We start from the raw sequence: 65,208 nt of genomic DNA, 5'->3' as shown, positions 1-65,208 counted from the left end.
GCTCCTCCCATAGCTGCCAAATTTTGTACAGCTCCCTGTGAGAATTATATGCAAATTATGTCGTTACATGTTTTGCATAGAATTGGTAGATGTAGATTTGTAGCCTAAACTTCAGTTTAAGCTCAATACACCTTGCACCCCGAAGCAGTGGCTGGGCGGGAGGGGAGAGGAAGATATGGGGCTGCACAAAATTTGGTGGGTGCTGAAGAGCAGCTGGGGAGTAGGTAGGGAGTGTCTAGGGGGATGAGTTGAGGCAATTGAGGGGGGTTTTTTCGGGCGGGGGGGAACAGCTAACAACAGCTACGGTTGCAGAGTCTCCAGGAATATGTCCAACCAAAATTGGCACCCTTAACAGCAGCTGGGTTTGTAGAGGTGTCCAATGGGGAGGGGAGATAAACTGGAGCCTAGTCTAAGGGGAAGCTGAGGACTGGTGTATGTGTGGCTAGGGATAGCTAGGTGATAACTGGGGGAGGGAAGCTAGAGGTTAGCTAGGTTTGTTGTGGGGGGCAGCAGGTTGAGGTGACTGGGAGCTGTTGGGGGTGTTTGAGAAGTTGGCAGTAGCTAGGTTTGTGAAAGTGTCCAGGGTAGCTGGGTAAATTAAGTGTAAGCAGAGTCAGGATGAGCTCTACACTGACATCTAGTGGAGAATTGTGGCAAGTTGTGAAAAAGAACTTCAGGGGCTGATCTTGTTTGCATAGGCACACCCACCCCGCTTGCAATGAGCCCAAATGGTCACTTTGGCTCCTGTGGGATCCCCAGTTTCTCTGTTATTGGGGCAGGAAGAATAAAGTGTTGTTACCTTGATTATGTGAATCAAGGATAATTAAAATGTTTTATGACAAAGGGACTTACCATCAACTAAGTAGCACTCGCTAGACAAGGGACATGGGTTCCAAAACCCAGTGAAGGGGGTGGTGGTGTAAATCAGTTGTTTGTACTTGATGGAGGTACCTTTCTCTAGGGTCTGATGCTAGTTGCATTACCAATGCCTCTACTGTGGTATATCAGAGCTAATTTTAATTATATTAGGAGTCTAGTTACAGACTGCTGAACTGACTTCACCTTGGGCTAATGGTGCACCAGCACTGAGGTTCTCCTACTACAAGCTGCTATCACTAAAGAGCTGCAATCATTGAGTGCTTGGGGGGGATCTGAAGATATATTGCTGAGCAGCTAGTGGAGCAGAACAGTTTGTGGGACAGCTGATGGAAAGGCTGCAGCAGAACCCCATGGAGAGGTGGGGCAGTTGGCCTTGGACCATGTAAGGTGCCCCTTAACACTGCTGCATACCCCTCTCCTCCAGGCTGGGAGGTAAAACTCTGCAGATAAACTTTTGAACTCTCTTGGCTGCACTGACCAGGGACAGAGGCTTTGGGGTTGTTGGACTTTGGGTGACTTTTGGGGTTGCTGGACTTAAGACTCTGAGGGGAAAAGGATACTGCCAAACTTACTTGGAGGGGGGAGTCTTTTGCTCATGGATTGTGTTATGAATCCTGTTTCCCCAACATAATGCTGCATAGTTTCCCTCCTTTATTAAAAGGATTTTGCTACACTCAGACTCTGTGCTTGCAAGAGAGGAAGTATCTTTCCACTGGTCTACACTATGACTTTAGGTCAAATTTAGCAGCGTTACCTCGATTTAAGCCTGGACCCATCCACAACGAAGCCCTTTTTTTTTTTACTTAAAGGGCTCTTTAAATTGATATCTTTACTCCATCTCCAACGAGGGGATTAGCACTGAAATCGGCCTTGCCGGGTCAAATTTGGGATAGTGTGGATGGAATTCGACGGTATTGGCCTCCAGGAGCTATCCCAGAGTGCTCCATTGTGACTGCTCTGGACAGCGCTCTCAACTCAGATGCACTGGCCAGGTAGACAGGAAAAGGCCCGAAAACTTTTGAATTTCATCTTTTTTGGCGAGCGTGTTTGCAGAGCTCATGCAGAGCTCATCAGCATGATGTGCACATTGCCTGGCCTGTACTTTGTGAGAAATCTATGACCATGTTCCTCTCATCACCGCACTGCTGTCGCCTCCTCGCCTGGTTTTGCACAAAACAATTGTCTGCTGTTGCTCTGACAGAGGGGCAACTGACGACATGGCTTACAGGGAATTAAAACCAACAAAAGGGGTGGCTTTGCATCAAGGAGAAACACAAACAACTGTCACACAGAATGGCCCCCTCAAGGATTGAACTCAAAACCCTGGGTTTAGCAGGCCATTGATTTCACAAAACAGATGGATCAAAACAAGAAATTGACCCAATTTATCTTTTACATCTTAGGCTAGCAGCAGACAGTGCAGTATGACTGCAAGCCATCATCATCTCCTGGGTGCTCGGCAGAAGACGGTGCAGTATAAGTGCTAGTCATTATCATCTCCTGGATGCTCGGCAGAAGATGGGAATGACCTGGCTGAGTCACTCCTATGTCTGCCCAGGCACCCCTGACTGATCTCACCAAGGTCAGCTAAAAGAGCACCCAGGAATATGACGATGATGGCTATTAATCATAATGCACCATCTACTGCCAAAAGGCAATGAGCTGCTGCTGTGTAGCAATGCAGTCCCACGTCTGCCAGCACCCAGGAGACGTACGGTGACGGTGAGCTGAGTGGGCTCCATGTTTGCCGTGATATGGCGTCTGCTCAGGTAACCCAGGAAAAAAGGCGCAAAATGATTGTCTGCCATTGCTTTAATGGAGGGAAGGAGGAGAAGGGGGCCTGATATGTACCCAGAACCACCCACGATAAAGTTTTTGCCCCATCAGGCATTGGGATCTCAACCCAGAATCTCAATGGGCAGTGGAGACTGCAGGAACTGTGGGATAGCTACTCAGAGCTACCCACAGTGCAATGCTCCAGAAGTCGACGCTAGCCTCGGTACTGTGGATTCAGTCTGCCGACTTAATGCACTTAGAGCATTTTGTGTGGGGACACACACAATCGACTGTATAAAAACACTTCCGAAAAACTGACTTCTATAAATTCAACCTAATTTCGTAGCGTAGACATACCCTTAGAGGCGCCTGGGAGGTGGTATGTAATTGTCCCAGGTCACTGGGTAGGGGCTTGAGACGATTTTGCATTGTGTTATTGAAACGGAACCCCATAGATACTGAACCCATCCCTTGTTGCTGCCAACTCAGACGGGCAGAAGGATTACATAAGGAAGGTGGAGGAGAGAGTTGGGGGTGGATGTGAATAGCTTGGGAAGATGGCAGCTGAGAGAAGCCAGGATTTATGGGAGGTGGAGCTAGGTGGTGGGGAGCGTAGGACAAATACTGGCACTTTTTGCAGGTGCTTGCCTGCTCTTCGTGGCAGCTCTCTCCTAGTGAAAGGAGGCTGCTTCCCCAGCAAGTATTATGGTAGCTGTGAAGGACAGGTGGAGGCTATTCCTGCAGCCCAGTTGAATGCATGACATCCAATCTGGGCTGCAGGACTGCATGAGGATCACCCCATTTTAACAGGACGCCCTGTACAAGTCAGACAGGTCCACAGTTTCAGCATTGAAGGAGGGGCCATATAGGTTTTGGTGTCTACAACGGAATCCTTTATGTGTGTCAGGGGGCCGCTGTTTTGGTAGAGAGGAAGACCCTCTGTGGCAGGGGTTCTCAAACTTAATTGCACCGCAACCCTGTTCTGACAGCAAAGTTACTATATGACCCCAGGAGGTGGGTGGAGACCAAGTCCCACTGCCTGGGGAGGAGGGAGAGGGGGCTGGAGCCTGAGCCCCACCACCTTGGGTGGGGGTGGAGTTCAGGTTTCAGCTTCAGCTCTGGTTCCCAGCAAGTCTAATGCTGGCCCTGGCAACTCCATTAAAATAGGGTCACAACTCACTTTAGGGTCACAACCCACAGTTTGAGAACTGCTGCTCTATGGGGGTGAATCACACATTTTGATATGTGCCGGAGGCTCACCTTTCTACATTTACATGAGTCACAGGACCACCAGATAACCCAGGTGTGGGCAAACTTTTTGGCCCAAGGGCCACATCGGGGTTGTGAAACTGTATGGAGGGCCGGGTAAGGAAGGCTGTGCCTCCCCATACAGCCTGGCCTCTGCCTGCTCCCACTTTCTGCCCTCTGACTGCCCTCCTCAGAACTCCTGACTCATCCAACCTCCCTGCTCCCTGCCCTGCCCTCCATCCACACCCTCCCCACCCCCCAACAGGCCCCCTGAGACTCCCATGCCTATCCAATCCCCTTGTTCCCCATTCCCTGACTGCCCTGATCCCTATCCACCCCCCTCAGCCAGGCCCCCCGGGACTCCCACACCTATCCAACCGCCCGTGTTTCCTGTCCTCTGACCCCTCCACTCAGAACTTCCACCCCATCCAACCGCCCCTTGACTCCCTGTCCCCTGATTGCCTCCCGGGACCGCCTTCCCCTTATCCAACCCCCCCCCCCCCGCTTCCCACCCCCTTACCATGCTGCTCAGAGCGGCAGGAGCTTGCAGTCCCACTGCCTGGCCGGAGCCAGCCCCACTGCCCAGAGCGCTGGCAGCACGGCGAGCTGAGGGGGCGGGGTAGAGGGAACAGCAGGGGAGGGGGCAGGAGCTAGCTTCCTCGGCCAGGAGCTCAGGGGCCAGGCAGGACGGTCCCACGGGCCGTAGTTTGCCCACCTCTGAGATAACCTATACCTGCCTACAGGCTTTTGACCGGAGACTCAAGCTTTTGTGGGATTTTTCAGGCCCTTAGCTCTGTCTCCAGAATCTTAGGCCTTTCATAGGTGCCACAGGTGGTAGGACTGCAGCCTCCACCCCGACAAATGTGACTAGAACAGTTCTGGCAATAGAGGATAGAGTATATTCCTCTTTTTAAACAAAAATAATTCATGCACATTTTTTTATACAAGGAAGAAACTGTAGGGAAAGGGGTCAGCTAAGAGGAAAGGCTCTTTAGTTTCCCATTGTAAGCTGGTATGGGCCACCTTGCAGCCTATTAAAATGTGTCAGTGGTACTCACCTTGTTTATAGGTCGTCATTATAGTCAATTTTGCTTGGAGCTGAGGTTTGGTTCAGACAACCTCTCTTCACAGGAACAGTTTTGCTCACTTCAAAATCATATAAATCTCACTAATCCTTTAAAATAGTCCTCCTATTCTATTTTTTTAATTACACGTTATTACATTTTTAATAACTTGGCACAAAAATAGTGGGATGATTACACACTACAACATTATAGCATTTAATTGGAAGGAGATACATCTTTAAAGGGTTTGCATTGCATAGTGGAATTTTAAGAAGATCTTTAAAACTAGAAAGCAAAAAAGCTTGAATGAAGAAATAAAGTGACTGGAGCTTTGGACATTTTACAAGGTGGGCAAGCTATGACCATTTATACCAGATGAGTGTGACGTTCCCCTGGTGTTATCTGGACCAGTGATCTGCTAGATTACTCCAATCCTTGACTCTCGGAGCCAGCCTTACCCTGCTCTGCAGTGAGAACCTCCACTCCTGAGCTGTTCATACACAGCCTCTAGCATGTAAGCTGCTCCTTGGATTGTGCAACCAAATGACACTAGCCAATATCTCCGGTCCCAGACATAACCCTAGGAACCTCCATCTTGCAGTGTCCAGTTATGCCCGCTGGACACTGCAAGCTTATATGAGTTTGTCAATTTAACAAAGAAATTGATATGTACCAGGCTTGTTATCCCAAGGGGAGTCTCTGACACGCTTCAATACAAATGCACTGCTTCAGGTAGAATAAACAAACAGATTTATTAACTACAAAGATAGATTTTAAGCACGACAAGTCAGATTTGGTCAAATGAAACAAAAGCAAAACACATTCTAGGCTGATCTTAACATTTCCAGTGCCCTTACAAACTGAGATGCTTCTCACCACAGGCTGGCTGGTTGCCCTCCAACCAGGATCTGCCCTCTGATCAGTGCTTCAGTCGCTTGGTGGTGATGTCTGTAGATGGAGGTGGAAGAGAGAAGAGCACGGCAAACATCTCTCCCTTTTATCGTGTCCTTTCTTCCCTCTTGGCTTTACCACCCCCACTTCAAAGTCAGGTGAGCATTACCTCATCGCAGTCCCAAAATGACTAAAGGAAGGGGGGTGACTCACTTGAGAGTCCAACAAATCCTTTGTTGTTGCCTAGGACCATGTACTTTGTTCCTGTGAGGCTGGGCTGGGTTTGTCCCATACATGCCCTGATGAGATGTGAACTGCCCCGCTGTTCTTGGAGAGTTTTTGTCTGGGCTTGTTTAGTCATGAGGACACATTTTCAGCCTCATAACTATATACATGAAATTACAACCTATAACTGTACTATAACAGTGCATCATGAGCCTTCCGAAGCCACCCAACATGACAAACTTTGCATTGGATAGATACCACACAATCATTTTATAAGGATGAATATGGGGTGCAGGGTGTTCCCATGATGTACAGAACATCCCAATGGGGAGCTGGCCTTTGGATTCTAATGCCCAGATTGTTCAACTTGTATTTCAATGTATTCAAGTACACTGATTTTAGGCTACTCTGTTTTCTCTCAGATCGTATACATCTTTTTCCTTTAGATAACATTTCTTTTCTTACTGCTTGTGTTTGGCAAACTATTTCCCCCCTTCATGCTGTCTCAGTTAACCTTAAAGTTAATACTGTATACTTTTTTTGCTGCAAGGGAAACTCCAGTGCACAATAAAAAGATATTCTAATCCCTGCCTCTAATTACCAAGAAGAGTAAGCCACAGTACAGTCCTCCTCCCATTAATTCAATGGCAAAACTCCCATTGACTTCAAAGAGAACAGGATTGTGCCCAACAAGAAAACAAGGTGTCTTATATTAATAACAAAAATAAGCAACACTTTTATGATACAAAGTACAATTGAAAGAATTGGTATTCTTTCATTAGGAAATGTTCAGATACCACAGTAATAGGATATTTTATAAAAACTTCTATAGATGGTGCTGAAAAATCAGACAGTTTCAGAGTTGTATGGTAAATTAAAATGTTTTAAAAATCAAATTTTATTGTAATGTTATTAATTTACACCAGCTGTTAAATTAACCACAGCATTTCTGTAATATAGAACTTACCCAACAGCAACTTGGAAACTATCTGCCTTTCAATACTTTCTCATGGGAAAGCTGTTCCTTTTAGACCGATCATACATTGCATCATCAATAAGGGCTCCTGCTAGGAAGGACCATTAAAAATTATAATCTCTGCTTTCAGGCTGTTGTTTCACTGAGTATGGTATTGAAACAATGGTAGCTGTTTCTAAAAACTTTTAAACTTTTCATATATATCTATCTTACTGTAAATATGTTTATCCAAGGGCCTAGTTCTGCAGATACCCTATGCATAAAACTCCCTTTGACTTCAATAAAAGTTCTGCATGTCGAGCGCTGATAGAATCAGGCCCTTTCATCTTTATGCTCTATCAATTATGTCAGTAGTTTTTAAGATCAAACCCTTTTACTTCTGTCCTTCAGTTTCCTTATCTGTAAAATGGGGTTAATAATAATGCCTTGCTGTGGTGCTGCCTAGTTCAGAAGTGAGAATTAGTTAATTACAGTACGTAAACAGCTTTGAAAATGTAAAGGATTCACTTCAGAGTATTTTATTTTTGTTAATTTAACAGCAGCAGCAGCAGCAGCAGCAATTGTTTAAAAATCTGCATCTTCTACAGACAGAAGAGCAGATCCCTCAACTTCTTCAACCGGAAACTCCATAACGTCCAAGAGTGCCATGTTTGGTCCGTAATTTTCAAGGCACTATTTTCCTTTACATAGTGATGCAGTTTTCAATCAACACCTTTCTAGAGGCTGCCTTTAAAAAAATAAAAAAAAATTCTTCCTTGTGATCCTTCTCCTATCAAGTCATGTTTCAGTTTCTATCACACAGCTGTGTTTTGTCAATTTTAGATTCAGAAGTTTCATATTTGATGCTCTTCAGAACCTGTCATTCCACATAAATAATTTTTTAGTAGTTCTTTTATTCTGTTCTTTATCTTTGGGAGAGAATAGGACATCCTCTAAGAACTTTGAGGTTAGCAGAGATAGTCCCATTGTGACAGTGATGGTATTTGCTGAGTTTTGAGGCAGTCCAGTTTCTCATTTATTGTAATTTTTAGGCATTTTTGTTTTGTTTCATTCTTCCCTCTCTTTTGGTTAAGAATTTCCATTACGCAGTAATTTACCTCAGATTTTCCAGTTTAATGGGCCAGGAGCTCATTTGGTTTGATGCCCACCCCTGTTCAGAGGGTCAGGACTAGACATATGCACCACTTAAGTCCCACAGTCAAAATGGGGCTTATGGCTTAAGCCTTTTCGTTAATTCTCTGTTAAGTCTGCATTTTAACCCCCAAAAAACCCCTCTGCTATTTTGGAAGTTTACTCTTCATCCCTTTTTTATTGTGGGACATTAAAAGGATTACCTACCTATTAGAGAAAATAAGAGAGGACAACACTATCAAGAAAACAGTAACAAAGATTGAGTGAAAATAACTTATTTTTTTTAAATCAAGTGTTGCTTCCTTTCTCACTGTTTAACAAGTTCTGTCTAGCATCTTGATAATTCTTTCTACAAGCATAACAAAACCAAGCAAGATTAATCTTACTTTGATAAATTTCCTCTTTCAGTTGCTTCTAAGTTTCCATTTTATGCTCTTAGATTTTTGAAAATAGTACAATTTGAGTCAAAAGTGTTAGCTATAGGAATGTGCATTAAAATGGACAGTAATGGGAAATTATATGATCTTTATTCTAAAACATTGAGAATATTCAGAATTGTATATTTCTAGGCAGAAATGAACAAAATACTTCTCACTATAACATCAGACAGACTTCAGTATCAGAAGAAGGGACTTGGACTACTATTTCTTATCTTTAATCACTGTGGGAGCAAAACCTTATTCAAGGGGGTAGTCCTCTCTTACAAAAGTAAACGCATTGCATCTCTACTCACTTGACAGATCAGATCCTATGTACTAACTCCACTGAACCCAATGTGCGTTTTATCATTAACTTGAAGGGGACCAATACATCCCACTGAATATATATGTTCCACATCTTCAGTAACTCACATGATTTAATAATGGTCATGCAAACACTTCATGGTAGGGTGACCAGAGGGCAAGTGTGAAAAATCGGGACAAGGGGTGAGGGGTAATAGGAGCCTATATAAGAACAAGCCCCCAAAATCAGGACTGTCCCTATAAAATCAGGACATCTGTTCACCTTACTTTATGGTCTCATATGTTACTCTTGTTATTGTTAAAAATAAGAAAAATAGTTTTATTTCAACTCATCAGTTGTGGTAAAGGACCCCTCTATATAAGGTCTATATAAACAAGGAACTTAGTGGGTGTATGTATCTCTCTCTCTCTCTCTCTCTCTCTCTCTCTCTCTATATATATATATATATCTATATCTATATCTATATCTCTATATATATCTCTATATCTCTCTATATATATATATCTATATCTATATCTATCTTAAGTAGCACTGCATGCTAGATTCCAAACAGGAAAGTCTTAGCCCATCATTATCTGTCATTTTCTTATTTCTTCATCAGTACTTGAACTATACACCCCTACAGTCACTTCCTGTGTCTGGGTTATTTACTGGCATTCTTATGCTGTAAATATGCATCATACTTAATCTAAATTGTAAAAACATATTTACAGAATGTCATGTTTGCTGGTTGTCTTGGTAATTTCATGTGTGCTTGCATCTTTCATTTAGTCAATATAACAACGTAAAAGAACTGTATGGAAAATCTGAGGTAAACACAATAGCTCAGTAAAAGCAGCAAAGAGTCCTGTGGCACCTTATAGACCAACAGATATATTGGAGCATGATCTTTCGTGGGTGAATACCCACTTCGTCGGATGCATGATACAATAGCTCAGGTTTAAGAAATCAAACATCTTTTAAGTGCTTTTTTTGCTTGTCATGTAATGGTATGGATAAGAAGCTGTTTCATTTAAAATAGTAAAACATATCTCTTGACCTTTGAGAACATAAAAATTAGGTCTGTCAAGCAATTTTAAAAAAGCGTGATTTTGATTTTAAAAAACTGCACGATTAAAAAAATTAAGCAATAATAGAATATAATTTATTTAAATATTTTTGGATGTTTTCTACATTTTGAAATATATTGATTTCCATTACCACACAGAATACAAAGTGCACAATGCTCACTTTATATTTATTTTTTATTACAAATATTTGCACTGTAAAAAACAGAACAGAATTTTTCAGTTCACCTAATACAAGTACTGTAGTGCAATCTCTATCGTGAAAGTTGAACTTACAAATGTAGAATTATGTAAAAAAAACTGCATTAAAAATAAAACAATGTAAAATTTTAGCACCTACAAGTCCATTCAGTCCTATTTCCTGTTCAGCCAATCGCTCAAACAAGTTTGTTTACATTTGCAGAAGATAATGCTGCTCACTTCTTGTTCACAATATCACTTGAAAGTGAGACTAAATGTTCGCATGGCACTATTGTAGCCTGCATCGCAAGATATTTACATGCCAGATGTGCTAAAGATTCATGAGTCCCTTCATGCTTCAACCACCATTGCAGGGGATATGTGACCAAGCTGATGATGGGTTCTACTCAATAACAATCCAAAGCAGTCTGGACCGACGCATGTTCATTTTCATCATCTGAGTCAGATGCCACCAGAAGTTTGATTTTCTTTTTTGGTGGTTAGGGCTCTGTAGTTTCCGCATTGGAATGTTGCTATTTTAAGACTTCTGAAAGCAAACTCCACACCTCATCCCTCTCAGATTTTGGAAGGTAGTTCAGATTCTTAAACATTGGGTCAAGTGCTGTAGCTATCTTTAGAAATCTCACACTAGTACCTTCTTTGCATTTTGTCAAATATGCAGCGAAAGTGTTCTTAAAATGAACATGTGCTGAGTCATCATCCAAGACTACTATAACAGGAAATATATGAACATAAGAATGGCCCTACTGGGTCAGATCAAAGGTCCTTCTAGCCCAGTATCCTGTTGTCCGACAGTGGCCAGTGCCAGGTGCCCCAGAGGGAATGAAAAGAACAGATAATCATCAAGTGATCCATCCCCTGTCGCTCATTCCGAGCTTCTGGCAGAATGCATGTAAAATAGAGCCGGAGACATACAATTCTCCCCCAAGGAGTTCAGTCACCAATGTAATTAACACATTATTTTTTTAATGAGTATCATCAGCATGGAAGCATGTCCTCTGGAATGGTGGCCGAAGCATGAAGGGGTATATGAATGTTTAGCATATCTAGCACATAAATATCTTGCAATGCCAGCTACAAAAATCCTATGCAAACGCCTGCTTTCACTTCCTGGTGACCCTGTAAATGAGAAAGTAAGTTAGAAGGGGAGTTCTATGATCTCAAGCATACAATATACAAGAAAGAGTCTCTTAATTTAAACATTTAAAGGGGCCTCATTTTCAGAGGGTGAATGCTCAGCACTTTGATTATGCAGCTCCTTTAAGGGGTCTCAGGTTGGGCACTCAAATACTTGGTGACACCAAAAATCATTAGTCACTTCTTAAAATCTTGTCTTAAAAAATATCACACATAAATAATCCAGAAAATACTTAGGAGCCAAATTGATGAACATCTCAATTTATAACTGTGTAAAAATATGATTCACTGTATTAGTACAACTGAAATCAATATTCTCTGTATTTTTATACCTAAAAACTAAAGTGTCAGTTTTAATATGCAGGAGATTATATGTATCCTTTCATTTACATGTTTGGTTGAGAACAGACAAAACCAGGGAGAGGATAAAATAACAGAAGGAAGTGGGCTAAGATATAAAAACGTACAGGTCTGCATAGCAGGATTTACCACTAAAAACTAATGTTGGCAAGCTGCCATGTCTCAGGTAAAAGCAGTACTGTAATGTCAAAAGTTTAAAATAGGTATAATGTACAAAATTAAATTGATACATTGGAAAATGCTATTATGCTTTACATCGTCAGGCAAACATTTTATTTTCAAGTTTAAGTTTTTTAACATGCATCTTTATGAACTTAGTTATAGTTTCATTACCAAAATTCTCAGCAAGTTGCACAGGTGTTAGATCTCCCAGGGGGCTTTTCACATCAGCTGCAGCATTCAGCAATAAATAGCAAATTCCCAAGTACCCTAGATGAAACAAAGATGGTGAAGAGGATTTTGGAGTCCAAAGACTTCCATTAATATCACACCTATATTTCTTTTATTTTGTGGAAAAACAAAATTACCTCACCTATTTTAAATAGGTATTTAAATGTAAATGCACTATTTTAATTCCCAATACAATCTAAGACAGTTTTAACAATAAATTTGCACAGAATACCATATATCCATTTACTGGAGTATAAATGAAAAAAAAACAAAACAGAATTTTAGGAGATTCTGGGAAAGTGTTTTTTTAATAATAAAAACTTAGAACATTTTAACATAATTGATTGCTTTTGTTAAAAACATAATAAAGATGAACAGGTCTAACATCATATGCTAGCAGCACAATCAAAATGGAAAGACATATCAAACATGCTGTGATGAATAAGGAAATGAAACATATTTTCTGAATGTGTACATCATAAAAACAAAAATGTACTAAGTCCAGTTATAAAAATCTGCAGTTGACTAACAATTCTTCAATAAACAGAAAATCAAAAAGTCTCCTCCACCCACAGGAAAAACCTTTTGCAAGTTGCCTGATAACTTTTTTCCTCTTCAGACTAATCCTTCCATAAAATATTATGTAGACATTCCTTTGTGTATCTTTATGTTCACAATGTCTTGGTCTATCCTGCAAACTTTTGCAAGCCAAGATTTGCAGAGAACAGTTTCCTGATATGGCTTTTTTTTCCTAGCCACTAATATTCCCATGGAATATTATGCCATATTTTGTACAAACTGCTCCCCCCATCCCTTTTCAAAACATGGTTGTATTTCACTCAGATTTAGCAGAGCTGAGATACATATATTTTAAAATAGACAAAGAGCTCCTAATCACTTAAGCAATCATTTGATTCCTTAACTACAAGTACTGAATGGTCAACTGAAAAGGTAAAAAAAAAATAATAATCCAACAACATTCTTTGCCGTTTTTACATTATAAAGCCACATATATTGGGGTTTAAAAATAGAGTCCTCTTAGAAGTCTAAACGTCTGACAGCGACCATAGAAAATATGATGTGTGAGAAAGTTTACCATAGACAATAGCAAGATGTAGAGCAGTAGCTCCATCACACTGGGGATTTGGGAAATTCACATTAATTCCAGGATAATGCAGCAGCAAAGATACAAGGTGCATTTTTCCAGTATTCACTGCAGCATGGAGTGGTGTGTTTCCATTTTCTGCTGCGTGGTTTACATCAGGTATGGGAAGTCCCTAGAACAAAAAATAATCAGGAAAACATTTTTGAGCTGAACAACCAAAACAGATTTACAATGAGAAAAGCAGCTATATTTCAGACCATAGAACAACTCCTCCATATTCTGTATTAATAAAATATAAAGCCTTTTATCTCTGGGTAATGGGCTCAGATGTGTTCCAAACCTGTAGTGATCAAAAGTCATTACACCCATCTGATGGCTGCTAGCTGCATGGAATTATTCAGTGATTTTTAGTCCCCTTCTTAGTGGAGACATCGAGCCTAATTCAATAGTCAGCTCTAAGTGGAACTCTTGTTCTCTCAAGGTTCTTTTACAGTGTCTGTCCCCAAGGTGTTTGAGAAACATCTAGCCTCAGAAGGTAGGCTCAGACCTGAATGGACATGAAGACTGAAGTATCCTCTCAAGGTGGGCTTCCACATAGATTGGAGGCATCATCAGCATAATAATGTGGGAAAACTTGCACTACTTCTGTAGCTCTTCTGTGGAAAAATTATGTACAATACCACTTAGGGGGCCTGGCCCAATCAGGACCCCATTGTGCTAGAAGCTATTCAAAGATCAAGTAAGAGACAGTCCCTGACCTGAACAGCTTACACTCTAAACAAACAGGGCGTCAATTTTCTTTGCAACCAGTCTTTCGCTTCATGAGCGAATTCACTTCCTGTGTATTTTTTTAAAATGAAAATTAACAATAATATTTTGGGCCTGCTGAGATCATCTTTCAGAAACTACTATTGCCAAAGAAAACAACAGTTTATGTGTGATGCCACAAAGTTCGATAGCCAGAGCTGGTGCCAAATTTGTCCCCAAACCGGGAAAGTCCAAAAAGCACTTCCAAGACCTGTCAGCTTCTGCTCATTAAGAGGACTACTATAACTTAATGTAGGACTTCACAACTCAACTCCTCAGCTCTGGAGTTCGGAGTCTATTTCTCCCCCCCCCACACACTAATAATCAACACCTGGGTTTAATTTTCTATTTCTTTTATTTAACTGTGCCCCTCACTGACACTTGGGAACAAGGCAAATTAAGTAACACTTCTGTCTATATTTTAAAACTATTATTGTTCCAGGCAGGGCCGACAAGAGTGGGGAGGAAGCCAGTACAAATTACCGGGGCCCGGCTTCCCCGGCCGTTTAGCCAGTCCGCCATTGCTGGGGGGCCTGAAAAATTTTTTCACTAGGGCCTGAACCCATTCTCGGTGGCCCTGGTTCCAGATAACAGCTAAATGTAACGGAAATAATAGAGAGCAAAAAGTTATTTTCCTCTGTTTTAGCTTGTTTATTTATGCATTTGACAGACCTTTACGTATAATTAGTTTCCCCTAATTATGTGGTTCTTCCATACAAGAGGGGAGTGAACATTTTTAAGAATAGGAAAATATGATTGCAAAATAATAATCACTGGGGGAGTGACTCAAGAGCAGGGCAGAATCTGAGTCTTTTGCACTAAAAAAATCAAATTAAGGAGCTCTGGTTTAATTTTTTATACCCACGCCCTTTAGCCATACTAATTTGTTATAAACCCTATAGAGTTCCTAATTAATACATTTTATATTTTTGTATTTAATGTAACTTTTTCAGTCAACTGACCATGTCAAGAAAATAGTCCAGTATCTTTGGTTGGTCATATATAGTGGCTAAAAATATGAGATTTCGATTTTTTTCATCTACTGCACCAAGGTCAAGCTGCTGGTTTATAATAAGATAATGCAAGACATCAGCATATCCCAGCTGGACACTGTGTAGAGCTCTGAGGAAGAAGAAAAAAAATATAACATTTCTTCATAAGAATGATAAAATGATAAAAATAATGCATGGAAGTTTGTAATAGGCTGATTACCAATGGTTCTTTACAGTTCTATATAATTTTCTAATAATTGAGAAAGGCAGTCATTAAAAATCTTATATAAACAGTCACCAAAAGTCCATTATAAAATAAGCCATTTTAAAAGATAGGAAGGGAAGGCATTTTATAAACTTATGAGGATTTTTAGTGGTTTTCTGTAACTGTGGAAGTCTATGGAGTATGCTATAACTTTGGCCATTTAATTGTGATGTATGTCAGTTAATTTCTGACAATGTGCTTAAACTTAAATGTGACAGTGAATTTTTATTTTTTGCCACTATTTGTATTTTGTATTTATATAGTCATGGTTGGCCAAAGCTTTTAATCACTCCATAATTGGCAACAGGGAAATTGGGTGAAGGGAGAGCTCTTGTTCTATTACATGCAATCTCTTCTTCATCCCCTCAAGTACTGCCATTTTTCTTTCTTTAATCTGAGAGGGACAGATCCAATTTCCCATCAAGTCAGTGTAATGATTCTCATTGACTTCACTGGGAGTGGGATTATATGAATAATCTTGGTTAAATTTAAAATGGCACTCACAAAACTAATTTGAGCCTTGATTGTGCAGTCTGATCCATACAGGCAGACCCCTATGAGGCATCCCATTTAAGTCAATAGATGTGGGGACCACCCGCATTAATCATATTGCAGGACTGAAGCTCTGATTTGTTCTCGTAATACCACCCTGGTTTACTGAAACTGATAAAAGGCTAAATATCTAAACTTCCTTTCCACCATTTATATTGACTGACTTTTTCCATTTCACTCATTTGAGACAGTGTAGTCAGGCTCCATTTTCCTCCCACCAACTTTATTTAAAAAAATTGTCCATTTGACCTTGTAGATCTCCTGGACTAGAAAAAAATACAGGTGTGTTTGGATTAAAAATATAGTAAATAATTCAGAGAACACAACAAGAAAATTTTTGTTTAAATCAGCAGCCATGTCATTCAAAATATTTCATTTCTTATTAAACTTTGTAATACACGTTTCTGTACCTTACCCCATCCTTCAATCCCCCCAAAAAGTGAACTTTGGGGCTCAGGTATTTGTCAATGATCTTGTCACGCAGGGGGGAAAAAATCTTCTCTGTGCACTCTACTTAAAATTTCCCCTCACCCTTCTGTGTGATTTATTGTATTTAAATGTAAAGAAATGACAAAATGATCAATTATATTCTCAACCAATAGCCTAATAAAAGGATTTTTTCTATTAGACAAGGCACCATCTCATATCCGGAAAAGTTAAAATCATTCACAATAAATTAAATATCACAATAACTATATTAATTTTCAAAAATGACAACATTATATTTAAGGCCTGATTTAACTTAATATAAAATCATAACGAGCTGCTGGAAGGGCATAACGAGAGGGGTCCTGCAGGGATCGGTTCTGGGTCCGGTTCTATTCAATATCTTCATCAGTGATTTAGATAATGGCATAGAGAGTACACTTATAAAGTTTGCAACCCCTCTCAGCTTGGTATCATTTGCAGGTGCTTAAGGAGGATAGGATTAAAATTCAAAATGATTTGGTCAAACTGAAGAAATGGTCTGAAGTAAATAGGATGAAATTCAATAAGGACAAATGCAAAGTACTCCACTTAGGAAGGCACAGTTAGTTGCACACATACAAAATGGGAAATGACTGACTAGGAAGGAGTACTGTGGAAAGGGATCTGGGGGTCATAGTGGACCACAAGCTAAATATGAGTCAACAGTGTAACACTGTTACAAAAAAGCGAACATCATTCTGGGATGTATTAGCAGATGTGTTGTAAGCAAGACACGAGAAGTAATTCTTTCACTCTACTCCGCTCTGATTAGGCCTCAACTGGAGTATTGTGTCCAGTTGGTTGAAAAAACATGACCTATGAGGGAGAATTGGGTTTGTTTAGTCTGGAAAAGAGAAGACTGAGAGGGGACATAACAGTTTTCAAGTATGTAAAAGGTTATTACAAGGAAGAGGGAAAAAAATCTTAACGTCTGAGGATAGGACAAGAAGCAATGGGCTTAAATTGCAGCAAGGGAGGTTTAGGTTGGGCATTAGGAAAAACTTCCTAACTGTCAGGGTGGTTAAGCACTAGAATAAAGAACAGGAGTACTTGTGGCACCTTAGAGACTAACACATTTGAGCATAAGCTTTCGTGGGCTACAGCCCACTTCATCGGACGCATAGAATGGAACATATAGTGAGGAGATATATATACATATAGAGAACATTAAAAGGTGGGAGTTGCCCAACCAATCCCACCTTTTCATGTTCTCTGTATGTATATATATGTATATATATATATATATATATATATATATATATATATATATATATCCTCACTATATGTTCCATTCTATGCGTCCGATGAAGTGGGCTGTAGCCCACGAAAGCTTATGCTCAAATAAATGTGTTAGTCTCTAAGGTGCCACAAGTACTCCTGTTCTTTTTGCGGATACAGACTAAACACAGCTGCTACTCTGAAACCTGTCACTAGAATAAATTGCCTACGGAGGTTGTGGAATCTCCATCAATGGAGATTTTTAAGAACAGGTTAGACAAACACCTGTCAGGAATGGTCTAGATAATTAGTCCTGCCATGAGTGCAGTAGACTGGAGTAGATGACCTCTCGAGGTCCCTTCCAGTTCTATGATTGACTGCCATTATGGACACCATATTTAAGAGATTTTTAAACCACTATTAAAGCAACACGAACACAGCTTTGTAATTGTATTTCTCAATTTAAATAAATGGCTTAAATTGAGAAAAAATTAAACTCCATCTTAAGATTATTAAAATTAAACTAGTTCTAAAGCATGATCCAAATTGGTTTACAGCTTCTTACTTTAGGCTTCCACTCTGCCAGTATCCAAAGTTATATCCCTTTATAAGCAAGGTTGATGCCAATGGCAATTAAACATTAATTTCCAAATTCAGGTAACAGCTCATTCATAGAAGAAGTGTTCCTTTCCTATCAGATTTTCAAACTGTTGGGTTGAGCAAAAGGGATAAAATTGTCCTTTAAGTCAATATTTGTCAATCCTGGAATTTCTGCTAGGAATTAAAGTGCAACTCCTTCTCAAGCAGACCATCAATTGAAGAATATCAAGTGTACATGACTAACAAAGGCACATCAGGTATTTTCACTAATAAAAACATTTTTCATAATAATGATAGTAGTAGTAGCCATTTGCAAACAGCAAAATGGTTTTGGATATTATTGTCTTAACAGTACAAATTTTAAAAAGGAGCCTAAAGCACTTGCTATAAAAGAGATAAAGAGACTCATTCAGACTACAATGGCTGTGTTCTGGATGCTAGAACAAGACGCATTAGAATGAGTTTAAAATTGAACAAGTGCCAAAAACAGCTTGACAAAGTGCCCATAAAAAGCATCCTGAAATGACAACTCCCACAAGCTAGGAGGTTGCTGACACCTGCAAGTAATTGAGCCAAAGGGGAGTGTGATCAGAAGGTACAATTACCAACTACAAATGAATGGCTGAGCATAAAAGGAAAGCATGAAGTAAGAAGAGTTTTGAAAGTCATGTTCAGCAGTGGTAACAATATAGGTCATAGAGTTTTTGAATTGACCATCAAATTGTAGCGAGGACACGGGCACTAGACTGGAAGGACTTGGAAAGTGCTACAGTCTGTACAAACGCTATCACTCAAAAGCAGCGGGAGGGTGGCGTAAGATGAAAGGAGGCTGAACATTTAACGTATATCGGTCTGCCTTGATTAGTTTTCCTCTCAAGAGCCAGAGAGGAATGTAGGACAGAGACAGGCAAGTTTAACTTATGTAACACCCTCATTTTCAGCCTAATAGAAAGTTCATCATCCAGAAACCTGGCTCAAAATAAATGGCTGAAGGGGCACAGCAGGCAAGCCTTTAGGAAAATGCTAGAGAGCACTATTAAAAAGTCTGTTTTTAAAAAATATTATATATATAATTTAAATAATTTAAAAAAATCACCAGAATGATGGGGCGAGGCTTCAAGAAAGATTTTGCAATGAAGTGCTTCAGACTGATTAGTCCATGACCTAGACCAGAAATGGTAGCATTTTTTGAATGACACAAAAACAAGCAATTTTCATAACTTGTTTCTTTCACTCTAGGGAATCCTCCTTATGAGCAAAGGTCAGAAACAAGAAATGTTAGTGCTGCTCCAATCCTTGAGGAAGCCACTAGGCAGGAAATTTATCCTTGCGTGCCACCAGTGTGCATATTGGATTTGAAAGGTAGACAAGAAAAGGCAGACATGGGATAAGGTTGACTCCCCTACTGAGGGGCTGCTGGTCTAGAGAAGATTTTTAATTTGTAAAAAGTCCAGCCTGAGAAATTTTACTTACTCTGGTGAGCAGCTACTTGCACAAGCAGTTTCATAGACCTCAGAACGGATGACTTGTGAGAGTAATTGCTCATCAGAGCAATTAAAGTCTCCACCATCTGGCTCAAAATGAGAGCAAAGTTTCAGATGGTTGGTCTGTGGCACTTGGGCTTTTTGCTCAGTGAGCAACAGATAAGCATGCGTCTTTCAGGATTTTTTCTTCTTTTGTCCTTTGCTCTTGTGAACCCTTTCAATAGGAAACAGAGCTTTAGAAGAGTTACAACTTGTGGGTTTTTAAAGTCTGAGTTAAGAGGTTAAGGAATACATAACAGAATCTTTCAATATGTTTAGATACAATATTTGTAAAAACTTTGCACTTCTTATAACTCAGAAAATTTCAAAACATTTTATAAGCACTAAACAGGTTGACAATAAGACCTCAAATTTCCCCCCTCAAAGGCAACATGCAAATTATTCGTTTAAAATTGGTTTTGTGCCCATTTTCTCTTTATAATGCAAAAAGAACTGAAGAGGTTTTTTTCTCTTCGCTTGTTTATTCAGCTTAGAAGTATCCAGAAAGTCACATCTAGCTTTCCCTACTTTTGCTGTAGGACTTTGTAGTGATCTCAGATGTTGATTAGGCAAACTCTGTCACTGCCTAACTGAAGAGGCTGGAGGATTGGATCTTTAGTAAAGGTGGCCTCTCTCACAAGCGCTTATTGGACTTTAGAGTTACAGTTTTATACACTTACATTAATTTTCCCTTTTCTCAGTTGCTTAGCTGTGTCTGACCCATAGAATTTTGACATCAGGAGGCCAGAGTTCCATATCATATAAAAATTTATTTAAAAAAAACACAACAAAAAACGCACCAGCTTTCAGGCTCTCTTTATGGCTCAGTGAAGAAGAAAAAAAAAATCTCTTCAACTTCTTTTGCAGGTGATTTTTAAAGAACAATCCTGCTATAATTGCATTAGAAACAACCTGGGAATAGCCAGTGTGTTTTTGGAGACTTTAGATCATATGTCAAATATGAGCTCCTTCTGCTGCTTTAAAGGCAGCATTTTGCTAACCATGGCTTTTTCCACAAAAAAGAGAAACAGTGAATGTAATGCATCAGGTTTGACTTGCACATGACTTTGCCTCCAAAGCAACGTACATTCCTGCAGCCATAGCTGAAGTGATGCTAAATGGCACAAAAAGGGGCAAAGGACAGAAAGCTTAACTTTTGCAACTCAAAGACTCATGAAGGAAAGAGAACCATTCAAACTTTTAAAAATTACAGTAGACCAAAAAAAGCTGGATTTTCACTAACATTACAGCACTCTGAAAATATGACTATATACATATATAAAAATGGCAAAGTTGTGACTTTACTATATGCTTTGTTAGGACATTTCTGTATTCATTTTTTCCTTTCCTTTGCTGCTTTGTTTAAATAGCCTTCTCCCTCACTCAGTAAAAAAAGTTTTAGTTGTAAATGTGAATTTTGTGCTCGAGAAGGGTGCCATGATCGCCCTGGAAACCAAAGTCCCATTTTTCTACAGAATAAATATAGCACATAGAACAGCAGCAACATATTTTCCTCAGAGTGTCCTCCAACCTGCAGAAGTTATGACATTCCCCACCAAAGCCAGGAAGGCATTTCGTTCTCCATATCTGGTCAATCCTGGTGTAATTTAGTAATAATTGTAGTGCTGACTTTGGGTGGCTTTGTCAATTAGTAGTAATTGTGGTGGTAGCTTTCCATTTCCACTTGATGTTGAAATCATGGTCTTGAATTAATATAAATTTTACAACAGAAATTGTGTAAGATTGAGGAAAAGATGGAGAGGAGGGAGTAAACTTGTTAGTTCAAGTACCTTAATCAGTAAACATGGAAATGTAATTTTGGCATATCTGGTAAAGTGACTAGGTATTCAAAATTACCTTGATCCTGAAGAAGTCATTCAGCAAGAGGAACAGAAGTTAAAGTCAAGATGCTAAGTGGTGAGTGGTTTGGGGAATACAGAAGAGCCACATTAAGCATGGCAGAGAAAGGCTCAGAGCATCCCTTCTTTACATGCATACAGAGGAGATCCTTCATGTGAGGATTTCCACCTGTATGTTTAGAAGGGAGAGGTGCCATCTCTAAGAGAGCCAGCACTGGACAGTCCAATATGGCCTCTTCTGTAGCCCTCAACCTCCACCTCTCAAGGAAAGTTTCACTTAATGGAGTTTTGCAGCATTTCTGGTCCTTTGAGAGTCATTAGAGATTGATCTGGGTCTTTTTGGGGGGGGTGTGGGGGGGAAAACACACCCTCCTCATTTTTTGAGACCAAGGACAGAAAAAAAGTGGTAGGACCCCAGCATATTACATGAGGCTACTATCCTTAGCAGATAGGGTCACAGAGGTAGCTCTGCTTCTACAATTTATCCCAAGCCCTGTAAATCCTGACTACAGCCCTGTTAAGGCCAGACATAAGAAGGCATATTCTCTCCTTCTTCCACATGCAGCATTCCTACTCCTTTTTCCACATGCAGCATTCCTACTCCTTTTTCCACATGCAGCATTCCTACTCCTTTTAATGGAAGTCATGCACATGGACTGACTGAAACTATAGTTCTGGCCTCTAACTATCACTCCAAATAAAAAGGGCTGTCTTTTTTGTTTCAGCCGTTGTAACTTAGACAAAGCTACTTCCATGGTACCATACGGGCTCTTGTTAAGAGTAGCTTGTGATTAAGAGTCACATTCCAATGCAATGGTGCACCATCCTAGCCCTAACATGCAATTTCATACATACTACTATTTTTAAAATCCATAGCTGAACTTGGGTATTATGTAAAGATTATGCAAATTTAGACCTATCAGTTGGGAAATATCCTGGATTTGGATAAATCATTATTGGTGAATTACAACTGCTTATCACCTATGAGTAAGGAATGGATATAAAAAAAGAAATACAAAGTATGAGAATACTTGCTTTACTATGAACTCAGCAAAAGATTTTGCTAAGTTCTGGGCTGGATTCCATCTCTTAAAGAAACCAAACTTGTATGATAAGACACTGCTTCTCTTGTGAACTAGTTTACATATTCTTCAGGACAATATCTTCATATTTGCGTACTGAGGATTCTCCCTTCCTCCCATACAATTCTCATTGTGGAAGGGATACTTGAGATAGAGTGTAGAGAGAACAGCAGCATCTTGATCTTATTTGTATACCAGCCACAGTGCCGCTATGACCTATGTTTTCTAAGTTGGTTAAGTACTATGGTAACAGGCTATTAAACTGCAGTTTATAAAATCAGAAAACAAAAAACAAGCAATTTATTTTTCAAAACATTTATTTTTTAAACAGTTTGATAAAACCATTCATTGGCATTTAGAGTTCAACTGTAAACAATCACAATAAGTTGCTACTGTGCATTGAACTTTATACATTTTTACACAACATTGCAGTAACAATCCATAGGAGTAAGTTAAATTCAGCATATTTGAGAATGGATTTGGCTATTGAAACACTGTACTGGAAAAATCTGTGCAGTCAGGTAAGTAAAATTATTCAAAAGCTTGATGTTTAACTCCCTCCTGTGGTGTAAGTAAGCAGCATCATAATTCATCAGCTTCTATAAGTGTATATAGTGCTATATATTAAAAAGCCTGCTTTCACTCAGAACAAAATTTCAAGTTAACTACAGAAACTCCTTGCTCATGAGTTAGAGTATTATATAAGAGAGTTTCAAATAGACAAAGTTATTGTAAGCATCTTTCCTTACACCAAATGGGTATGCCACATTTAGGGTACGTCCATACTACCCACCCGGGTCGGTGGGTAGCGATCGACTTCTCGGAGTTCGATATATCGCGTCTAGATGAGACGCGATATATCGAACTCCGAACGTGCTCCCATCGACTCTGGAACTCCACCACCGCGAACGGCGGTGGCGGAGTCGACGGGGGAGCCGCAGACTTCGATCCCGTGCCATGAGGACGGGTAAGTACTTCGAACTAAGGTACTTCGAGTTCAGCTATGCTATTCACGTAGCTGAACTTGCGTACCTTAGTTCAACCCCCCCCCCAGTGTAGACCAGGCCTTAAGATACATTTGTAGTCCTTTTGGGCTGATACACTCTAGGAGACCTTCTCGATTCTTTAAAACTCTTACTGCAACATGAAGAATGACCAAAAAGAGTATTTAGTTGTTTCGTGTGCAAAAGCCTATACTAAGAGTTTTAGCATTTATAGCCAAGACAATTCACATTACCATGCATATAAGCATTGAAAACTAAATTGTTACCCACCATTTAGGGATGGATTCTGTGTCAATTGAAGCCAGTGGCAAGGCTCCCACTGACTTCAGTGGTGAAGATCAGGCACTAATCTAGAGTGAGTTGGTTTTAAAGAGAGACTGTCAACTTCAAAAATTACTTGTCATAACAGTAGGTGGTAAATACTCAAGATTACTATAATTTTGTTCTCTAATCTTTTGGTTATTTGTTTCAGTTTGTTAACTTTAAGTCAGTTTCCCAGTCTGTATAAGTCTTCCACACACCAGAGAAACATCACTTTTTTTTTAATTTTAAAAAAGTAGTAACAAAAATGGGTACAGTTATACAGTCTGATACCATTCCTGAAAGTTCCTTACATCACTTTTTGAAATGGACTGAGTTTCAAATTAACAGTATCACTTTAATGAACAGCTGAACTCGGGTCTTGATGTCAATGGCAGTTTTGGTTGCACAAAGAACACATCCTCAAAACACATCCCAATCCAAAACAAGAATCAAGGACTGAAATTTAGAGCATGATGTCCAAACAATCATTTTCAGGCTATTATTCTGACATTTGGGTGTCAAAACGAGTAGCCACATGTCCTTAATTTAACATGAAAAAAAAATTTTTATCAGTAAATAAGAATGGGTCAGAGAAAACATCCTCTGAATTTTCATAAGTGGACCTATGAATCATTTATTTGGGGAAATGTAGCATGTATTTTTACATGAGAAATGATAGATTTTAGTTTAATTTCAAGAGAGGTTCACCACATTAAAGATTAGTAAGTAGAACTTATTTTTAAAGTTACTTTGTCTAAAGGCTTCAACATCTTTCAAGTATTATAGAAAAAGATCAAGCCAATGTCATAAAACATGCCTCATTTAACACAATCATTATGAAAAAGATTGCAACCAGGTTTATTCAGACAGTTCAGTATAATTCTTAAAAACTCATGACAGACTGACTATCTTACCAAGAAACCCAAGCAGCATAAGTTAGCATGGTTAGTTTGGTTACTAGCTGCAGGCCTTGATAGATTCCATGCCACAAGTATCTGACAACATAAGATTACAATTCACAATCACAACAATAAAAAGGACTGTGGATTTGGACTGTTAGGTAAATGTTTTTCAAAGCAGCTGGTTTAGAGAATAAAAGCAAACAAAATAAACTTACCACTGAGGTGGTATATCTGCTAAGATTAATAGGTAAACTCTGATAAGCTCTCATGACAAATGTCAGTGTTCATACACTGTCAAAATTTGTTACAATAACCAGATATAGAGGAGCCTATCCAAAACAGATGAGGGTAGTGATATGGGCAGGAGGGAAGTATACAGGACCAAACCATTTTATCTGCTAAACTGGTAAAAGATGAGAAAGAGGCTAAGGACCTGCTCCTATGAAGAAAGTCCACATATTTTTTCCAGCACACAACGTAAAAAGTTCAGTCGAAGCACTTATGTTCCTCAAAACTCAGAAAATAAGCCACAACAAGCAGTTCCCACAATATGTTGCAGGTATTCCTTGCCTGGGCCCATAGTTTCCTTGTGAGGTATACATGTAATTTACATGAATGCCAGTACCTACTAGCCTTGATATTTAGTATAGTTTCTACTCCTTTTTGAAGTTTAACACTAAAGGGCCAAGACAGTTTACACAGCATTCAAAACATATGGCTGTGGTTTTGCCTATACACATACAGTTCTCCGCAGGCACATTAAAAAGGCTCAAGGCATTATTCATTATTTGTTTTAAACATACTTAAAGTGACCTTTAAAAACAGCAGTGCAGTATTTGCTTAAGTTCCACTTCAGTCAAGAAACATGTTTATAAAAAGTTGCTAGATAATTCTCAATACTACATTTTTTATTTTCTTACCTTTCTTTAACCACTTCGTTTGTTTGCTTTGTAGTAGCAGAAAGAGAACTCTTGATATGTAGTTCAGGAACAAGCTTGATACTGACCAATGCCTTATAAAACTGAATTTAAAAGCATTAAGTTGTTTAGTAACTAGTCTTATATTTTACTTTGATGTATTAAATACTTCTGACTGATATCCATAACTTAGCAAGCAAAAAATTGGAAGTATTTAAAAAAAGCCATCTTTTAGTCTTTCGAAATTACCCACCCCACTAAAATATATTCTTTCCTAGTACAACAGATTCCTTAGGACAGCCTCAACCCTAGAGAGGCATTTACTGTGAAAACTGATTCCTACATCAGATTTACTGAGGCTATGAAACTCCCTGAAAACCGATTCAATGCTTTTAGTCCAGACATTTTCCCTTTTTTGAGATGAGATCAGCACATCAGGTATAGTGAAAAATTTTTACCGGTGTACACATCACTGTACACAGTAGCCATGTGTATAAATATTACACATCTATGAAATCCTACCTCCCCTTTGGTTTACAATTCTCCCTCCCAGGGGGAAGACACTGACATTTCTGTGTTGCTGTCTCTACCAGATAATTCTAGTAGTACAAGAATACTGCTTTTGATTTATGCTTCTCCAGCCTTGAAGTGCAGTGTATATATGGCATGTGAAATGCTACCACACTAAACCATCCTTTATTTCAGTCTCAGATGGAATGTTTAAGTTACCTTTTAGGTTTACAATAAATCAAATTCAAGGCATGTTAATTTATTAGAATGGATTTAATCCACTCAGAATTAACACTCTTTAAATGTTAAAAGATTACATAAAGACGACAAACGACAATTCAATCACCTTTCTGTGTCTAGTAGCAGGGGGTAGCCATGTTAGTCTGTATCCACAAAAACAACAAGGAGTCTGGTGGCACCTTAAAGACTAACAGATTTATTTGGGCATAAGCTTTCATGGGTAAAAAACGCACTTCTTCAAAAGCATGGAGTGAAAATTACAGATGCAGGCATTATAATACTGACACATGAAGAGAAGGGAGTTACCTCACAATTGGAGAACCAGTGCTGACAGGGCCAATTCAATCAGGGTGGATGTAGTCCACTCCCAATAACTGATGAGGTGGTGTTAATTCCAGGAGAAAGTTGCTTTTGTAGTGAGTCAGCCACTCCGTCCCTATTGAAGCCCAAATTAATGGTGTTAAATTTGCAAGTGAATTTTAGTTCTGCAGTTTCTCCTTGAAGTCTGTTTCTGAATTTTTTGTTGAAGTATGGTTTTAACAAAAAAAATAAATAAATTCAGAAACAGATTTCAAATAGACCCCCTCATCAGTTATTGGGAGTGGACTACATCCACCCTGACTGAATTGGCCCTGTCAACACTGGTTCTCCACTTGTGAGGTAACTCCCTTCTCTTCATGTGTCAGTATAACGCCTGCATCTGTAAGTTTCACTCCATGCATCTGAAGAAGTGGGTTTTTTACCCAGGAAATATTATGCCCAAATAAATGTGTTAGTCTTTAAAGGTGCCACTGGACTCCTTGTTGTTTCTGTGTCTAGTTATTGCAGACTGTTTAACCTGATCCCATGATCATGGCTGAAAGCCACACACTCAGGGAAGTTAACAGTCTTGTCATGGTGAAACATCTATATGATCAGGTCTGTAGTATACAATATTCATCATACCAGAAGTCCCTTCATAGAACAATTTGTTTACAATATTCAAAAGGAATGTTATAAGTCACCAGCACCCTATACAATAGGCTTATGTAAAAACATTCTAGTCAGTCTTTTTTAAACATCATAAAGACAAACCTAGCAAAAACAAAGGGGCGGGGGGATCTATTTCTTACACCTTCATTTGCTCCTCATTCCTGGACATTTGTGTACATCAAAATCATCTCTAAAAGTAACTATGATGTTACAAAAAAGAAGAGGAATGATTAAGTAAGAAACATGCAACAGGAAAAGATAAACTAAGGCACAAAGTGTTCAGCCTGGCCTTACAAGCATAAATAATTGCAGTGCAATTTTTGTGCAAATGAGTACATTGTTCTTAGATGTCCATGCAACAATAAATGCAGATACAAAACTGGTACTGAGTGCAAAAAAAGGAGACTAACCTTTGAAACACTTAATGTATAGGAAGAGAGATCCTAATTCTTTGCCGGTATCCATAGCTTTAAAAATAAGAAAACCTTATGTCACCTGCCCCAGAAAAGTAGCAGGGAGCATAATTTCTAAATTAACAATTTTCATCCTTTCCCATAATAGATAAGTAGCTTCTGATAATTTAATCTACAACTCAGTATTTGACTTTTTAGAGAACTGTCAGATTTCTAATGCTATTGACTGTGTAGTCTCACTGCGCAGAACTCTGAGCTTTTACTAAAAACAATAAAGTGGACATGAGTTATATAACACACAATGGTTCCATTACAGTCTATGGGACAAAGTCTAATTTTTGCCCAGGATAGCAACAGCTCCTTCACAGCTGTTTACTATTTATAATGTATGACTACTTTGACATCTCTGCTGATTATGTAACTAGTACATATGTGATCTAAGGTCTAAAACTACATATGTAGTTTTAAAGTGCACATAATTTTATTTAATTTTCTAAATTTAGAAATATTTTTTAAACACACAGAAGTCAGTCCATATGTGGGACTCAAAGCAAATAAAAGGCCACTTCTGAAAGCAACAAAAAGAGAAACTTTCTTCACTCCTAGAAGCCTAAAGGTATATTGAGTTATTTTCAAAATTTTGTAAATCATAACCTGGGGCATTGAAATCAATAGGACAACTCATATGAATAAGGGTTTGTGGAATCAGTTCCTAAGGGCCAAATTCTCCAACGCAATGTGGCTAATTTGCAGAGAATTGTTGGCATAAGCTTGTCCAAAGGAGAGTTTAATGGGCTTAGGAAGGATCATCTCAGGGTAAGGATGACCTTTCAGTGTTGCAGAGGCATTGTAAACATTTGTATACCAGCCTGCCAGCATTGCAGGGAAAAGGGGACATGGCTCTATGTTTTGCACATTTCTGGTCCCTACAGACTGTTTGCTGCCCTCAGGATGCATTGGGACCAAGTCTCCACAGAGCTACAACAGGATCAGGGGAGTGCAAAAAATTAGAGTTTTATATCCACCTTTGCATACCTCAACCTCAATGCTCTAGGCAGATCAGCTACCCTACACCCCACCCCCACACACCCGGAGTGGGCTTCATATTTCCAGTAAGATTCATAACGAAGGTTTGTTTTTTAAAGAAAGGACACACAATCCCCCTGCAAATATAGTTAGTTATAAGGGAGACATTGATAGGTCTTTGTCTACAGGTCACCAGCAAGTTTCATTGAAGATATTCTTTAAATGAAACTAACACCATTTCTCTTAAAAAGACAAAACAAAACAAAAAAACCCACTGTTTTGAGAGATGTCCTACATTGGAGTTCTCACCTTCAGAATCTCTCAGTTAATTGAATACAAAATGCTTTTGGAGTCACAGGTTTACAAAAAAAAAAAATATGCTGAGATAGATGGATTGAATTCTACAGGTAAGAACTTTCCAACAGGGGACTATAAATACCAGCCAAAAAGCACAGCTTTAGCTCAGACCCTTAAAAAAAGATCAGTGCTGTAAAATTAAAGTCAAAAGCTTTCCAAGCATTAATGTGAGAAACTCATTTGAGAGCTGCATGAATCCTAAATAAGTGAAATTAAAATCTCCTGAGCCCAGAAGTTATGGCATTCCATATAATATTCCCCATTACTTACTAGACAAGAGTGTTTTATTAGCAACTCCAAGTGCCATTTAATTTAGTTGCATAGCTCTCACTAAAACCTGAACTCTAACTTTGTCTCAGCACTGTTTGATTTAATCAGATATATTTTTCTAATATTAAAAACAGACATTATTAAAATTTCAGCATTATTTTGCTTTTACCTTCACTACTGCATGCCAGAGATTTGCTAGTGCAAAAGCTCGTACAGCTAGTAGCCACTGTGTTACCTGAGGATTATTTGTTGTATATTTTATACTTGAAAGCATTTTTTTATATGCAGTTGTTTGCTCTGAAGACATGACATTTAAATAGTCAAGGAAAATACATGGTTTCTGGTTGCTCAGTAGTCCCATAGGATATTCACTCAATGTGGCAGCAAGGATGGAATGCAGATCAGAAGGTTGCAGTTCAGAATCCAACTCCTCAAGAAATGCAAGTTGCAATTCATCCTCAATAATACCCATTTCTAATTCCAACAATTGTCTTTTTTGATTGTACTGTAGCTCTGACAGCCAGAAATGTGCAAAATGTACAAAGTTATCTCCAGTGCAACACCAGACACCCAAGTCACTAATAGAATTATATGCTTTCTCCAGCCAATCTGTCACAGAAGTACTATCAAAGTGGTTAAAAACCTTATCAAGTCGTCCTCTCTCAGGTGAAAAGAGCAGATGAGATGAATCCTTTGAAGAGACAGCTGCACTTAAATTTAACCTTGTTGGTTCACTCAAATGAGGAGGCATTTTCTTGCCGATATGAGGCAAAGGTACAGCCTTAAATAAAGAACAATTGCTGATCTTAAGAGAAAAGAATTCTTTTTGTAAGCTACTATTAAGATCAACTTGAGAATTCTTCAACAAGGAACACACATCTGGAAGGTGAAGGATCTCATTTTGGCTATTTGGGCCACTTTCACATAAATGTTCATGGTTTAAATCGTCTTCCTCCTCCATATTCATATGTGAGACAATCATAGCTCTTCTGTCCTTCAAACTTTGCATTTTGTTAAACAGTAATACAGACTATTATTAACCCTAGTTGCAGCACAGCAAGTCGCAAGTCAATGGATCTCAATATGAACCTGAAAGAAAGAATGAATACAGGAAATTAACTCATGGTCAGTCTCCATCTTCAATTGCTTCTCTTACACCTTTTCATCATATCCAAACAACATTATCAGTATTACCAGATATTATTTAGAGATCTCCATATCATGAAGGAAAAAAAGAATAGCTCAACAGCAGAATGTAGTTGAGGAACCTAATAGTATAGTTTGTAAGGAGGTCCCCCTAACTCTTTTCCTTGAATATGTTCAAGCAGATTTATCCTACACTGCTGAAAGTGGATATTAATGCTATTAATTTTAACAGGTTCTAAAAATGTTATTCCTATACACAAAATATAAGATCACGGCCTCTGATAGCAAGTGTCCCTCTACTCTGCTGCACATTTAATGCTAGTTTCTCCTCTTTTGCAGTTTAAACTCACTGAGTTAGAGCTTACCTTTGTTGGGTGGTGGAAAGCGTCACAGGTGACTCAGCGAATGAGACATCTGAAAACTTATTGCATAACAATACTCTCTACTTTAACCTATAAGATTGCAGTATTTAAGTGATCAGAGGCTTAACATCAGAGATCAGTTTTAAGTGTCTCTCTTCCTTTAATTTTTAAACATGGACATTAAAATTAGAGGCAAAGTCTCAATTATTATGGCCATCAAAGCTGTTTTTAATAATGTTTCATTTCCCCCCAAACATGTTTGTGTGTGCTACTTTCTGTACTTGCTAACTTTGTATCAAGGCACTCAGTGAAAAACTGCACAACTATAAGCCCTCAGCAACGGGTTAAGTGCCCGGAGAACGTTCACATTGATTGGCACATACAGCAGATGGAACAATATGCGCAGCTCAGAGGAAAGACCACCAGGCAAACTGATTGCACAAGTACGATTAGGGGTTACAATGTATATTGCAACAAATCAAGATGCTGATCGTGTTACAAGACGACCACCATCTGCCAAAACAAGCAGTAGACAAGGATGAAATAGCTGCCATGGTTACTAACTGAATACTGTCTGTGGAGCTAAACATGGCTTATATCCAGACATATCACTAACTTTACAAATTTAAAGAGTTGTAGCACAGAAAGACAGGTGCAAGAAGAAAACATCTCCATATCCATGTCATCAATCCTCTGGTCCATTCAGTCTCCCTATCAGTTTATCATTTTATTTGTTAGATTTAGAAGTTTCATCCTTTATGGGCCTCAAGTGGTAATAACATCTGTCCTCTAACATACCACAACCAAGCTTTCAGAGACCTTCTCCACAGTCACTTCCCCCCGCCCCCTTCTCCCTTCCCACTGAGTAGCTGGCTGAAAGGCTGTTCAAGTGCTTGCCTCATGAAGGCCCTCTTCTGTTGCCAGTGAAGTCAACAGCAAAACGTTGACCACCTTCTGTGAGAGAGTAGGCTCACATCCTAACAAGCTGTGTAAAGGCCTAACCCTCCAGATTATGAGTTTCCAAGACCCATTGGGATGGATGAAATAGAGGGAGCCCTGTATCTTGCAAGAGCGGGCTCCAAATAGTTTGTTTTACATTTAAATCAAAAGCTTATAAATGTATATTTTAGTGTAAGCATCAAGTTATCCTGGGTTTCCTAGTAGGACAATTCTTCTTGAATTTGAAAGTTAATCTCTACCAGAAAACTAATTTTTACTGCTCCTTCGGGTAGTTATGCTGATTTTGTTTCAACCTATATATGCTAATAAAATTATTTAGCCAGACAGACAGAAACTGGAACACTAAACACAGCATGTATCCTACAAAGAAGACAAGATAACATGCAAGCTGAAGGACTAGAATAATAGTCACTTATTGCTTATTACAGTGACTGCTGCGCAGGATCAGATAACAGCATAACCACAATGTACTGGTCTTTGTTTTTAAATTTACACAACAGGATGTTACTCCTGGGGGAATTCTATGCCACTGCATGTGTGAAGAATTCATGTCACCTGTGGATTTCTTGGCTTCCCCACAGAAAAATTGCTTTCTAAAAGGGAAGCTGCAAGACCAGTCATGCACCAATCCCTAGCAGTGCAGGTACATTGTTTCAGGCACCTGGAGTAGCCAGCAGAGAGGTAAATAACCACAGGGCTGGAGACACTCCAGCCAGTGGCTCCTACCCTGAGCTGGGATCAGCTGCTAGTCCTGTCTGGGCTGGAGGCAGGATAGGACAGGACTTCCTCTTCCCCTGCAAGGGGTGACTGGGGCTGTGTCAGACCCACCCCCAGAAACAGAAAGCTCATCATCCTCCCCTGCTTTATGCCCGCATTGCTCCTCTGCTGTGGGGAGAGGGGTCACTGTATGGGAAGCTGCTCCCCCATCCACCTAACCCCCATGCATCTGGGCCTCCCATACCCAGATACCCCTGCCAAACCTCACATGGTATATCCAGAACTCCCCTAGCCCTCCATACCCAAACCCCACCCCACTAAACCTCAACCCCTGCATCTGGAGCCCCCTGCACCCAGACCACTGCCCACTGAGCTCCCTGCACTCAAACCCCCACCCTGATGCCTGAGCCCCCACATCCATACTCCCCCTCACTGACTCCCAATTAGCTGCACCCAGACCACCACCCCACCAAGCCCCACTCCCCCAGCACCCAGACCCCCCCTACTGAGCCCCAAACATCTTCACCTGGAAGCCCCTGCAGAGTCCTATTGCCCCTGCACCTGGAAGCCCCCCAGAGAGCTTGTGCACATCCAGATGCCCACCACACCTAAACCTCCCCACTGAGCTGCCTGCATCCGGAGTCTCCCACACCTGGATCCCCCCCACTTAGATCCTGCGTGGTTGAGCCTGCCTGCCCCACACTTGGTGCACCCGGCATAGAGGGGCAGGGCCACAGGGTGTTTCTGGGGCAGGGGCAAGCCCAGTCCTTATCTTATGCGGTGTCAGAGTTAGGTGCAGCCTCACCACTGAGTCCATATCCTGGGGCTGGAGGGAGCTGCAGGGTGATCTCCCACCTTGATGCAGCCAGTGGCCTGTGCGCCCCACTGCCACGCTGGAGCCTCTGCATTTATTTCTTAACAAATAAAACCTGCAGAATTTTAAAATGCTGTGTGCAGAACGCCCTCCCGCGTAAGGATGTGCGCAAAACACATCACAGCCACGACCTGACGTTCACTCCAGTTGGGACTGAGCGCAAAAGTTTCTCTCTAGTCAGATTAAAAAGACAACAGGGCCCTCAGCCCCCGGCAGCGCAGGGAGCTTCGCGGGCACCTGATCCAACCTGCCGGGGAAGAGTTAGTAACCCCAGCAATGGCCTGACTCAAGCGGAGTCACGGCCGCCTCCCCTCCCGCAAGCCCCCCGGCGGCGCGGGCGGAGAACGCAGCCCCTCCCCCCACTCACCTGCAGCCTGACGTTGAGCATCATGGAGGCCACGATGTAGAGATAGGGGAAGTTGATCCGGAGCTTCCAGGCCAAGTCGAAGAAGATGAGGAGGGTCCTGGTCAGCCCCTTGCAGAAGACCCCGTAGGACCTGGCGGCGGCCGACTGCGAGAGCCTAGCAGCCAGGGCGGACAGAGCCGCCGCCATATACGCCCCGCCCCGCCCCCCGGGCGCTCGGACTGCACCGCCCCCGCTCCGTACTGACCCGCTGGGGAGCCGACCCAGGGCCTCTCGCCGCCCCCAGCCCAAAGAGCCCGGATGTCGAGCGCAACGGGGGAGACGGGAAGGAGGCAGGACAACTATGAAATTTACATACGCAGGTCCACCGCTTGCTACGTCACAGCGATTTTGCGTTATGACGGCACGGCGCAGCGACGCAGGCTGGGGGCTACCAAAACCAAATTGGGCAAAGAGCGTCCCTCCCCCGCGCACGGGCAGTGCTCGCGGAGCCGCTGGGCTCCTGCCTCAGCCCCTCCCACCTCAGGATTAGGCGCATGCGTATTAAGACTATGGACTCGGGGCTAGGGAGGGTACGTGCAGTACTGCCCTTACCTGCAGAATAGGCGGGAACGAAGCAGGGAGGGACTAGGGGGCGCTTGGGCCTTCTCCGCCTGTGGAGGAGAACAGGCAGCCGGGCAGGGCGAGGCCAGCACAGGCTCTGGCTACCTTACCTTAGCCAAGGGCAGGCTGAGTGCTGACTAGTTCAGGCTCTGCCCGAGCCTTCGTATTCGGGAAGCAGAGGGGATTAGGTGAGGGGCTTCCCTTGACTCTGCTGGACAGTGTGATCCCAGGGTGCCCTGCTGCAGGGGTAAGAAAGAGTGTTGCCCTGAGTTCTTCCTGCCTAGGTCCAGGCTGAATCCCCCTGCTCTGTGTTTTCATAGGAAGTATATTTTGCATTCATTTTATTCTGGCACAAGCAGCCTGTAAGTGCTGAACAGCCGCTCTAGCAGGCACATCAACCAAACACTTTTCCATGCAAATATTTTTTTTAAATAAACCACATTCTTTGCACCACTTAGGCTGCCAGACAGCTATCCCTAAACCAAGAGAAAAGTTGTTCATTTTGCTTTAGTCAAAGCTTTATTTAAATTTTAATAGTACAGTATTGAAGTACCATTCATCCATGGATTTTCAATACACTTTGCAAAAGTTTCTCGCTAACCTGCTGGGATAAATTAGCAATAATTTATACTCACTTAACAGATGGAGAAACAGGTACAGAAGGCATATTCACATTCATTATTTCTGATGCATATTTTTATAGGATCCAGTATGCCCAGCCTTTGCCTGCAAGGAGTGAGATCATGTCATTGTCCTCTCCACATATGGTTTTTAAGTGCCCTATCAGCACTAGAGTTCCTGTCATTGTGTACTGGAAGAAGAGACTGAAATAGTGCTTAGCCTTTGTACTAGGGCTACAGTGAGGGGAAATTCTTTCTCTCTTATCCACCCACCTCATGTGTAGTCCTAGACACAACCTAGACATCAATGAGGGATAGCTCAGTGGTTTGAGCATTGGCCTGCTAAACTCAGGGTTGTGAGTTCAATCTTTGAGGGGACCATTTGGGGATTGGTCCCCCTTTGAGCAGGGGGTTGGACTAGATGATCTCTTGAGGTCCCTAATAATCTATGATAATTAAAAATGTGATTTAGCACAGGGGTTCTCAACCTTTTTCTCTCTGAGCCCCTTCCCCCCAATGCTATAAAAACTCCACAGCCCAGCTGTGCCACAATAACTGGTTTTCTGCATATGAAAGACAGGGACATCATTGGGGTAGCAAGCAGTGCAATTTCCTGGGCCCCCCATGCTGCAGGCCCCCCCCACCACGAAGCTACATTGTTTAGGCTTCGGCTTCAGACCCAGATGGTGGGGCTCAGGGCCCTGGGCTTCAGCGCCATGCAGTGGGGCTTTGGCTTTCTTCCCTGGACCTCAGGGAGTCTAATGCTGGCCCTTCTTGGTGGCCCCCCTGAAACCTGCTCGTGGCCCCCCAGGGGACCCCAGACCCCTGGTTGAGAACCACTGATGATGCAATACTTTGAGTCTGCTAAGTCTATCAAGTTAATTGTTTCCTGCTGCCCAAAAATATTTAAGTTTTCAGTTATTTAATTGTATTGCAGTGTGCAAACTAAAGGTTAATGTAGGGAAGTCAGATAAACTTTTAGGTTGATATCTGCCCAGATTCTCAATAGTTCTGGCCCATATTGCTTACTGAAAGCATTATGACCATCATTTATACATTTTATTAAGACTATTAAACCAAAAGATCAAGAAACCATCACTACTGAACTATTAATTCAACAATACATTTGTCAAGTTCAAATCAACAAGTTATCAATATTGTAATCTATCAAATCATAATCCTTATAAATCCAAAAAAGGAATCTAAGGAGGTGGCTGTCCATTTGTTTCTAAACCCCAACTAAATAACTTTATCAAATTGTCAAACCAGGACTTGGACCAGGTTAAATATTTGGAGGCTGAAAACAAAATTATTGGTTGTGTCTAAACCACAACCTCAAAGCCAATCAAAGCTTCCTCGAGTTTGAATTTTTGCATAGTAACTAACCCTTTTCCTCCCTGCTGACCACACACCATCCTGCAGATATAATGTAGACCTTAACAGAACACTGAGAAGCAGAAGTTTGGCAACTCTTGTTTGACAGTTTACCAATGACAGCTTTATATTTCATAGGAAAGTTAGTTTTCTTAGTCCATCTGTTTGAACATGTCATTTCCCTCTTTGCATCCCTCCACTTGCTCCCTCTTTTCACATCATACATAAGTTGCTTGTCTCCACTTTCCAGACCATACACAGTTTATCCTTACCTTATCCATCTTCTCTCATTCAGTATCAAAATGTTGACTCTTCTGATTCAATGGTGCCAACCTCCATCACTCACTTGTTAAATGTTAAAACAAGCACCCATGTGCTTCTTTCCTTGCTGCCCCTCATTCTCAGGAGGAGCAACCCATAAACATCCTCAAAGCTACTTTGTTATTTTCCTTCAAACCACTCCTTAAAACAAAATAAATCACCTCTTCTGTGATTTCTCCAAAAAAAAATTGACAAACATTAGTCTGCTAGTGTGTTGATACCACAGCCTATCTTGCTGACCAAGGTTGTTGTATTGTTTTCTTATACTTATCTATCTGTAGGAATACGCACTCATTGCTGGTGCACCCTCTCATAGCTAGGCATAATGTATCTCTCTCAAACTAGCATCCCCGCAGACAGGTACTCCAACCCGGTAGTTGTCTTGTCTCTTCTTGTGACCTAGTCCTCCAGCCAGGTCACTATTTGTTTCCTCTTTCCAGGGAGGACAGAAAGTCCAAAAACCAATAGTCTTGCAGCCTCAAGCACAGTCTTTGAGGCAAGTCCCAACTCAGTAGTCTTTCTGTCCCCAAACTTCAGGGTCTTTACATCACCTCTTCCAGTGGCCAGTAGAAGAAACTAGGCCTTCCATCTTCTCTGGGTTCTAGCCCAAGGATCCTATAACAAGTAGGCAAGGTCTATCTGTTCAGTCCTGCTACTTCTTCCCTGGTCTGCTTCTTAATTTGGTCAACTAGAGGCTTCCGCAACAGCCCCTTCCACAGATCATGTGTACCTGCATTCTTTTCAGACTCTTCAAGATCTCAGGCTTCCCCTTCCTTCAGGGACATAGCTTACTGGATTCCTCCTTAGAGTTCTCCAAGAACTCCTAAGCCAAAAATATAAGTTTACAACCCGTAAGATGAGACTCACCTGTACTCTTTACTGAATTTTGCTTAATTTTACCATGACAAAATTGTATTTATAGTCATCATTGTCTTTCAAACAAGACAATTTATTAATCTTTATATTTCCATCCTGACAGAAAAAGTTACTTTTAAACTTATCAAGATAAAACCCATTTAAAATAAAAATAATTAACATTCATACCAGGTCTGTATTCTCATATATGCTATTTCTCTCACAGCAGATAGTTCTTTAGAGCCTTTCATGAGCAGTTCTAGTGAAGAACAGGTTGCTGTCTGTAACTGCTTCTTGAAGTTATATTGTCTTGTTTCAGTTATAATTTACCCTTCTATTTTTATGCTGATCTTGTTAAATGAAAAATAATGTATTTTAGTTTCTGGTTTTAATCTGATGTAGGTCTTGCAATTGTCCATATCTGTGTATTGTCAAAATGTCTTGCTCTCCAGCCCAAGAACAGAGGCTAGTAGTTTTTATGTGAATTAGTTGAACAGTAGTGCAGTGAGATAAAGGAAAGTATCATTTGTTGCTGCTCTATGTTTCTATTCTAGATTAAATTTGTCACAGTAGATGCTAGTCCTTGTCAGCCTCTGGCTCTGTTGATTGACATACATTTAATCTGGAGACACAGGCGCCGTCTTCCTCTGGATACCTCGTAGGGTGACCAGATGTCCCGATATTTAGGTCTTTGTCCCATGTCCCAACCGATCTTTGGTTGGGATGCAATTTGTCCCGATATTTTGTTCCACTGGCAGCACTCGCCTTTATTTATTTATTTATTGCTGCTCTGCCGGCAGCACTCGGCTTTTTTTTTTCCCCCTCGCTGCTCTGCTGGCAGCACTTGGTGCTCAACCCCCTGCTGTGCCCCAAACCCCGCCCACCAGGGGTAAAAGTAACTTAAAGAACTTACTGGTACTCCGTAGTCCTTAGGAGGGGGAGGGACCTCGACTGGAAGAGGCATGGCCTCTACCGGAAAAGGCGGGGGTCTTTAAATCAGGATTTAAAGGGCCCGGGGCTGCAAATGTGGTAGCAGCAGGTGGGAGCCCCAGGTCCTTTAAATCACCTCCAGAGCTACCATCTGCAGAGGCGTCTGGGAACCCCAGGGATGATTTAAAGGGCCCAGGGCTCCAGCTGCTGCTACCGCAGCGGAGCCCAGGCACTTTAAATCACCATCGGAGGGGGATCCTGGCTGCCGCCCTGGGACCCCGGCCTCCGGTGGAGCTTTAAAGGGCAGTAGTGGCAGCCGGGAGCCCCTGGCCCTTTAAATCATCACCAGAGCCTTGACACTGCTACCCCAGGGCTCCAGCAGCAGGGCTCGGATGGCAATTTAAAGGGCCCTGGAAGATAGCAGCAGTGGGACCCCGGAGCCCTTTAAATCGCCACCTGAGCTGTGCTGCCGGAGCCCCGGGGTAGCAGCGGCAGCCGGGGGCTCGGGCGGTGATTTAAAGGGCCCGGGGCTCCAGCTGCCACTACCACCCTGGGGCCTTTAAATCATCCTAGGAGCCCTGGGGAGGCGGCAGCGGGTCTCTGGCGGCAATTTTAAGGGCTGGGGCGGTAGCAGCTGCTGCAGCCCCGGATCCTGTAAATAGCCACGGAGCCCCACCGCTGCTACCCCAGGGCTCCGGCAGCAGGGCTCTGGCGGCAATTTAAAGGGCCACTGCTGGGAGACCCAGGCCCTTTAAATTGCCACCAGGGGAAGCCGATGGGCCCCGGTATGGCACACTGGCTCTTGCCGGTACGCCGTACCGGGGCATACTGGCTTACTTTCACCTCTGCCGCCCATCCCTAACCGCTTCCAACAAGTTCCCACCCCACCCTCGTGTCTTCCTGCCCCAGTCCCTGCCCCTTCTCTCAAGCCCCACCCCCGCCTCACCTCTTCCCAACCCCTCTCCACCCACACTCTGCCTCTTCCCACCCTGTTCCGCCCCCTACCTGAGCACACCCTGTCCCCGCTCCTACCCCTTCCTCCCAGTGCCTCCTGCATGCTGTGGAACAGCTGATCCATGGAGGGCTCCTGTACCAGCGTATCCCTACACCTGCCATCCCTGTGTGTCCCTGCACTTATTCCTTTCCTTTGTCCCCATGTGGCCCTGCAGCCCCCCATTCCCTGTCCCCGTGTGGCCCTGCAGTCCTCCTCCCCTGTCCCCTTGTGTCCTTGCAGTCCCCCCATTCAGCCCTTGGCTCAATGCTGTCATCCCACTAGCTCCTAAGCCCCCGTCCCTGTCTATCCCCCCAGTAGCCCTTTAGAACCCCAGTTTGTGACCTTCCAGCAGCACCGTGTGTCCCGTTCTGTCTGCTCCCTGTCTCCCCCATATCTTGTGCCTCCTACCCTGGCCCTGTGGGCAGGGCACTGTGAGGAATGTAGCCAGCTGCAGGCTGCTACTGCCTGTGAGCTGGCTGCCCTCTGTTCTGGCTCCACAGCAGCCCCTGGTGGGCAAAAAATGTAACTGCAGTGCCTCTCCAGCAGAATATATTTTCTGCAGAGAAAAAAAAAAATCTGTGTGGTACATGAATTCTGCAGGTGCGTAGTGGTGCAGAATTCCCCCAGAAGTAAGAACCAGGCCCTTTAGCCGTTCTTTCTTATTTTTACACTTATACCACCATACAATTGACAAATGGGTTGCTTCTATACCTGTTTTAAATAGAGTTACATTGTCATACAACTGAAGTAACATAGCAGAGAATCAGACGTACTATTTGCAAACATAGACAAAAAGTCCCAGTCTCAAAGAGCTTAGTACTATGAGTAGTTCCATTGCCTCCCATTGCTTTCATGGCAGTAAACGTTATAATTAGTACTAAGTGCATGCTGGATCAGCATATAAATATATAAATTAATACTGAGAAAATGAATAGTGAGCAAACACAGAGTGGTTTGTGGTCATTATAATTTAAATACATAATGGAAGAGGTGGTTGTCAGAATTTTGTTAAGAAAGGAAAGGACCTGTTTCCTTTATATGTGTAATACCATGTAAACCACCTGTGTTAATACTACATGAAAATTATACATTTGGTTTACAATTTTTAATTATTACTTACATAAGAACGATCATACTTATTTCCGAAAATATTTTTTTCCTAAAATTTTATTTTCATAATTCTTTCAGTCTCTCTCCTCTCTACTATAGTTAGTGTTGACATTTAAAAGTCATATTCCTCTTTTATTTTAAGATGTTTTTCTCCTACAGCAGACTGAGTGCTAAATTTGAATGCTGTACACATCAGCTGATACTGCATTTCTTCAGTTTTTCAGGATTCAGGAAATCAATCATGTCTAAAATGTCTGCCTGTAATTTTATATACTGTGAGTCTGCCTTTGATTTCACACCAGTTTTACACCAGTCTGACCTCCTGACTTCATGGAGTAAAGTTACTCTGGATTTGCACTTGAGTGAGAAGATAGCTTCTGTAATCTGACTAAATTAAAAGTAGGTAGCATGCAGTAATAACTTTACTAAAATAAGTAATTTAAGGAAAAACATTAAACACAAAATAAAACACACCATTCTGCATAAACTGTGTCTAGCTCTTTTAGTCTTCAAGCACTTTACACATTTTAACTATTTAATCCTAAGGAAATTGAATAAATAGTACTATCCCCATTTTACACATGGGAAAACTGAGGCAGAGAGGTTGGTGACTTGTCCCAGGCCACTGAGGAAGCCAATATCATAGCCAGAACTAGAACTCAGGAACAGGTTCCTGAACACCTAGTCCTGTGCTCACATTTTTCTTTCTGTGAAGAACAAGGCTCTGACCCTGCACCATATTAAAGTCAATGACAGTTTTGATATTGACTTCAATGAACACAGAATCAAGTCCTATTTGCACTGCATTTAAGCAAGCCATTTGTTTTAACTATCGTGACTGAAAAGCACCTACACATTCATTTTTTTCACTGCTGCAGTGAGAGAAAACCCTTTAAACTATTTTTTTGTAAAATAAATAAATACAATTGAATTAAAAATGTATATACTTAGGACTCAACCTTGCCCTCTAATACTTTGTGAATCACTTTGCTTCTTGTAAAATCAACTACTGCCCAGTAAATACCCAGTAAAACTCATTGTTTCAAATTGCTATGAAATTAAATTACACTGTTTTCCCCCTGAAAAACAGTTTTACAGTGGCAAGACAGACTTTTAATTTTGTGCCTAGAAATGTTAACACATTGACTGTTAAAGGAAAATAAATTAATAGTGCTGATGTCAGTGAAAAGTGCAATCTAAAAGTTGGAGCCTGTGTCTAGGAATCAGGACTCATATGTTCTATTTCTCACTTTGACAGGGACATTTGCTTCACTTCATTGTGCTTCAATTCCCCCATATGTAAAATGGGCGTCATAATGCTTATCTATCTTACTGTGGTGTTGTATGGCTTTATTAATTAACTAATTTGCATGAAAACATGGGGAGATTCTTGGATTAAAGATGCAATCAAAATGCAAATTATCTTCATAATCCTGATACTCTGTCATAATGTGTAAAACTTTCCAGTATTGCATCAGTATGATTATCCTGCCACTCCCTGCCCACATAATCATGCTGCTGTAGTGCCAGCACAATAGAAATTCACACAGTATCTGAAACATTTTGAACAACTTCCTCTTCATGTCTAAGAATTTTTTTGTTGTATTTTAAAAAAATGTAATGGATGAGGAGAGACAGGTTACCAGATTATAAATCAATATTGAGGCTCTGACATAAGCCTCAGGTTTATGGTTCATGATATTATCAGAACATTGGAAAGATTTTAAGGATTCACAGTATCACCATTACTTTTTGACATAACTACTTGTACAATACCATGTTTGTAACTACACAGTCTATACATATTACTGTCAATTTGCACATTTGCAGATTATCAGGTACTTTTATGTTTGTTAATTAATTTAAAACTTCCCTCTCCCTCCACACTCTCTTCACCTCCTTCATCCTGTTATCTGATTCTGAGGTTTTGAGCATATTGTCAGGCTCTAACCCGTCTGTCTGTCCCCTTGGCCCATCCCTCACTCTTCTCATCCTCAGGACAAAAAACTTGTTGGCAAAGAACTGTGTAAATTTACAACACTATATTAATTATTTATTTATGTTTTTAAAAAGCTTTTTGCATTTTAGAAAACATAAAATACAAGAATAAAATAAATAACATGGGTAAAGAGATATTACAATTCAGTAATAAACAATTCCTAATGTATCCAAAGGAACAAAAAAAAACAACAGTAAGGATATGCCTTGTACAGCATTCGTAGGATACTTAGTTTAAGGGAGATATTCAGCTATGATTCCAAATGCAGAGTTTCCATTGATCCCAGATGATTCAATTTTAGCATGTTTGAGACAATAAAATTTTACAAATACATGTTAAAAATATGGAATGGATCCATGGTTCTCTATTAAATTATATGGAATCCATCCAATACTGAATTATTATTTTAATGGCTTAAGTTAAATATATATCTAAAACTTTTGTGGTATAAATATCTGACTACACAGTTAAAATAAACTAATAACAAAAGTTAAAAATGACTTAAATTAGTTTTAACATTTATTTGTAGATGTAAGTAAAAAAACCTGATCCACAAATAACCAGGTGGAAAGACTTTGAAAAGAACACGTGGATAAAGATTTGAGTTGCCTTTAACAGGACCATCATAATAATTTGTGCTAAAGCAAATGCTTTCTCCATGGCAACCTCTTTCCTTGTCTTTTTATCCTACTGAAGTCATTTTATGTTTTGTCATGGCATTCAGGTGCCATAAATATAACTGTGAAGAAAATAAAGTTATGATCTAATCACAGGAGTAAGCAAAAAGAATAAAGGTAAATGTGCAATGGATACTTTTGTATTTTATTATGATTATATACATAAAGAAGACTAAAAGTTGGGGTGTTATTTTAGTTAAAGTTGTTGTTTCTGTTTTTCACATTAGACATACTGGATCTAATGATTCATTCTGGATGAGCTACATTCAGTACAGGAAGTGGGGGAGGAGAGCAAAGGTGGCTGTACATGATCTTTGCACTTCCCTTATCCCCATGTTCTGGGACTATCCACAGGCCTGCTTAACACTACTAGCATGAGATCTGTGCTAATTTATGCTTAGCTGTCCATATAGCCTCCAAAGGCTGTTGCAACAGCCAAGAATAGCTGGAGCTCAGTGGCACTCTGGCCACACTTCTGTCCTAAACCACATCCCAGATAAATTCCTTGCAGTAGAGATGATTAAACCCTTAAGTTAGGGTATTCCCTGTGGAGCATATCCACTGCCTTTCTGACTTCTCCATCTGCTGAAATGTCTGGAAGGGGCTGTAGGGCAATGGAAAATCAGGTCCATCAGGATTTGACTTCCCTGTTATTGCTGAAGGACCCTCTGGAGGACTGGAGAGCTAAAAGGATAATGTTACTGCAAGAGACTGAAATCAGAGCAATTGACAGGGAGAAGGATTTGTAATCAGACAGTTTTAAAATTATTGGGATTTTTGTTTGTATAGTTTTTGTTAACACTCTTTTAACTCAACTCTTAACAGATGTTTAAAAGGAGAAAAATGTAATGTGATACCATCTCATGTGCTGACTTTGTGGTGTGATGTTATGTTGTGACATGACAAATCAGTGTCACAGCATCATGATGTAATGTCATGAGGTTGCTTTTTGTTTGTGAGGGCTCCCCAGAGTGGGGTGGGGGGACAAGTGGGGCAATTTGCCCCAGGCCCCGGAGGGGCCCCCACGAGAATATAGTATTCTATGGTATTGTAACTTTTTTTTAATGTAAGGGGCCCCCAAAATTGCTTTGCCCCAGGCCCCCTGAATCCTCTGGGCAGCCCTGGTTTTGACATGACAACCACCTCACATCGAAGAGCAATGACTAGGGTTGCCAATTCTGATTGAAGCTATTCTGGGAGATATTTTTCCCCAACATGATGTAATGTCATTTTCTTAAATACCCTGTTAAAATCTCCTGGATTGTTTTAAATAGTTGCTGGGATATCCATGCTGATTCTGAGAGACTCCAGGCAAATCCTGGAGGGTTGGCAACCCTAGCAATGATCCACCTGATAAAGGGGCTTCCCTAGGGCCTTCATGACAGGGAGATGTGGTCCCTTGTAGCACTAGGTCAGGATATGACACCACATCACATGACAAGAAGGCATGATGGACAAGCCTCCCTCCTAATAGAGGTGTGTATGCCAGTGTGTTGGTCTCATGCTGAGATTAGGGTTGCCAAGACTCCAGGATTGGCCTGGAATCTCCAGGAATTAAAGATGAAATCTCCAGGAATACATCCAACCAAAATTGGCAACCCCAGCTGAGCTATGGTGCCCAGACATGATGACTGTCTGTCTCACAAGGGCTGTGAGATGGTCCCATAGCAGGACCCCATGTCGCACTAGGACTGCCCAGATAAGGCCCTCTGGGTCACACTAAGGTCCTCTGTGCTCAGGAGGCGGCTGAGGCGAGTTCCCTGACCAGGTTAGTAGCACAAACATGGCGGCCCCTCCTTGTCTGAGGTAAGGGCAGGGACACCGAGCCTATCCGAAGCCGTTACTTTCGGAGGGGGACGTCCGAGCAGGACCGAAGACGGCCGAAGCCAAGCCCGCCGTGAATCACGTCTTGCCGAACACTAACGAAGCTGCGGCTGCCCTCGGGAGAGGGAACCCGAGGTTTTCCGAACGGTTCCGAAGCCGCGCCGCTGGCCGGGTGGGGGTAGACGAGCGGTTCCGAAGGCGGGGCCGCGGGTGCCGAGCGCGGCGAGGCCGGATGTGAGCGGAGCGGCAGCTTCCTGTTTCCTTGCAGCGCTCTCCGCTCCCAGCTTTGGGTGGTGGCCGCTGCCTCTTCCCCGCTTCCAGGCACTGAGGGCGGAGGCGGCCAGAGGCCGGTGCGGACCCGCGCGCCCCTAACCTCACGGACCTTCCCAGCAAGGGAGCAGCAGGAGCCGCAGAGGCTCGGCCCCGAGCAGCCCCGATGCAGGCCATCAAGTGTGTGGTGGTGGGAGACGGGTAAGTCCCGAGCGCTGCTTCTCCTTCCCCGGGTGGGACCCGACCACACCCTCCCCTCCCGCTCCCCGCGTGGGGTGGCCAGGGCGGGCCTCTCTCTCCGCGTGCCCCCACCCGTGGGGTGGCCGGGGCGGGCCCCTCTCTCCACCCGCTCCCCGGAGGTCCGTCTCCCCCATGGGGTGGCCAGGGCGGGCCTCTCTTCACCCCCCGCTCCCTGGGCGTCCCCACCCGTGGGGTGGCCGGGGCGGGCCTCTCTTCAGCCCCCGCTCCCGGGGGTCCACTACTCTTCCTCCCCCCCCCATAAGCTTTCCACACCCAGCCCCAGCCCAATTCCCAGGGCTCCCTGGTGGGAAGGGCTGCGTGTATAGGGTATTCTGAAGTAGGTGGCGTTGTAAATAACTGTGCAAGAAATTGATGGATCCCCAAGCTAGTGCTGGATGACATTGATGCAAAACGCTCCCCCCCCCAAATTTGTGGGTTCTCTGTATGAGTGTTGGCAGTGGCAGGTTATTTCAGGGTTGTGGGTACGTTTTGGGAGATGTGTACTGGTGTAGAAGCAGAGCCACCAGGGGACAGGACGGTGGTCCTTCCATTCCTATTGGCAAATGGGAGTGGGGGAGATATGGGATAAGGGGATGGCTTCAGAATTGCTAGGAAATGAGGGTGTTCCAGGCTCCCATAAGGATGTTGGTGAATGGTGGGTGCCCTAGAGCTCTGGGTTTATGCGGTGAATGGATAAGTATTCCAAAATTGGATGATTGGGTGGTGACTTGATACATAGTATTCATACTTACAAAAATAGGGGCCTTCCCTATATATTAGTGTGTGAGGGTGTGCACTCCATTTTGATGCTGTCAAAGAGATGGCCACTTCCCCAAGTTATTGTAGGGCTATTCCCTTATTCCTGACTGCTTCTAAACCACAATTGGTTTAGCAATGGACACAACTGTTTTCCTTGCTCCCTAATTAGATTTGTCATGTATAGTTTAAACAGTTCTTTCCTACTTTAAAGTTATATGGTAAAGGTACTGTCAAAGTAACTTAATGTAAAACTTATACTTTTATCACTAACATCTCTTTAATAGGACTTAATTATAGTAGTAATAAACACTGGCAGTTGTAGTTCATTGTTTTGATAGACCTATGCTTTTACAGCCAAAGATTAAAATGTAGATCAGTGTTTCTCAAACTGGGGTCTGCGGGACCTGCTGATCAAGTCCTCCCTCTCCCCCTATCTCCTGGAGGCTACTGAAGCCAAACCGGGAGATTTTAGGTGCTAAAAGTCCAGAGGTGCAGCAAGGCTAAGCCAGGCTCCCTGCCTATCCTGGCCCCGTGCCACTGCCGGAAGCAGCTGGCACATCTCTGCGGCCCTAGGGGCAGGGGAAGCGTAGGTCTCCGCGTACTCCCCGAGCACCAACTCTGCAGCTCCCATTGGCTGGGAACTGTGGACAATGGGAGTTGCGGGGATGGTGCCTGTGGGCAGGGGCAGTGTGTGGAGGCCCCTTGGCCCCCCTGAGTAGGAGCCGCAGTCCGAGAGATGTGCTGGTCACTTTCAGGAGCTGCCCGAGATAAGTGCTGCCCAGCCGGAGCCCACACCCCACATCCCCTCCTGCAGCCCAGCCTCCTGCTCCAGCCCAGACCCTGCACCCAAACTCCCTCCCAGAGCCAGCACCCCTTATCCCCTCCTGCACCCCAGTCCCCTGCCCCAGCCTGATGAAAGTGAATGAGGGTGGGGGAGAGTGAGTGACGGGGGAGGGGAGATGGAGTGAGCAAGGAGGCAGGAAGGGGTGGGGCCTTGGGGGAAGGGTTGAGTGGGGCAGGGGTTGGGGCTGAGCAGAGAGGCTTGAGGGTCCCCAAAAATTTTTAAATCAATTTAAAATCGATTGCTCCAGTTGCTGAAGCTTGAGAACTGCTGATTTAGATTATAAACTCAGAGTAGATTGTGATCTCTGCAGGGCAAGGACTGTATTTTACTATGTTTGTAGCTAGTAAGGTAGGGACTTGGTCCTAACTGGAGCCTGTATGTGCTACTGCAGTGCAAAAAATTATCAACCTGTCACATATTCATTGTCTGTAAAGAACTGTGTACACCTGTGGTACTTTGCATGCCCTATTATTATAATAGAATTAACTTTCTGATATAATTTGTAATGCGATTGAACCCGAGTTTATGCATAGTTCTACCTTTGTAAAGAACATGTTGGAAGGTGTGTATTGTGTGTTTTAGTGCTGAATGATGTTGAATAGGCTTCATAACAGGAAGCTCTTCCCAGCATCTTGGAAGCATTTTTTTTTCTTACTAGATGTCAGAGCTCATGGAGCATCACAGGGCAGCTGGAGAACAAGACTTGTTTTATGCAGTTTGTTTTTTTTCATAGAAACAAAAATCCCAGTGTAGTCTAAGCATAATTGGACATCACAGCAACCCAGTGTAGCTAGACTGAGAAGTGTAAGTACAGCTAGAAGAAATCACCATCAGCCCTGTGTCATTTAATGTGGTTTTCATCATGTTACTTGGGAATGATTGGTTTTCATTAACATTTAGACTGTTTAAAATAACTTTTAACAATGATGTCTTGACGCATTTGGCAAACTCTTCTAGTGCTGTAATTCATTGGCACTGGTAGGAGATCATTCTTTCACTTAGATTAAATTAATATAATGAAAGAGTAAATTAACTTTGATTTTTAAATCAACATCTTAATTCTTTGTCTAAAATATTTTATTAAAATTAATATTTTGTCTGCGTTAGATGTTCTGAAAGAATGAAATCTACCTGGGTTCAAAAAAGAATAAGATAAATTCATGAAGGATTGGTTTGTCAGTGGCTGTTAGCCAAGATGGTCAGGGATGCAACCCATGCTCAGAGCTACCCTCAACCTCTGACTGCAACAAAACAGGAGTGTATCACTCCAGAATTGCTCTGTTCTGTACTTTCTCTCTGAAGCTCTGGTCCTGGCCACTGTTGCAGACAGAATACTGGACTAGATGGACCATTGGTCTTACCAAGTATGGCAGCTCTTACTTATGTTCTTAGCAATTTTTTTCCTATTAACTTTTAAAATTTGATGAATAAAGAGCAAACAAGTATAACAGCTTATATACAAACTCTTCATAATGTGTTAATAATTTACAAGCTAATCGTAACAATACTTAAATTGTGATTGTACACAATATGAATGGTTAATAAATAGGTCAATTATTTATATTTCTCATTTTACAAACGGTTTCCATTTATAAAAATCTCACTAGCTTAACATAGCAAATTGTATTTAAACAAATTTTTGCCAGACCTAGTGTTGCTGATAATAAACTTAAATGCTATTTTCCATGTTTTGAAAAACACTTTAAAATGTTGAATAGAAGGAAACCACGTTGTGTATGGTGGCTCATTCAACAAAAAGTATGCAACATATTAAAAAAAACCCCAACAATGTGGTCCTATATAAGTATAATCTCACTGCAACCATTTTCAGAATTATTTTTCTTCTCTACTTTCTTGAAAACTAAAATGGTGTAATTTGCTTAAATTTTGTATATGTTTTTGAGCGAAGGGCTGACATATTCAATTTGCCTTTAATGCATATACCTCAGAAACTTTGCTGTCTCAATGGGATCTTGATCTGTGTGTTCCCATTTTGATAGCTCTTTAAGTCCATGATTGCATTTTTCCATATTTAATTACCTAATTCTGTGTTTTGACATTTAACTTGCTGCTTTTTTTTTTTTAAAGTACCAGCTTACCAGGTGATATAGAAGAAATATCTAAAAATGATTTTAAAATATATATGGAAGCCTTATAGTTTAATAATATTAAATGTTAATAGCAAATTGTATTTAAACAAATTTTTGCCAGACCTAGTGTTGCTGATAATAAATTTAAATGCTATTTTCCATGTTTTGAAAAACACTTTAGAATGTTGAATAGAAGGAAACCACGTTTATGGTGGCTTTATTAAACTATATAACTGAGATCCTGATTTGCTTACGTATACATATTAATTTGTGTATTCTTTGCCAAATTCTGCTAGAAAAAAACAAACCAGAATATATAAATGTACGTGTCATTGCTACTACTAAATTTCAGCATTTATGGACTGTTTGTCTTTAGCATACCATATGTGTACCTGGTTATGTATGCCTTAGACTTCATGCCTGAACCGATATTTATTGGGCACACAGTTGGTTAGAAAAGCACGGCAGTTTCTACGTATCTATCTTTAACATGAATATTGTTTCGGAGTGATAGATGGCAACTGTTGCTTTCTGAATTATTTTATTATGCAGAGAAATAAGATTGTATGATGTGCAACACTTTTCTGCTACTTACTTCGATATTGATTATTTATAAGGAATTCTTATTGAGGATGAGAATTTGGTACAAAAGCAGTGACACAAGTTATTTTTAGTGGAGTATTTTGGTTTCATTCAGGCTTGTTTAGATGCTTCAGTTAGGGAAGCAACTGGTTATTGTTATGGAATCCTGAGCGGTTTCATCTAATGAGAAGGGACAGTTCTGCAGTGGAAGTCAACTGATTACTAGGCACCACAGAAACAGCCAGACCTCTCATTGTATTGTAAGGGATTTTGTCATCCTTAATATATACTTAGAAATGAAACAGTGAATCAGTGGCTTCCCTTTATGAATGCAGTTGAAGTTGCTTTCCTTAACACAAAGATTTTCATTGACTGGAAGGCGATATTTAGTATAAATCAAAGCTGTGATATGTTTGATTCAATAGTTAATGGTTAGCTTTTCTATTATAAATTGTCTTCTGAGATTTATAACTTAGCTGTAAAAATTCTCCCAGATGGAAAGCTGAGCTTCATCTTGAAAATTACTAACCCTTAAATTTAGTAAAATATGAGGTAGGTTAGGCCACAAACTTATAGTTCTTGTTATATACTTAAAAAATAATGTTTTTCCTACTAAAGTGTTTAGGGCACTAGAGTAATACAGTGTTGTTGGTTCTTACGTATAAGACACAAGATTTAAAAAAACAACTAGTAGAAACTTAACTGTAAAAAAAAGTTCAGTTTTTTGCTTGAATTTAAATCAATATGGAGGCATTGTTTTAGTGCATAAAAGCCAATTGTAGCTTCATTGTCCAAGCTCAATGAAGTACAGAAAGTAAACAAAATAGTGAGATGTAAACCTTTCAGTTGATCTAAGGTATCAGTAGAACAAAGAAAAATTAAAAAAATATTAACTTGGCAATATCCCTTTAAAACAAAGACAATTGGCTTGTTTTAGTTCAGTGCAAATATTCTAAGTTGTTTCCAGTGGTGAAGCATTCCTGTAGTATGATGGTTCTTTAATTTTCATTCTGCTGAATACTTCAGCCTTTCCCATAGCCGTCTGTCAACTTTGGGGCCACTAGAGAGGCTGTTGGGGGCTGGAATTTGGGGAGCTGCTGTTACAACACACTTTTGAATTTAAAAATTAAAACTTTTGGTAGAATTCTGGTTTATCTAGAATAGTTCCTTTTGGGAAAGAAACTTAGGATTTAGTTCTCAGAACTGGTAGAATAAGATATTGGATCATTTCAAATAAAAGCTCCCATCACAGAGTCTCTAGGCTAGGGGTCGGCAACCTTTCAGAAGTGGTGTGCCGAATTTTCTTTACTCACTGTAATTTAAGCTTTCGCATGCCAGTAATACATGTTAATGTTTTTAGAAGGTCTCTTTCTAAAAGTCTATAATATATAACGAAACTGTTGTATGTAAAGTAAATAAGGTTTTAAAAATGTTTAAGAAGCTTCATTTAAATTAAAAGTGCAGAGCTCCCCGGACCAGTGGCCAGGACCCAGGCAGTGTGAGTACCACTGAAAATCAGCTTGCGTTCCGGAGGTTGCCTACCCCTGCTCTAGGCTCTGAGTAGTGTTAAACCCACAAAAAAAAAGTACACAGCTTTTTGACCAGTGTCAATGCTAAAATAGTTTCATCTACTATTTAAATTATATGAATTCTGAGAGAAGAGATGGGCCTTACACTGTGTACTGAAGGTCCATACGCTGGTTCAGGTGGATCGGGGGGGAAATAAATTCCACAGGGAAAAGCCTTTCCAGGAGGATTCTAACAATTCCTGGACATCTAAATTAAGTAAACTGTTAACCCAAGTGCCTCAGTTGGCCTCCATTGCCATGGTTGCAAACAAGTGCCATGTTCTCAACTTTAAAATTTCAGAAAATCTCCAGTTGTCATATTTCTGCCTGTGGCGATCCAGTGGTGTTAAAATTGGAGGGAATATTAATGTAGAGTGTCTGTCAGCATTTTTACCACAGTGCCATCTAACCCTGCTCAAACCAAATCTAGTGTTGTGCAAGACTTACCAAAACTTGCTAGTGTAGATATGGCCAAAGAAAGGCTTTCTTGGGTTTCCAGGATCCAAACCATGTAAAGTTTTGTAGATCAGTCAACACCTTGAATTGAACCTGGAAGCAAATAGGGGTTCAGTGCAGTCTTGGGAAACTTGGGGTAATATGCTCTGTGGAACACAGTGAAACCAGAATTATGCAGTCTCCTGTCTGCCTGTATTCTCTCAAATTAATTTAAAAACTTTCCATGATTTACAGACTATATTTTTTTGTTACAGCCTAATGTTACTAACTTCTGTTGATAGGATTGGAAGGCCATGGTTAAACAGTTGCTAGAAATTTTGTTGACCATTTTCAGATTAGTCATTTTCCCCCAATTAGTCATTCTATTAATACATCTCAATCTAAAGTTTCTGTGTATAAGGAATTGCCACTCACTATATGATTACAGCTCTTTCCTAGAAGAGCTGCCTTCATTCTGACTCTAAGCACTTTTCAAATGAAGTGTGTTAACATAATACTGAAACAGGAGATGAGGAATAAATGTAATGTAGGTTACCATAGCAAAGGTAGGCATTAAAGATTTATTTCTGACTTGGTAACCATACACATCTGATTCATAGGACAGAGAGCCAAGAGGCTAGAGAGGCAGGAAACATAGAATGGAACAAGTCTGAAACACAGGGCTGTAGAACTTGTTTTTTCTTGTTGATTTAATGACTTAGCCTGATTGTTGTACGGCTTTGTAGCACCAGGCAGTTCTTTTAAGCTTGGAATGAAATCTTTCACCACCACCTTCCTGGGATGCTCTGAATAACCCACAGCAGACTCACCATTCCCACTGCACAGTGAGGTGGAAAGGAAGACCTGAGTGCGAAAAATTGCCCTTCATTCATTGTTGCAAATAATGAATGGAATAGTCTTAGTTTTCAATACCTATCAAACCAATTGTCTTACATTTTATATTCAAATTGTTTATACTTATTGATGTTTTATGGGACCTATTGAGAATGGGGCATCAGGTGAAACATGCTCTGGAATCTTAAGACAGTATTGCCTCCGAGTCCTAAGGAAGCCTCTCATAGAATGTGGGACGTTGGTGCTCCAGAACTTCTAGGGTTTAAAGCTTTGACTTATTTATAATCTGGACCTATTCTATTCCTATTCTGTGGCACTCTGAAAGGCCTGGATCCATACATACTCTTTACAATTTCCTTCTTGGGATTGTTAATATACTGGACTCAGACACTTACAGGTATAGAAGCCTAAGAATACTCAATTGGTTTAATGATATTAAAACAATACAATGGGCTCCTGTATTCAGAGAATGCTGGTTTACTCCAAAACACTTGGAAACTCCCCATTTGTGTACAAAGGTTTATAATATTTAGAGTGATGTTCCTCTTAAAATCACTTTGCAAACATTATTCCTCACAACCACCCTGTGAGGTAAGTAATTATCCCTACTTCACAGGTTGGGAAAACTGCAAAAGGGTCTGTGATTTGCTCAAGGGCACTGTATTGCAACTGGGATTAGAATTTGAGAGTCTCTGGCTCTTAGTCCTGAGCTTGACTGACTAGACTTTACTCCTCTTTCCTTTTATTTACATACACCTCATTGTTTCTCTGTTATATGCTGTGAATGCTAAACTTTTAGGACTGCCATGAAGGATGCAACTTAACTGCCTCTGTTTTCATAATGATAAACTGCAGCTGTTTCTGCTTCATTTCAATATGCCACTGAAGTGAATCCTTGAAGTAAGCATTTACTGGCTGCCCAAGGATAGTCCCATCCCTGGTCCGCTCGCATTAATTTCCAGCTCCTGACGCAAATCTCAGTTTCCCCACGTGTTCCTGATTGACAAATTGCTAGGCCACTTTTTTGCATACATCTTAAAGCCACCTGAAAGATATCTACTACAGTAAAATATGCAAAACTGAAGCTTACCAAGTACAGAATTTAATGCCATAAATTAGAGGTGTATTTGAGCACAAAACACATTGGAAATTTCAAGAGGAAATTGCAGCTAATATAACAGAAGAGCAGTTGAAATTTACTTTCCTTACTGCTTCAAAATTAGTGTGAACAATTTATTTATATCATTGAATTATAAGAGTTTATATCAGAGTAATGAGAAAAAACTTTATTAGGTGAGACAAAAAGCTACAGCAGATTGAGCAATATGCTATGCGTCAATCTGCCACCGAGGGCTAGTCTATACTGGCAACGCTAAAGTGCTGCTGCGGCAGCGCTTTAACATGGCTTGTATGGTCACGGCAGAGCGCTGGGAGAGTGTTTCCCAGCGCTCTAAAAAACCCACATCCACGAGGGGCACAGCTACCAGCGCTGGGGGCACTGTCTACACTGGCGGTTTACAGTGCTGAAACTTGCTGGGCTCACCAAGGTGTGTTTTCACACCCCTGAGAAAGAAAGTTGCAGTACTGTAAATTGCCAGTGTAGATACGCCCTGAGTCAGAAACAGTTAAAAATTACATATGGACCTGTGGGATAAATTCCCAGACAGGCACTAGTATGGGCAGATCACAACGGCCTCGTTGAATATTCTAGTTTTCAGTCATTAAGAACAATTGAATGGCTTGTCAAGCAAACAAAGTATTGTTGAATTGATTAAGCAAGTGTTCTGGAGGAACCTGTTGCAGGCAGAGTTGTGATGTACACAGTAACTTCTAGCTCTAACGGAGCACATGGTCCACCTAACCTGCTTTCATTGTTGAACCACTAGAGATGATTAGTAGCAATAGTGTAGGGGTTGACTGTTGCAAAGATTATCAAAATATTCAAACAAGGTCTTTTTACCCTTGGAAGGGAAAGAGGAAATCCACATTAAAGTAACTAGATGCTTTCACAAACCAGACAAAATATGTAGTTGTCATGGTGATAGTAAACATGATAAAACTGCCACAGGTGTTAACTCATAATGTTTTAGAGCCAGAAAGCCTATGTATATTAAGGCCCCTGACTAAAATCCTTTTGTAATCCTTGCAGTAATATCTTTCCTCATGCAAAAGCTAAGGACATTTTTAGCGGTAGTATTGACTAGTTGCTAGGATTTCTTTGTGTAACAACTACGTACTTAGGTAAGACTTTGCAGCAGATAACCTGCCTTTAATGAGTTTCTTACCCATATGAGATGCACAAAGTATAAGAGTTGCATGAGTCATAGTGTAATGGAAGTACAGTAAGGATTAAAATGTTGCTGATGCATACATTTTGGACAATCAGTATTTGATGATAAAACATCTGCCTGAAAACACTTTGCCTTTTGAATAGAAGTTCATCTGTTCAAGTGAGGAGTAAGCATCAGAAAGAACATAATCCCCTGGTGATATTATCCTTTCTGCAGTAACTAATTGTGAAGTGATCCTCTGGAAAATGTTATAATATCAAAGGATTATACTCTTCAAATGAGGAACAAGTATCAGGACCAGATGAACTCTTAAGCATTAGAAACCTATTTTTAATGAAATTTCTGTCTCTGTCTCTCTCTCAAAAAAAAAAAGTTATATAGTCAAACCTTAATTATCCCAACCCTTGTTAATTGAACCTGTTACCAAAGATCAGCTACCTGCCTTAATATTTGAGTTTAGTTAATGCTGGGGAGAAGGGAGCTGGCTATCAGGCTTTCAAAGAAACCCAGAGCATAGGCTTTCTCCTCAATTATCTGGAGGAGTTTGGGTTTCTTTGTGGGAGAATCTTTGCGTAACCTGGATTCAATGTTAGGATAGAATTAGCTCTAAATGAGTTTTCCATGATATGTCTGCGGGTTTCTAAGGAAGTGATACTGTATCCAGGATCTCATTCTGCCATTTTAGCAAATGTTGGTGAGGACTGCTACTCCTGTTTCCCCCACCCCTATAATGTGGCATTTTGATAAGAAATTGGCAATAGTTTCTTAAAAGTTGACTGGTGTAAGGAAAATAAAGTTGTCTTATAAAAGGAATAACAAGTCAACTTTGAATTGTATGAAGGCTGAGGGGAGATATTCCTTTCAGTTTTATGAATGTCAAGAACTTTGTGCTAATTATGGCTATCACAGTACTGTTCAGGGAGTGAAATTGGTCAAATGATAGCAGAAATTGGTTTTCTGGCTAGGACATATGACTTTTTTGTAGCTAAAATCCAAACAAAGTCTGGTAACTTTTTATTGCCCCTTCATATTTTAGGAGATCTTACATTATTTGGTTCTGTCTGCTACTGAGAAGCTTAAGTTTATCTTCTGACTGATGTTTTTACTATTGGAAAGTCACAGAACATTGAGCACTGACAATTCAAGTTTCAGCTTAATCTCACTTCAAATGGCAAAATGAAATGGTTTCTGCTGAAGGGCTGTTTATTCTCCTTTGCATGTAAGAGAGAGCACTTAACCATTAATACACTTTCTCTTTTACAGTGCTGTAGGTAAAACATGCCTACTCATCAGTTACACAACCAATGCATTTCCTGGAGAATACATACCCACTGTGTAAGTATATCAATAAAACCCTATGAACTAATTTATGTCAAAGTCTGTATACTAGCCACCGTTGGTGGTGGTGGTTTTTAATTGTGTAAATCAGTTGAAAACATCACCTTTTAGTTTTCTCTTAATAAAAGCTTAACTCAGCATCTAGATTTATTTAAAAGTACTTTTGGCTTCTTGGGCTAACTTTTATATTTGGTGTCCGTCATAGGTAGTGGTATCCATGTAGTATTTATAGTACATTTTTGATCAGCTCACTTCCACTCTGCTTACTAATTAGTTTATACTGGGATGACATTTGATGGCGGAGATAGGTGGACTAGAGTTTGATTTTTTTCCAGCTGTAATCTTTGTGACGAGGACTCTACAGAAGATCTCAATCTTTGTAGTTTACTGTAAAAGATAAATTTATTGGCTTGCTATTATTCACAAGAAACACTTCAACTAATCTTTTTTTAATTCTGTAGCTTTGACAACTACTCTGCTAATGTAATGGTTGATGGAAAACCAGTCAACCTGGGTTTGTGGGATACAGCTGGACAAGAGGACTATGACAGATTACGTCCGTTATCCTATCCACAAACAGTAAGACTTATAGAGACTATGAGATATTTGAAAGCATGTGTATAGCCTAAATAGCCCTATAAATGTCTGATTGCTTCTTTCTTGAATCATGCTAAGATTTTTAACACTTCTTCATATTAAGATATCAAATTTAATGGTAAAATTGAACTCTGGCAAGTTTACTCTGAATGCTGCAGCTGTAATACTTGGGTCTTCTATCTGTCTCCAGTTGAAGAGATGTTGAAACCTTCACACATTTATTGTTCATACACTGAGGCATGCTGGCTTTATGTGCATTTGGAGACCCACAACTGACTGGAATATTTAATTGAAAAATAAATTTTGATGAACTGAGTAATCTCAATAGCAAGTCTGGTGACTAAGGTTCGCATCCCGCCAAAAGCAAGATCTGGTTTTCGGGCATGCTGTTTGGCTCCAGTCTGACACTCATTGCTAAGCACTTGACGTCATTCAGCTTCTCATTTGATTTGGAGGATGGTATTAAATGTGAAAGAGCCACACTCTCTTTTCTTGGGGTTGACATGGAGTATGTTAGAGCTCTTAAGTTATTTCAGGCCAAGAGTATTTATGATACACTTATAATTTTTATTATAACATCAGGAGAAATGTATTTGTGGTTTCATTGCTTGCAACTAGTTAAATCCTGAATCTGCATAGACTGTGCCTTGCTCTTCCATATACAGGAGGATGAAGTAGTCTGCTCCGTTCTCTCAAGTGCTGCTGCCACCACAGCTCAGCTAATCTCTTTAGATACTAGTTTCCTGAAGCTATTTTCTGCCAAACTCAATGGTCTTGTTTTGAGCTAGACTTTATCTTATAGAACTGTCCGTCCACTAGAAGAAAGTGGTAAACTTGCAGCTTTCTCATAGTAATTACTAGCCATTATAAATTGTCTGAAACTCTATTTCATGTTCTCTAATATTAAAATGCAAAACTACTTCATTTCTTATATAATTTCATTTCTCTGCTGAATAAGATGGATTTCACTCGGTGAAAGCAAACTTAGTTTTGTAGTTTATTCGTCTTCATTCACAGTTTTCATTCATATGCTATGGTCACCAATCCTCACAATAAGGTTTTCTTCTCAACCATGAGATCAGAGACTGTCAACTATAGATGGTCCCTACAAAACTTGCAGTTATCTATGCACTCTCTCGTATGCAGGAGCAGTAGTGGGTTATTTAAAACAAATGAAACTTCCAGGCATGTTTAGGAGACTCTCAGCACCTTAACATCTTTTTTTCTTCTAACACAGTGGTTCTCAACCAGGGATACTTGTACCCCTCCAGGGTGTACATCAACTCATCTAGATATTTGCCTAGTTTTACAACAGGCTACATAAAAAGCACTAGCGAAGTCAGTACAAACTAAAATTTCATACAGATAATGACTAATTTATACTGCTCACTGAAATGTAAATACAATATTTATATTCCAATTGATTTATTTTATAACTGGTAAAAATGAGAAAGTAAGCCATTTTTCATTAATTCGTATTTTTGTCTGATTTTGTAAACAAGTAGCTTTTAAGGGAGGTGAAACTTGGGGTACACAAGACCAATTGGACTCCTGAAAGGGGTACTGTAGTCTGGAAAGGTTGAGAACCCCTGCTCTAAAAAACATCACAACATGGAGAATGGCTCATTGGGAACCCGCCAAATGGTGAGAAAAGGTAGAACTTTAAAGTGCATTGAACGGTCGTGTTTCAAACCTATATACAGGGGACAAAATGGTGGTTTGTTCAACCTGCTGGGCACTCAGACTATTTAAACTTCTAGGGCTAGTACTCAATCAACAGATCAGTTACAGTAAATAATAGAAATGTGAGTTGATAGAGACCTGGTGTTAGAGGTTGATATTTGTTCTGCACCCAGGTTGATGTAGTAGTAACTTCCTTCTCACGTGGCGTTGCAATGTTCTGATACTAATTCACATTTTAAACTTCACTGCTTTAATGTATTCTGTTCTCACAGTATGGAAAATCTTTGAGGATTGGTAAACGTGACACATGAATGAGAGGAAAAATTCTTACCTAACTTTTTTTTTTACTGTGTGACTCTTACCCACTCCAGTGTGGCTTAACTTTTATTTGTTTTAAAGAGATGAGCATGCTTAGCAGTGTTTACTGTTCCTAGTCATCTTTATCAATATAGGTAGCTAAATCTACAGCTTTGGAAGAAGTAGTTCTAGTGGGTTTTTCTAGGTGTCTGGTGACTTCCAAGGGAGATCCCCTTTTGAGAAGGAAAGCTGTGTTGTGAGGATTGGTGAGAATAGTAATGCTGCGAAGAAATGGTCAGGTAATAGCAAACTTTACATTAAAGTTACTCCTAAACTTCATTTGTCTCGTACTGTTATTAGGTTGGAGGAACCAATGATAACAATTTAACTTCCAGTCTGAAAGATCAACCTATTGCCGTATGTAAAACTTTCAATAAGCTTAAGTTCCAAGTTCTGTTGCCTTGTTTTTCCTCACAATAATAGTGATAAATTGGCCCCTATTTTACTAAACAATAGCTGTTCCCTTGTACTTAAAGTTTAACTCTTGGGACACTATTACTGCATTATAGGTCTGAGCACCCACTACTATCATACCTCTTTAAATCAATGCTTTTCTTAAGAGTAAAGTGTTTCTTGCATAACAAGCAGATAAAATGTGTTTTCCTCCTGTGTTTTGGATTAGATTTTTAATACAGAAGGGTAACCTGAAAGTTGCAAATAACCTATAGAACTTCCTGTACACTCAAACATTTGATTACCTGGAATTGTAAAGGGGAGAAGTGAACCTGCACGACATGCAGAACTAGAGATTTGCCATAAACTTGCAGAATTGGAAAACTGAAGTAGTGGCCATAGTATCATCTTTCTTCTTCTGGTGTCATGGTTGGGGAAACTTGCTGGGGTAATGCATGAAGGACTGGGTTGCAAGTGCTTAGCAGTGCAGATGTCAGAAGCAAACCTAACAGAAAGCCTTGAAATGCAGTACAATCAACTAACATTCTGAAATGCCTCTGATTCCTTAATAAACTTGTGTTTTTATTTGTATTTACTCCAATGTGAAAAGTGGGTCAAGAGAAGCTGGAGCTTTGTGTAATACTTTGTTCAGGTGTAAGATTTATGTAGGACGATTGCAGTGATCTTCAGATGACCAGATTTAGAAATTAATCTTCTAGTTAACCAAATTTAAACACTTTCCCAAAATAATTTAGAAGCAATCAGGATATGAACCTTATCAGCCTTTGACATTTATATTTTGGTGCATTTGCACATAAACCTTATTTCCCATCTCTTCTATCTTTCCCTGAATGATTGTTTTTTCACCCAATCTCTTCCTTGCAATAAAATTCACCCCTCCGCCCCCCTCAACTGAAAGGGAAGGGGATGACTTTTTTAAAAGGCCTTTCTTCTCTGGCCCAATCATCAAGGAATGGAGTGGGCTAGTAAGATCGATTTGCATGCCAATTTTTTTTACATGCCTGATCCTAGCTGGGAGGGAGGAGGGAAATGCTAGTGTTTCACATTAACATTCTGTATAATAGATTCAGAACTCACACAGGATTCATTTAATCTGTGCACAACAGTCCTGATCTGGAAATTGTTTACTGGATGCAAGAAAATGTCTGCTTAGATGGTTTAAGGATATTTTACATAGAAGTAGTCATTTAATGCTGGCCAGCTGACGTGATTTCTCAGAGCCATACTCCATGTTGCACCCATTCCCTCAGACCAGAAAATCTCCCCTGAACTGGTGTGATTTGCTTTCAGGAGTAATGGAGCAGTAACACTTTCTACTTAAGCACACAACTAGCACATTAGTGCAGGATGTTGTTTAAATCTTGCATCACTTGGCCTTTCATTGTGTCCAAGCTGAAAAAGAGACAGGAGACTGCAATTCTAGTGACTCTTCTCTTACTGTTACCCACAGAATTCTACTTCTCCTTCCATCAACATGTCATGGGCTCCTCCAAGGTTCTACTATTTTTTTCTGTGTCTGAATAGCTTAGCAAGAGTAGATGTGCTGGGAGTAAGATTCTGAAATGCTAACATGCTGCTAGCACAACTATTCTAGCAGTTACTGACTAGATGCCTCGAGTAGCTGAATAGAAACCTATCTTATATTAAAGAAGATACTGTTTGTTCTCCAGTGGTTACTGTATTGGCCTAACTCAACATTTGTTTTATAGGATGTCTTCTTAATTTGCTTTTCCCTTGTGAGTCCTGCATCTTTTGAAAATGTCCGTGCTAAGGTAAGTGTAGGCTAGTGTCCCCTTCTTTCCTTGGAGAGACTAATCCCTGTACTGTTCCTTTGCTTTACAGTAGGAATTAAAGGAAAAACTAGGTCACATGTTCTATGAAATTCTTGTGTGAAGACATTAGTAATGTTGGAGTTTAGTAGGTGTCATTTAAATTACATGATTGAATAATGTTTGCAGTGTTGTAGCCGTGTTGGTCCCAGGATATTAGACAGACAAGGTGGGTGAGGTAATATCTTCTATTGGACCAACTTCTGAGGGTGAAGGAGACAAGCTTTTGAACTGCACAGAGCTCTTCTTCAGGTCTCTGCAAGTTTATGACCTGAAGAAGAGCGCTATGCAGCTCAAAGGCTTGTCTCCTTTACCCACAGAAGTTGGTCCAATGAAAGATATTACCTCACCCACCTTCTCTTTCTGTGATTAAACAATGCTACTTTGCCTGTAAAGGAGAAATCCAGAATTTTGCTGCTTTCAGCCATGTCAGTTGATTAATCTTAAAAGTTCTTTTTAGCAGTGCAGTGCACCTGCTACATTTCAAACTAGAATCTTTTTCCTTGACGTGGGATGGTAAGGAAAAAAGTAATTGACAAAACTGTTAGGAAAATGATAAAATGCAAGGCAGCGGCTAAATGGAATACACAATCTTATCAACCTATTTTAAGATGTCAGGCGGTATGGGGAGCTCTTAAAGGCACATTTGATAGCAAAGAATTTGAAAAAGTACGTAGGCAAAAGGGTCAAATTTTGGTGATGGTGGAAGACTTGATCTAGGCTCTGGGCTTTGCCTGCTGAGTAACCAGAAAATTAGCTGGCATTCAGAAGCTTATTTTATTCCTATCACATGTTTCCATTGGTAAAGAGAAATGATCCATTCTGCATGATGGAGAGCTGTCACAGATGGTCTGTATTATCGTGAATGTATTCTCCTTCTTTTACAAAGCCACATCAGGATTTTTCAGCCTGTAGAAGTCAACTGTCCTAGATAAGAAAGGAGTTAAGTCAGTCTGTGATGTTAAATGCTGGATGCCATGCTTACTGGCCCAGGTTCACAAAGCCAAAATTTAGCTGCTGTGGGGGGGATCCCTTTTTGGATCCTGTCCTTGTTATGCTTAATAGTCAATGGATCTCGAACAAGGGGGTGTATTTCAATTTGGGCACACATTGATTTTACAATTTACAGTTTATTGAAAGACATGGGAGGGTATTTCTTCCATGCACCCACCCACCCCTCCGTCTTGGTAATGTCCAGTATACCTAGTCTGGGGTATCTGTGCCTGTAATTACACTCCTGAGCCCAGATGGACTTTAACTGAAATTTTTCTGCTAACTGTTGAATTGCCCCAAAAGTTTCCTTACTCCTGTCAAACCAGTGAACAAAGGGCATTTCCACTGAGTATTTACTACTGTCTGGACCAGCTGGTTGCATGTGACCCAATTAGCCCACAGCTGTGTGCTAAAGGCCACGGGTGTGCCTGGGGTCCCAGGTAATAAGTTGAGAATCACCGGTCTGGACAGAGTGACTGTCACCTGTCTTGTGATTAGAGAAGGAATATTTTGGGGGAACCTGACCTTTAATTTCTTTCTTTGCCCCACACTTCTACCTACCTTACCGGAATTTTGCGAGGCTTTAATGATTTGTAAAGTGCTCTGAGGGTCTTCGATGACAGTTGCTACACAAGTACATATTTGCATCCTTTTTTTGCAGTGGTATCCAGAGGTGCGACACCATTGCCCTAACACTCCCATCATTTTAGTGGGTACCAAACTTGATCTTAGAGATGATAAAGACACTATTGAAAAGCTGAAGGAGAAGAAATTGACTCCAATCACCTATCCACAGGGCCTTGCCATGGCAAAAGAGATTGGTATGATTTTTACTGAATTACATTGACTCTACCTGAAATTCATTGTTCATAGAATAGGAGACTGTTTAATTTTAAGAGGAGATACTGCTTTTAACTGACTGTCAAAAACAGAAACAAGGGTATCAATGTAGAGAATTGTTTTGTAACTTCAAACCTTCTGGCTTTCTGCAGGTGCAGTGAAATATCTAGAATGCTCAGCACTTACACAGCGAGGCCTCAAGACAGTGTTCGATGAAGCTATTAGAGCAGTTCTCTGCCCCCCTCCTGTAAAGAAGAGGAAGAGAAAATGTCTGCTGCTGTAAACGTTACCCTGCCCCACTCCCACTCCGAACCTTGTGTGCTTTGCTCAGAACCAGGGAGCATTCACATTCAATGCCAAGTTTTCTGTTATAAATTAGTTCTCTTCCATACAATTTTTGAGTCAATCAACAATTTCATGGTTTCATTTGTTTAAAGTATGAAAACTGCTTTTCAAATCCTACTAAAAGTGAAATCCTAAAAAATGACAAACCTATGTAAAGCCTTATTTTTAAAGTCCTATTCTTGCTCAGATTAATCAAGTGTTGCCAAACTATCTGCTGAATTAAGTTGCATTGTTGTGCTATGAACACTAAGCACTAAACTATTTTTAAGACTGTTGTCTTTAAGAAAACTCTAATGTCTGTAGGAAATGCAAAACACTCTAGTTTTTCACAAATATGTAACAGTACGGTATCCTTAGGAAAATGTTGCAGTCTAATGTAAATGTTTTCTCAACCTGTGGTTGTTGCAGAGCATTGTATATCAAACCTAAAGGATTAAGATAATTGACTATATGACTGACCTGAGTCTCAGTAAAAAATGCTTTATCACTGGTAAGGGCTTGGTTACAATCTAGTTCTTGCTGCTCTGATTAAAGATAAATATTCTTACTGAAGTATATGTACTCCTCTTGACAGCATTGTATTGTGATGGGTAAGTGAAACACATCTGGTTTGATCAAGTGATATTGCCAGACAGTATTTTGACACTGTACAGACCAATTTACACTACATTGTCAACTGAGTGGTTAAGCTGAATAGATTTTTTTTGTCACAGGTAAAATCAGTAACAGTAAAATTAACTTGTCACAAATATGCAGTAGATGAAAAAGAGGTTGGTGTTTATAGGTAGGTTTTTGAATTTACTTTCAAGTAGGGCATTCATTTAATACAACTTTGAACTGGTCATTCCCACAGATGTTATATTTAGTAAATGCTTTTCTTGTAGAATTTCTTCTTATTGAGCAATATAACTTGTATTTTAAAACCTTTCTGATATTAGCATTTTTGTGTTTTTTGTAGATTAGAAAATTTAAGCATATCCTTATTTTCCTGTTACTTCTGATCCAGTAAGTTACGCGCTTTCTGAGGCGTTTTCTTTAGCCTTCTAGTCATTAGGTGTAAAAATCATGTGAAACAATTTACAAGTTTTAGTAATTTTTATACTTTAGACCTTTGTAAGCTATGAACCTTCTCAAACATTACTTTGCCAGGTACCCCAACACTAACATGACTAATGCTGACAATTTTTCTTTAGCTCACCTACATGTGCATCTCGTTGATTTATCTGGTAATGGTAACTTGGGTCTGTGAGGTTCTGTAACTTAGTGCTAACAATGTTCTGTACATCCTAAACTGGCAAGAATACAATGTTGAACTACACCCTTCAACCACTAGAACAAAATTTAAAAATCAAGTCGCAAAATTGTGAAGTTTTTACATTGATCTTTTGCTAATGCAGTTAGTATGTTTTGCATGTATGACTTAATAAATTCTTGAATCACATCATTGGTAATGCTTGATTTTTTTTGTCAAAATGGTCTTAAATCTTTATTGCAGAAGTGTGAGTGCTTGCTATTTATAGCAGAATAGAACTGGCTGTCTTTCAGTAATATGTAAGTACATGCTCTTCAAAACAAATGAATTCCAGGTTGCTAGATGTCATGGGGTTAGGGATTAAAAAAACTAGTTCTCGAGTCACTAACCCAAGAACAGTGCTGAGAGAAGTTTGCTGGCCC

At 40.5% G+C, this 65,208-nt stretch overlaps 2 protein-coding genes across 6 annotated transcripts; one reads left to right on the top strand and one right to left on the bottom strand.

Moving 5' to 3' along the window:
- Positions 1 to 11,788: 11,788 nt before the first annotated feature.
- On the bottom strand, positions 11,789 to 34,243 carry FAM220A (family with sequence similarity 220 member A). Of its 5 annotated transcripts, XM_044980851.1 has the most exons (6): positions 30,669 to 30,936; positions 29,644 to 30,563; positions 25,690 to 25,790; positions 14,964 to 15,123; positions 13,186 to 13,366; positions 11,789 to 12,128 (listed from the first exon to the last, which is right to left on the bottom strand). In XM_044980851.1, exons 2-6 carry the CDS (start codon positions 30,481 to 30,483, stop codon positions 11,959 to 11,961), a joined length of 1,452 nt encoding a protein of 483 aa, XP_044836786.1. In that variant the 5' UTR covers positions 30,484 to 30,563; positions 30,669 to 30,936; the 3' UTR covers positions 11,789 to 11,958. The 5 variants fall into 5 exon arrangements, 4 of the variants coding, with proteins under 4 accessions (XP_044836786.1, XP_044836787.1, XP_044836788.1 ...); XM_044980852.1 differs by lacking the exons at positions 14,964 to 15,123; positions 25,690 to 25,790; XM_044980853.1 differs by lacking the exons at positions 11,789 to 12,128; positions 14,964 to 15,123 and having other exon boundaries at positions 13,217 to 13,366.
- An 11,187-nt stretch (positions 34,244 to 45,430) lies between these two features.
- RAC1 (Rac family small GTPase 1) lies at positions 45,431 to 64,975 on the top strand. The gene is made up of 6 exons (XM_044979100.1): positions 45,431 to 45,675; positions 56,402 to 56,473; positions 56,938 to 57,055; positions 61,237 to 61,299; positions 63,011 to 63,170; positions 63,342 to 64,975. Exons 1-6 carry the CDS (start codon positions 45,641 to 45,643, stop codon positions 63,470 to 63,472), a joined length of 579 nt encoding a protein of 192 aa, XP_044835035.1. The 5' UTR covers positions 45,431 to 45,640; the 3' UTR covers positions 63,473 to 64,975.
- Positions 64,976 to 65,208: the final 233 nt, after the last annotated feature.

Source organism: Mauremys mutica, chromosome 11 (assembly GCF_020497125.1).
Source record: "Mauremys mutica isolate MM-2020 ecotype Southern chromosome 11, ASM2049712v1, whole genome shotgun sequence".
In the NCBI taxonomy this organism is placed as follows: domain Eukaryota; kingdom Metazoa; phylum Chordata; order Testudines; family Geoemydidae; genus Mauremys; species Mauremys mutica.
The sequence above is the reverse complement of the archived record's forward strand: the minus strand, read 5'-3'. Positions and strand labels throughout refer to the sequence as shown.

Coding starts and splice junctions, on each gene's coding strand:
- RAC1 (XM_044979100.1), top strand. CDS start 45,641: ATGCAGGCCATCAAGTGTGTGGTGGTGGGAGACGG. Junction 57,056..61,236: donor CGTTATCCTATCCACAAACA/GTAAGACTTATA, acceptor TTTGTTTTATAG/GATGTCTTCTTAATTTGCTT. Junction 63,171..63,341: donor TGCCATGGCAAAAGAGATTG/GTATGATTTTTA, acceptor GGCTTTCTGCAG/GTGCAGTGAAATATCTAGAA.
- FAM220A (XM_044980851.1), bottom strand. CDS start 30,483: ATGCAAAGTTTGAAGGACAGAAGAGCTATGATTGTCTCACATATGAAT. Junction 25,791..29,643: donor TCTGGCATGCAGTAGTGAAG/GTAAAAGCAAAA, acceptor TTTTAAATTCAG/TTTTATAAGGCATTGGTCAG. Junction 15,124..25,689: donor AACGAAGTGGTTAAAGAAAG/GTAAGAAAATAA, acceptor CTTCTTCCTCAG/AGCTCTACACAGTGTCCAGC.